Consider the following 70353-nt stretch of genomic DNA (forward strand, 5'->3'; position numbering starts at 1 on the left):
CCCTCTTTGTGTTTTCCTCATAGCTCCAAATAGGTTACACAATGTTTAATTGCTGTATTTTAATGTTAATGTTTATTATAGTTCAATGTCACTATCAAGAATAATCTGGCTCCTTATATACAAAATATAGAGTAAAATACTCATAATTACAGGCACTAAGTTTTCTATTAAAACGCTTCCCAACACAAGCCATTCTAAAAATTTCAGTTTTGAATTAAAAATAAGTTTTGAAAAACATCATGAATGGTATGCTCTGGGTCTCCTCACGAAAGGATTATCGAAAACAATTCTTGTGCATATTAAAAAATATAACGTAAATTAGCAAAGATGCAATACGCAAAAATGTTTATTTCAAAGATTATCAAGAATAGAGTGAGCTCTGAAACCCTAGTCTTTATAGAATATGTTACTGGAAATTAAGTATTAGTTTTTTTTGTTTTTTTTTTTTTTTTGTTTTTTTTTTTTTGTCTGTTCTTTTAAATACCAATTTTTTGTTATCTTCAAATTTCTCTTTTTGTAGAAGCAACAAAGAAAAAGGAAAAGTAGAGCTCTAGGCAGGAAAGAAATCATTCTAGATTTTGAGGAAATTGCTTTTCCAAAAAGTTCTTAAATACCCTTAATCAAAACAGTAAAATAAAGCAAAAGAAATATAACTTGGAATAGTTTTTTTTTTTTTTTTTTTTTTACTTTATGACTTCCTCTACTTTATATATATCAATCGTCTGATATAGTTGAACATATACTTTTAATTTATGTAAAAAGGTTCGAGGAAAATGCTCTGATGAACTCAGTACAATTTAAAAATAAAACGAAGCAACTTTTGTTTCTTTTTTACAGAAAAAACAGTAAATTTTAGGAGTTAAAAAGCGTTAAAAAGACTGAAATTTTAATACATGCCTTCATCCATACTACTGCTGATAATGTTTTTATTTGAAAGGTTTCTGATCTGTAAAACGTAATCATTTGTTAAAAAAAAAAAAAGTATCTTCTTCCAACGTTCTTTTGCTAAACTGGTCCTGATTTATATTTTCTGAATGGGATCACTAGGCTTCAATTACAGACATTTATTGCTTTACACAAAGGTTACTGCTTCTACATTTTCATTAGTGAAATTGACAACTTATATTATCAGTTTAATTTAGAGACCAGTAGTTAGACTTTTGAGCTCGATTACTCCTTGTTATCTTCATATCTAATTGCATCCTCTACCAAACTGCAACTTGAATAATTATTTTTTTACACTGCACATAAGATTATGCGCTGAAGGATATTAATGCATTTAAAATGTCTGTAAATAAGTTTGAATAGTTGTGTAGATTAATGGAAATAGCTCCTAACAGTTCAAGAATTCCTTGTGATTTCGATTCTTTGAGAGAGAGAGAGAGAGAGAGAGAGAGAGAGAGAGAGAGAGAGGCGCAGTTGGATTTACGAAACACGCCTTAAAACATTTAGTGAAAGTGTATACAGTATAGAATATATTAAATAGTATATTTTTTTATGAATGGGAATTTTGCTCTTTGTTTTTTTATGTATATCATGTTTCTGCTTAGTTCGAAATTTTATCTGCTTTTATCGAGACACATTCCTTAACATAAAAAGTTCTGGTAGCAATTTATTCAAACTCGGGAGTTATATGTACTGAAACTTTAGTCGTCTTTCTATAAACTACCGAAACTGAAATTTTTACAAATTTCAAAATAAAGCAACAAACTACTACCAACTCTTAGCACTCTTTTTTTTTCAAAATGGAAGGCTACAAGCTACATGTATTCAAAACTCATGATTTTGATGAAGCAGAAAACGATGAACTTTTGATATTTTAGAGGGGCTTTCTGCCTGCCGTTTTTATTACGTTACTGGACAAGTGTGCCTTTCTAGGCCTTTTTGAAAGGTTTTTACATTCTTAATTTAATTAAACTATAGATTATGGATTAACATGAAAGAATATATCTTGATTTGGTCGGATCAAACCTGTTTATAAATTTTAATATTAACAAGCAATGATAAGAACTTGATCCTCCCCAACAATACAGAGAAACTAGTCGGTAACGTCACCTCATTCAGTATATAACAAAATTTGGTTAGCTTTCATTTTATGTTTGGTTAATGTTGTGTGCATTATTTATGAAAAACGGAAGTATTTAAGTATTTAGAAAATAGAACATTTATATTTAATAGAATATTTTCCGAAAAAATAACAAAACATGTTTTGGATGATAAAGGCCGCAGCTTTAATAATTGTTTCAATGACAAATGTCAGACAAGCATTTAACAATCATTGGGAGCCACACACCTAAATTGGTAACGGGCGTTATGGCACCTCGCCTTCTAAGGTATTCCATAGCAAGGCGTAACAATATTAATCGACTCCTAGGGTACCTCTAGCGAATCAGCTGGGATATCAATGTAATTGCCTTCTAGGGGATTCCTTATCGAGGCTACTGCCTGTTAAGCCGATCGAACAAGTAATCCCACTATACCGAGTAAGGCAAAATAAAAACAACCCACTATACCGAACGAGGCACGAGGTTACTGTTATTCCAAACAGATCCCTCACACAAGCTCACAGTGCACTCCATAGCAAGCTTGAATTGACTCCTGGGGTAGCCTTAGCGAGCCACCACATGGTCTACCAAGCATGTAAAATAGATAATGAAACATAAATAAGAATATAATGATGACTAATGTTTCTGCTTGTCTGACATATCCGTAAAGGCGCGACAACAACATAACGTCTGTCTTCAGTCCCATTGCAAGTAGATAACAATTTTGTGCACATAAACATAAACTAGGTCCATAGATACAGGTAACCTGAAAAATTCAAATAAACAGCAGAAACAGCAGCAGCTCAAATTCTATATGTGTTTAAACATACAATCTATCAACAGCTAAAATTTATTGATCTTTAATGGGAGTGGTGGGAGGGAAACAATTATTACAAGTGCAGAACTCTGGAGTAGTCACTTGAGTAAGAGGAGGAATTCGCCAAGTGTGTCCCTCTTTTATACTCGAGGCAATTGAGGGAACGTGTCAAAAAGATCTACCTCCTGTGTTTTTCGGAAATCAATTAAATGCGTTTAATTTGTGATTGCATTAAACAATCTTATTCTTCCGGATTCACTTGCATTGTTTTAACGTAACTTATAATTGTGTTTTTCGATCCATGCATCTGATCTGATGTAAGTGTGGAGGTCCTTAACCCATGCCAGTTAGAGAGAGAGAGAGAGAGAGAGAGAGAGAGAGAGAGAGAGAGAGGGAGAGAGAGTAAACTATCAGATACAATGACAACGATATAAAACTAATCTTGTGGTTTATCTATAAACTGGGGGGTGGGGGTGGGGGATGGTGGAGGGGTATTTTATTTTGCTTGTCAAAGAATTCGAATATTTTCTCCTTGACCCGATTGTATAGCATTTCGTTACTGAATCAAAGGCTTTGTATAGCTGAAGAATTCAATGCTGACTACATGATTAGACCTGTAAATATACGTGTTTCTTTCTTTTATTGTTTATTATATATAGAATACTAGGATTGAATATGTGTTTTATTCTCGATGGAAGTTACGTTTAAATAACATACGTATATAATAGGTTTAATACCTTTTCATTTTTAATTATAGATTAGTTCAATTTGTAAATATTTTAATAACCACAAATATTTATTGCAACTAAAAAGGTTTTGCGTTTTTTCATTCACAATGAAAGAGTCCAATAAAAAAAACATTTTCTAACAGATAAAGGATATTGCATTTAAAAATTGCATAATATTTATTGCAAAAAGGGCTACCCACAATACTTTAATAAACTGCGCAGTTTTCCGAAAATGAATTCCCGGGTAATCTGCGTAGTTTTAATCATGCTTTAAGGACATACGCAACGTAGTTTAAACTTTATTGTCTTTCCCCCTGGAGTTGAAGAGTTCCAATACTAGAAGGAACTGTGTGCTCATTTTAATGTCTATATATGCTGTTGTACACTTCTTATAAAACAAGTTTGGATAAACAAAACATCTAGAATACATGTTTAGTAATTTTTGTATATTTTTCTTTGAATTAAACAGGAATTTTCATCAATTGATATCTTTTCAAAACCCGTGGTAATGCATGCTGATTTTGTGTCTACGAACATCTGATGGCACTATAATCTTAAATTAAGAATATCTTGAAGTATTATCAGTAGGTAAGGTACGTTGCATATGTCCTTAAATTCAATCTATATGTGATACATACAAAGGTAAGTGTATATAGCACTGACTTACCCTGGAAGCATTTGAAATCAACTTTCACTTTCTCTTTTGAATTCTCAATAAAGGGCTTGGATATTTTAGGTTACTCCTGTAAGTATTTTTTTTAAAGAAGGATTTTTTAAAAGTATATACTGATCACATGTCTAGTATTTGTAATTTCCTTGTGTACATAAAACATGTAGATAATTGAAAATTTTCAAACAGATAGTAATATCATATTTAAGATAAATTTTAAACATTTAACATGCCTAATACTCGAAAATCAGAAATGAGTGACGATAAAAAGGATAGAAGAGTAGGGCAGCGCAAAAGAAGAAGGTATAATGACATAATAAATTGGAATGGGATGATTGTAAAAGTAATCTGGCTAAGAAAAAATTAAACATGTTACGTCATCTTTATCAATTAATATCAATAGTTATCCTTTTTTTCTATTGAATTGTTTTAAGTAAGTAAGTAAGTAAAACAATGATATCTAGAACAAAATTTTAATGATGCAAAGATTGCTTTTAACATAAATTATTTCAGCACACAGAAAAATGATATTATTTCATGGGATGAGTATTTTATGGGAGTCGCTTTTCTGTCGGCGAAAAGAAGCAAGTATGACGTACGAACGGTAGGCTATCTTTTCAGTTCTTTAATTTTGAACTTTCTCAAGGCATACATGTAAATGTTAAAAGCTTTTTGTAGCCTAACGCATGACGTAGTTTCTAGAAAAAATAATCATTTGCTCTTTAAATAGAAAATTTAAAGTGACACTGTGACGGACAAACGGGAAAATTGACAACAGCTAAGAATTTTTGCATGACACATACAAATTTTGTTCAGTTCTTGAAGATAGTAGGTTTCAGAAAATTACAGGTTTCAGAACCTAAAAAATCTAATTCAATGGAGAAAAATAAAAGTAAAAAAAAATCTCTTTGTATAACCCATCACAAAATATTGATTCACTTCTTTCTCTTTATTGTACGCATGCGCTGAAAAGTTTAAGAATTTACCATGATTTCAATTCCATAGATATAAATGTCGGATGACTGAGAATTTTGATACAATCTTCAAAAAAAAAAAAAAAAAAAAAAATGATCAGAACTTATCCCTTACTTCTGCTTGCCCCAATTCAATGTTGTTTACAAGTGTCATGCTAAAAATAAAGGACGCGGGACCATGACATTGTTGACATTGACGATAAAACAAAGCGATAGATACAACATTTGTTTTTCCAGCACTTATATTTTGCAGGGTTTTTTCTTGCTTTGCAGTGCAGTTGAGTTGAGTTGTCAAAACTTCGATACATTCATATTCATATTTCACAGAAATCTTTTATTTTGTGATACAATTTTCTTAAAAGAAACACATGGTTTTGACTCATTATGCAACTTTAATGAAACAAAAGATGAATTGCCATGACTTATGTCTGGGGCACCTTTTTCCACGAAGATTTGAAAAAAAAAATTAGGATAATTTTGAAAAGAGTGAATTAAAAAGACACGTTATGAACAGATTTCGAAAGTTCGGATATTTTATAATTATGAGGAAAACTGCACTACAGTTCATTTTTTTTTTTACACACTGAAACATCAAATTTTGTTTTTGTTTGTGACCGTTTCTTGTTTATGAAAAAAAGATGAATAGAATGGGAAGGTCTCATTACAATACAGGGATATATATCAAGACAGAATAGATTTTCTTACAACGTGACAATCTTTATCAGTCGATAATGAAGGTTCAGATGTTAACAAACCAAGTAATCAATTACTAAGGTAATTATCAAAATACGATTATGAAGTTTTTAGTGGTAATTATTATTAGTCCCCTACCGGTGAAACCGGAGGGGACTATAGGTTTTCTCTGAGTCTGTCCGTCCGTCCGTCTGTCTGTCTGTCCCTCTGTCTGTCTGTCAGTCTGTCCCACTTGGTTTTCCGCACTTTTTTCCGACACGCTTGCAGATATTGAGCTGATTTTTGGTATGTGAGTGTATCTTGATGAGTTATAGATCAAGTTTGCATTTCTTTCCGCTTCATTGATTTTTGACGGAATTATGGCTTTTTCAATTTTTAAGGGTTTTCCGCAATTTTCTTCTAAACGCTTTCAGATATTGAGCTGATTTTTGGTATGTGACTTAACCTTGATTAGTAACAGATCACGTTTGTATTTCGTTCCGCTTCATTGATTTTTGACGGAATTATGACATTTTCAATTTTTAACGGGAACCAGATTACACTTGCCGGTTGGGGACTAGTATTGCTAATGCAATACTCTCAGAATGCTTGTTTTATTATAATCAACAATTTACGAAGCTATTGATTTATCATCTACTTATATAAACGAAGCCAAACATTGCGATGATAAGCGATAAGAGCTGACAAGTAGCGTTGACCACATTTGAGAAAAAAAAAATACCACGTGATAAACTAAAAAAAGTAAAGCGTGAGTGGACAGGTGAGCAAGATTATGAAAGGTTACGCGGGTTCAAGTGATGTAAGCAACAATCGTTTATAATTGGGAAGACCATTCGGATTTTCGAAAGTGGGACGGGGCTAAAAATGAATGGGAATTGAATTTAAACTGTGTGCCCCTACCAAAACTATATTATATATCTAATATACGATCTTCTTACTTTCTGTAAAAGTGGTATTCAATGAAGGCACATATATCAAAGATTAAGTATATGCAAAAAGTTTTTTTTCAAACTACAGAGAGTTCGTTTGGCACATTGTCTTTTTTTGTTGCATTCTATTGTTCAAGTCCGTACTTCACTGGATTTTTCCGATGAGACTCAAAACCAGTGAAAAGGTTGATAGTTAGATCTTCCTGATTTGACAAACAATTTAGAATAAAACTTGCTATTATGCTTAAAATGGTTCAAAATCTTTCAATTTTATCCCTGTTTTTTCATTTATTATAAATTCCAAGCACCATTTCAAGGTAAAAATGTATGAAAAAAAAATCTTGAATAAATTTAAACAAATCGTTACCTACTTATGACCTGGTCTGCATGCCTGATAAAAACTAACAAAAGTTCGATACAAAATATCAGTTTAGTCTTTAACTGCAAAGAATGAAATGTTTCTTATATTGATTTATATCAAAATTAAAATCATTTTCTGTTTCTACATCACCTTACTTTATACTAGTTATACACATATGCATGTTTAATTGAAATCAAAAAATTATAAGCTATAATTGTTGTCCTTCAAAATCCTGATTGAAATAATCTTTTACCTTAGATATCATAAGATGCTATTAAGAACTATTTTTTTGCAAACAAAGAATTCAATAAAAAAAAATTAAAAAGTTTGGTTTTTTCACATTTAAAAAGAATATCTTTAAAATTATTTTCTCGTAAAATTAATTCAAACTTTTCTTTACTCAGTACATGAAGCACGGTCCTCTCTGCAAAAATACATTGAATTTTATCTGGTAAATGTAATTTTATCTGGTAAATGTAATTTCATCTGGTAAATGTAATTCTATCATGTCAAATTTTCAGGTTGGAACATGCATAGTAAACAGCGAAAAAAGAATAGTAACCACTGGATACAATGGTTTTATTGACCCGCAGAGAAAAGAGAGCAAGCGGAAAAATGATACAACATTTTCAAAAAACAAGGCAGAGCAAAGTCTTTTTGGTATTCCTCTTGCTACTTCATACGCCAAAAATGTCCAATTTGCAAAACTATTTAACAAACTTAAATTAGGTTAAAATGTCTTTTTTATGTATTGAAAATTATAAGATTTTATTTTAGTTTGTCATGCCGAAATGAATGCTGTTATAAATAGACATGGGACAAGTTTAAAAGACTGTATCGTGTATGTTTCACTGTTTCCATGTAATGAATGTGCCAAACTGCTCGCCCAATCAAGGATAAGTAAAGTGATTTACTATGCCAATGACAAAGCTGAAACACCAAAATACAAGGCATCTGCAAAAATACTAAAATTCGCCGGAATAAAATTACAGTATGTATTTTTATCATTTACTCAATTCTACAGTAAGCTACATTCAATTAAACAATGTTAAATGGCTGTATTTTAAAATATATATATATATTTTTCAAATTTGTCAATATGGTTAAAATTAAACACCTAAAACATAACGTTTACTTTGAGGATTCTATTCCTTCTGTTTATTTTTTTTTGGACAGACTGTGATGAGTATTATCCAAGATAGTAAACAGCTAGTCAATGGAGGCAAACATTTTTCATTTCCTTATACTTAAAATACTGTGAAATTATTAATTTCGTATGGTTTCAATTGTTGTTGATTTTATGGAATAAAGAGAACTACAGATTCATAATCATGATAAGAATTCAAACTGTCGTATCATGTTCCTCCCTTTCTCTCAAAGAACTTCTTTAACCACTGCAATTTAACCACCCTAAATTAGTACTTTTTACAGTATAACTTTTTCTCTGTAAGATTTCTTGCAATATATTTAAAGTTTAGCCTATCATGGACTAGGCAACAAGCAGGAAAAGATGTTAAAGAAATCAGAATTATTCGAATCGCCCTATCTTTCTTCTACACAGACGTAAAGTTAAGGTCTTTTAATAACTTTTTTCTTAGAAAAATATTCCAAACATTTCTTATTGGAGAATATAATTCTTCAACATTTTTAAAATGATGTCATTGAGAATGTTCGTATATATATGATGTATTTAGTAACTGAGAAGTTCACAAGGAATGCAAAATTCAACTTAGCAGAAAAGCGTATGAAAGTCATTTCTTAAGATAACGCATGCTAGAATATATCGTAATATCCAAAATAACAGAAAAAAATATTTTGTTTACAATTAAAACGGACTATCATTACCACTTAAAATTGTAGTTAGGAACTGCATGAATGTAAGCATGGCACCTGTTTTCTAATTTGTAATATTTTTTTCTTTCATCAGGTTAATTTATTTCTTCTTGCAGATGTTACAAACGACTCAAACGTGAAGACAGAGCTCCTGTGCGGAAAAAGATCATGCTTGATTTTGAAAAGATTGCTTTTCAGAGGACCTAAAAAATGAATTTCAGAAGTCTGCGTATATTTTTACTTTCTCTTACCTGATGGTTATAAATATGTGATATGTGTTCCTAACGTAAACAAGTCGTGTGGATTATTTTCACTCTAAAAATTCTAGGAGTACTTAAAAAGAAACTTACATCACCTTATTTTTGATTAACAAGAGGATGCATTTAAGGGGGACCGACCCTCTGATAAGAGAGATAACTTTCCAAGTAAAATATCCTAGTATTACTCATAGTTTACTTTCTAAGAGTTTAATCATCAAGACCTTTGAGCAGAAAATTCGATCAAACTTAACATATGATGGAAGCATTACCATAAATTTCCTTTGACTGTACTTTTCACTTTTATTATGTTTGACAAAAAAACATTTAAATCCAGTTTTAAAACCCTTAAAAATTGAATAAGTTCTATCTTTTTAACGATCATTTTAAAAATGGTTTAATGTATCAAGCACCAAATGTAGAATTTTTATTAGTATTACATTTTTTTCCGATGAAAAAATATTTATAAGAAAGATAACTCTTGCTAACAGATGTATTGTTTTCTTACAACCACATATAACATTGTTATATTCTGACTTAGGAAGCAGCGCTTCATTATGATTTCTAATATGAATTTAGTAGGCATGACACTAAATATTATTTTCATATACATATTTCTAATTTTATGTTGTGATAATAAATTATTACTCTTCCTAATTTCTGTGTTAAAATTTCTTCATATTATGATCTGACATAGATATCATTTCTGAAAAAAATAAGCAGCGCTTCATACCTCATCCTATTTTTCATTTGATTTTGATGCTATAGCTCTTGATGAAAATCAATGTTGGGAAGTTTAAAAAATTTTCGTGAATGTCAGTACTGTCCATATCATAGATCTTTTTGTAGTTCATTATGTTAACTGTTCACATGTTGATTTGTTCAATTTTTAAACTTTCATTGTACTAACATACCCCATGTTGGGGGCTTTAGTGAAATAAAATGTTTCAAGTTTCAAGTGAAACATGTCAAACGAGAATAAAAGTATTTGTATCTGGCAAAGGTTGTTGCCTACGAGTTAATGCTCCTTATTTAATAACTTTGTATTTTAAGACTTGATCACCTGCATGATCTGTATACCTTAACAGTTTTATGATCATAATGTGAATGTGGCTTGAAAAGTATACATTCAGCATACTTCCTTATAAAAGCTAACACATATCTGCATGCATGTATTTCATATGAGACTTGCACAGCATACTTAGTACTTCAATATTTCAGTAGGATATCGAAAATGAATCTTAAATTCTAGGGGGAAAACTATATATGTCTTTACCTGAACAAATTCTGTATTTCGGAATGACAAACAGAGATTTTTTTAATGAAATTTTAGCTACACAGAGCATTAATGAGCGTTTCTGACCAATATTTGTCATTTGTTTATCGTCCTCGTAGTCGAACTTTCACATTTTAAACTTTAATTTTAAGAGCCAGTACTCCAATTTCATTCAAATTTGCTACGAAGCATCCTTGGATGGAACAGATTTAAGAGAAAATGAAGTGATGAACACGGGGGGTCCTGGCAACAAAAGTAAGAATTTCAAAAATGTGTTGTTTTTTTTTCTCAGTAAGAGAGATGTTTTCTTAATTCTTCTTAATTTTTAATGTTTCAATACATAAGAATACCTCCGGTTCCTTGTGATAAGAAAACCAAGAATGGTCTTTTTTGGACCTGTATGATCAGGATAAAGTGCGACCATCAATACCTTGCTTCAGCAAGATAAAGCACAATCTGGAAACAAATCAGAAGCAGAGTCCCTTACCAAAGAAATTACGATATATGAAACAGGAAAAGGAATTTTGGAAGATACACCAGGCTTAAGAGATGATGCTAAACCGTTTGTTTTGGAAATTTTGCAAAATGTGTCACCCGATTTTGTTGTTATTGCCTTTGCTGTAAACAGATTAAGAACTGCAGAAAAGTCTATTATTCATTTAATCACGTCAGACTTCAGAAGTTTTTTGGATAAATCTCTTCTATTAATTACTAGAGGTGGTGATCTGAAGGGAAATAAGCACATTTTTCTTAATGATAAGACCAATTCAGAAATATATTCTTTGTACCGCAGTGTAGCAAAAAGTGCCTTGTTTCTGAAAATTGTTCAACTATTGAAGAAAAAATGAAGTTCACAGACGAATTCAAGGGGTTTTCTTAGCTATTCATAAACAAAGAAGCTTCAATAATGAATACTTTCCTGGATAGAACTCAGAATTTAGTAAGGAATATTTTTGGCACAAAGTTGTAATTTTTATTTCTTCAGTTCAGTTTATCCTTTCAAAACCATGTAAATGGCACGTGGGGAACAAAAAATAAAACACAGATAAAACATTGGATCAAGAGGTGTGCTTCAAGTCTAGGAGGAACCATTGTGAATAACAATAATATCGAAGGTATTTTTGTAGCATCTTGTTCTTCTCGTATTTTCTTGCCAAAGCAGAACAATTGACTGATGCTTACATGTCCTGTTGTTTAGTCCAGTAGCAATGATGATTAAGCAATTCCTCCCATCCATTCGAAAGCTCCATAGACTTTAAATTGTTCATATATTTATTTTTAATAAACCCCTTGGTTAATGTAATGGATAGGAGAAATATTGCTAGAAAATGTTTCTAAGAAATGTTAATAAAATCTTTTTACATCCCCTTCCTACTTCGAAATGAGGATAATATGAAACACATATAACAAGGAAGTTAGATCAGTCATATATCATTCTTGAAGTAATTCTGTTCAAGGAAAAAAATGTTAAAAGCAATAAAATGAAACGGATATTGTGGTGTTGTGTAAAATTTTACACAGATGTATTAGACATTGCATGGGAAATCAACGATGTAAATTTGTGTGAAATAAATAGATATGAATTAAAAAGAATACGAATCACTGAATGCTCTTTTGCTCAGAAAACGGTAACTTTTTAGTTACTTTGTACATGTGCTACATGTTTTCTGTTCTTCTATGAGGATATTTATTTTACATTTAGCTACGGAGATATAAAATTAGTATGACTGAATGGAACATACTACTCTCTTCTCAGAGATCAATCTCTCCCGAGACAAAGTTTCAACTTTCAAGTAAAACGTGTAAACCTGCATATATAGAAGGGTCAATAGTTTATTTGTAGTGCTAGTTGTTTTTTCTTGTTTTTTTTTCCATTGCTTTAGTGACTTTCTTATTTTTCTTTGTCCCATGGACATAACTTTGATAAGATTTAGGTCCATCTAAGCTTAAATAAATTGACCTGAAAAGGTGGTGGTGATAATCTCGTAAATCTGTCGTAAAAAATGTTAAAATATTGCATTTTTAACTGTGAAAACTATATATTTGATGCATTTCTCTATGAACATGAAAGATATCAGAATTTACCATGATGACTTTACGCCGAAAAGTGTATTACAGCCAGATCCTTGTTAATACCTTACTGTGTTTGATTTTACTAGTGACAAAAATGAATAAAGTGGAACGCTTTGACGTAGTTTAAAACTTTTAAATTAATTAGAAACGCAAATTATTAAATTTTCTGGAAGCATGTGTTTTTTGTAATGTTGCAGTTAATATTCCCCTCTCTTTATTAGCCGTAACAATGCTGCGTAGTTTATGTTTTAGTCACAGACACGGATTGAAGATTAAAGTGTGTATGTGTGTGTGTGTGTTTCTTTTGTTTCAAAGAACAATATTCGCAATAGAATATTATCGCCAACAAAATATCTTAAATCTGATAATTTTCAGCCTACTACAAATGTACTGAGAATCTTGCACGAAGTAACATCTAATGTATTTTTACCTATATATTCATAGGGGCACCTGATGGAACCCCCTTTGAATATCAGTGCTGATAATAAAGAACAACTTTACTTTGATGGATTAAAGATGTTGTAAACATTTAACAGAACACATTCCTAGGTGAAATCTATTTAAAGAACATTTATTTATATACATGCATGTAGAAGCCGTTAGAACCCTTCGCAAATTTTTGCAATGGCAATCAATGTACTTTAAAGCAATAAGTTGTATTTATTTGCTGCTGACAACATGGTATCTGAGATTTTTCTCTAAACCATTGAAATAATGTTATGTATGTGTTTGTTTGACAGAATCTATCAATACACACGTATTTAAGCATACTTTCAAACATACACAAAAAGATGTTCCATGCACAAAAGAGAACGATCAAAACAAGGAGAGAAAAGCGAAACTACAGCGCAAAGACATAGTATGAAAAACTAAGGATTGAAAAGTAAACAACGAATGATATCTGAGACCAGAGCAACGAACAATATATCAAATGAAAATGTCTACTAAAGCATAGAATGTCAATTGTTCATTGCTATTTTAACTGATTTATTTTGAAATGTTTTCAAAGAGTGTGTGTATCATGTAGATGCCTGGTAAACAGAATGTTTACTCAATAAGAGAATGTTGGGGCACAGGTTTGAAATAAATAATGGGGACTATCAACATCTTTGTTAAGATATTAATTCGCCTGACCACTCATTTTTTTCAAAGAAGATTAGAAGATAATCGAAAAATATATCATCCAACGAACAGTTCCACCTTGAGCACTCAATTCCGTAGATAACAAGAAGAATACTAGATCAGGAAACTAGTCAAGGCTTTCCGTATGGTCCATAGATAACGTATGGAATATTTCAAGTGCACAATGTGTCAATTTGAATGTGATGTCTTTTTTTAACAATACACCTAGACGTGTAGTCATGGACATCGATCATACAGCAGGCCAAATATACATGATGTCTCTTTTGATTCACTCTTGTCTTACGTTTTTTTAACAATTAGGTCTTCATCACATTTACATTAAACTACTCGGTTCCCTTGAAATTTTTCTATGCACAGGTACGTTAAGGCTTCCCAGAGAATATCGCAGTGTACTCTGTGCCTTCACTTCTCTGAACTACAGATATATGACGTCATAATTAAAAATGACGTCAAGTCACTGCAAACCTGAGCTGTAATGATGGAGAAAGTGTAATAACTTTACACCTTATTTCAACTTGCTTATAATGTCTCAGAAAGGTAGTGTAAAATAAACATGATTTAATCTTTTATAAAAATCTTATAAATCCGAATATTTTAGATAACTTTGCTTTATTACTCTTGTTTAAAAGTCAGCGTGTTCAAAATATATATGAAAATATATGTTTGACATTTACCCTTTTTATACCCTTGGATAGAAGTAGAATTTATAACATGTGTATAAAAGAGCCTGGCGCAGATGATTGATGAAGAATTATTTGAGATCTTCTGTGGAAACCTGTAAGAAGAGTTTCCCCTTTAACTGAATCTTGCTTGGGAAAATGTGTGATGGCTGTGCTTTAATACAGATGACGATATTGAGTGGAAAATACTCTCACATTTTTCGGTAAGTTGAATTTATTGTGAAATATTTTGTACCAGAGTAATGGTATAACTTTTCCCAAGCACATTTCGGATTTACAAGGATGCAACGAGTTTAATTATGTGACAAAAGTTAATAATAATTGTGTTAATTAGCTGCGCCGAAGCGATTTATGTGAAAAACTTTAAAAAAAAAAAAAGAAGAGAAGAAATAACTGTCACGTTAACATTGCTGTGTGGACTATATTCCTATAATGAATTTTGGACTAAATTTTTATTATGAATTCTGTCGAAGACTGTGCCATTTGCTGGGATATGCATACAAAAAAGCAACTGAACGCTTTGTCAGAAAGGATTACGTGTTTCGAAAATAAATTGAAAAATCGTATTTGGATGTTATAAGGCAGTGTGCGAACAATATATTCTTCCGTATTCACTAATTCAGAGATGATAAAAAATAGAAATTAAATTATGGAATGGCAAATAAGGGGTTTTCTTTGCATGGTTTCATAGTCCCTGAGTCTTTTACAATATGACTAGCCCTGTACAAATGCTCCCAATACTGAAATTAAAGATATGTGTAGATGAATGTAGGATAGGCATTCTTCATTCAGTACTTTGTACTTTGTAAAATAACAAAAGTGAGTCTTTTAGACTTGGGACTTCATTTCAAATTCTATCTTCCTTCATTGAACAATGAATTATTTGGTTGATTTTATATTTGTAAAAGGATAAGAGAATTCTATCTTCGTTTAACTTTGAAAATTGTAGTATCATCACATAAATCTGGGTTATTACGATGTATAATTTTATCTTTTTGATCCATGTAAACTATTACATATTACCAAACGTATATGAATATAAAAGTAATAAGCATCTTGGCATCAGATAATTTAACTCAAATGCAGCACCATATATTTCATATAGACTTTTGAATGATCGCAACTACGTTATCATCAGAAGTGTAAAAGTTTAGTCAAATGTACATCAATCAAATTTAAGCTTTTTGAATTATTCGTCAAAATTTAATTAATAATAAAATAGTAAGACTAGATAATGAAATTTCGAAAATTCCAAAGGTCCCTGCTTTATATAGAAAAAAGATATGGGCTAAGGATGAAAAGACTTTTAAAGAATGGACTTTGTAGAGGATAATTTTCTACTCAGAAAAGTGATTGTTTCAGTCTTGAGAAGAAAAAATGCTTTTTTTTTTCTTTCAAACTGTTTTGGTAAATAAGTATAGGAAAACTACAACATATTGGATTCATTGACATATAAGAGTGGCAATAAAATCGAAACAGTGTTTTTGCTTATAAAAATTCTCAAAGGATTTCTCTTTCTCAAAGGAATGTGACCGTTCACGGTACCTCAGTTGGTAGAGCGCTAGCTTCGTGACTGGGAGGTCGTGACTTCGAATCTCGGCCGCGACTGATCAAAAATGGGTAGCAACTGTTCCTTCGCCATGCGCTCGGCACTTTGAAGTGGATGTTGCGGGTACTTCGGATGAGACCTTAAAAACCGAGGCCCCGTGTCACGGCAGGCGTTGGCACAAATAAAGATCCCTCACTGCTCAATGGCCCTGAGTGCCGAGTAAAGGTCAAAATTTGAAGCCCTTCACCGGTATATGGTGACGTCTCTATATGAGTGAAAATTCAAACTTTTGTCAGTCGCGGTCGAGATTCGAGCTCATGGCCTCCCGATCACGGAGTGAGCGCTCTACCGACTGAGCTATAGTGACCGGTAGACCCAAAGTAGAAGAAGACCAATAATTTGTAATTTAAGAACCCCTTTATAGTTAAATTTTGAAATCGGAATTTAAAACTTTCGACGAATAATAGTATTGTTAAAATTTTTTTTTCTTTTGTAAATTATGAGTTAGGGTTGGGTGGAAATAGATTTCCAACTTTTAAGAAATGGATATCCACATTCTTCTCAAGGTCAGCTGGGCCATGTTGTTCGTTTTCATTTTTAAGCATCTAGACCTTTTGTGGATTTCAATTTGATTAAATCATTGCTCCCTTATAGCTAGATTTTGGCCCACAATATGGAATCATTTATTTTAAATTAAAAGAGAATTTCAAAAAAAAAAAAAAAATCTACTGATGAAGAACAATAGGACCAAAGTGACTCTTGTGAGGGTTGTAGCCCATAGCCTTTTCTGAGTATTGTGGCTCATGGGCCTCTTGTTTTTTTGTTTTTTTTAATTTTTGAATTGCATCAATGACTAGATGGCACTTATTATTCTTCAAAAAATTAAAATGCGTAGAGAAAGTCTTTTCTTTTATAAGTATTCTTTTATATTGTTGCTTGAAATTTACCAGACGGACTAAAACACATACATGTATGTTAATACAATTGTGATTTATAATCAAAAACTGATTTCTTTTAAAAACAATGCTCACAATTTTCCAATGAATTGTGATTAATTAATTTTTGTTATATTTTTTTCTCCTGGCTATTTGTAGCACTACAGAAAAAAACAAGATTTTTAGAAAATACAAAATGTTGATCAAGCACTCCTTGACACAGTGACCTGACACAGTCACGTGATTTTTTTGGAAAAATGGGAAAAAAAGAAGTTATTTGGATTGACATTAGCTTTTCTATTTTTTTTTAATTCATAAATGTGTGATATATGCACTATCCTAACTGGTTGATACGACTCATTACGATTGAAGATAAAGTACCGTCAATATTTACGGTGCATTTAATTTCTCATTTCACGAATAATACATAAAGTGAATACTCATTTGTTTGATTACGTTTTACTTTTGATTAATTAATTTAATTATTTATTTATTTTTTTTTATTTATCTATTTATCCATTTAATTAGTTAATTTATTTAATTAATTTATTTATCTATACAACTTACGATTATCAAAAATCTTATTATCTCTTTCATAAAAAACAATCCCTCTATTTCATCACTTGCAATAAATAAGTAAAAAATACAGTCTTGAATTTGTATCTCGTCTTTTTTTTTTTTTTTTTTTTTTTACTAATCCTCAAAAAAAAGAAGAAAATAAATAATCAATATAAATATAATAAAAATAGTTCTAGGACACAGGACTTGCTATTTGTAAGAATTTTTTATGCGAAGAAATATTGGCAAGTGTACAACCTGATTCCCCTCCAAAATAATTTTACCATTTTCCTGATATGTAGAATGTTAGAATATAAAGAATTTAAACAAGACGTCCCAATATATTCCCCATGAAACACCGACTTTCCAGACATGTAATCAATGTATAACATTTCAATTCTGATTTATTTACGTATCAACCTGTTAAGGATTTAAAAGAATATTTTCCACATTTTTTTTTTCGAACTTCACTTGCATGGAATTGTTGACAACTGAGGTGGCCGGAAATGAGAATTCATTATAAAAACCAAAAAATTACTCTCACGTCATATTTGATAAAATTTCCCATCAATCAACCGAGTACGTGGACACATATTTCAAATTTGCGATTTATTTATTAAATAAAATATTTGTTTTACAAATACAAGAAGACGACAGTCCTACACGCTTGACAGATGCCACATAAAATTATCTTTATTTATTCATTTACTTATTAATCAATAAATTATCTAATCAATTAATTAATTAATTTTATTTATTTACTTATTTATTTATTTATTTTATTGACATTAAAAAAGGCTAAATCCTAAGTAATTAGAAAATATGATTTTTGTACAGCAAAATAAATAAATAGATAAATAAAATTTTCAAAGAATAATCATTTAAAAAATACAAAAACAGAAATTTTAAAAATTTGAGGGCTATCTTGTCAAATGGAAGGACAAATAACACCTTTTGATCACGATATGAATTTACGCACTAGGGAGGTTAAAGTATATTTACGACAGGGAGAAATTAATTATTCTAAATTGAAAAACAATCGTGTGGGGTCCAGATGTCACTTATTTAATTTCTAAAATTCGCGATATTATTCAGCAGTTTCCCCCCAATTTTTTTTTTCGATTACTCTTTTAATATATATTTAGATTTCTGATGCAATACTTGAAGTTCTACAGTACAGTAACAGATATATTGTGAATTTCTACGATCCGATTCCTATAAAAATTTATAGAATTATATATTATAGAATTAATAAAATTTATATATATATATATATATATATATATATATATATATATATATATATATATATATATATATATATATATATATATATATATATATATATATATATATATATATATATATATATATATATATATACGACACAATGGTATGATATTATGTCGACAGAGAATGATTTCCGAGGTTCCTTGTTTTATATATATATATGCTCAAGAGCATACTTTGGGTACGAAACTTTCTTAATCCGAGGCAGTCTACATACAGATGAGTTGATATTACGGGGATTTCAACAACCTCATTTAAATTCAGCATTTTGTTAATGCTATGGTTGTTATGATGACCCTTTTACCCAATATATCATACCATTGTGTCGTATTCTGTCTGACTTTTCTTCATATCAATTGTTACGCCTTTGTTTTATACTAATTCTGACTACGGAAGATTCCGTCTACATAGACATAGGGCTCAGAGAGGATGTCGACAGAGGATGATTACTCCTCCTAGGCACCTGATCCCACCCCTGGAATTTCCGAGGGTCCTTGATTTATGCCCTGTTCACAGAATTGTATCGTTTGAAGATTTTTTTTTTAGATCAGTCACTGTTTTTCTTCACTTTTTTTTTTCATTTAACGCGGATCACAACATTTTTGTGCAATATAAAACGCATTAAACAGGGGTACTTTTTCCTAAGGCAACAGTTCTTTTCAGCATGTTACATTACCATAAATAATGCGAATTGGACAAAAACAACCTTCTAGCAAGGCAAGGGAAATGAGTCTCATTAATTCAAAACGGTATGATCGACGATATTGTTTCATCGTGCAACAGGTGGTTATACACATCGCGAATTTATACAATGCAAACACTATTTATTAGAAAGTTACAGAATCCTCTTAACAATGGAAAGCCTGTAAAACGAAATGAAAGGGCGTTGCTTTCTTTTAAGTGTGATGTTAACATCGTCTAATTGCAGTTGTATAAATTGAGGTTTTAAATTTTTAATGAAGATTGTTTTTCTATTGATCAATTGTGCAGCACCTAGAGTATAATTGATTAATGCGATATAACAAATAATGAAACATGAAACAAGTCTGTCAAAACAGATTTTGCGAAAAAAAAAAGTTTTTGCAGTTCGAGGTAATCGATACTCATGCTCTTTTTGTATTGCAAAAAGCTCAAAAGTGTATGATTCTTATAGGGTATAAACGTATAATAAAAGGACGCACTTTGTCGTATCAGTAAAAAAAAAATCACGTGGATTCCCTGGACCAAGATAATAGTCACTAAGATGTCCACACTTATAATCATGTTTTAAATGCTAATACAGTAAAACTCGTTAAGTACGAACACGGATATTGCGAATTCACGGATATAGTGAAGTTTTCTTGGATCCCAGCTTTATAAATTTAACGTATTCCTTATACGGATAAGACGAATTACGGATATAGCGAAGTAATTTCACATTTCCCAGTGACTTTGTTATTAGCGAGTTTTACTGTATTGTGATGGTTTGGTGAAGGGAATTTATTTATTATTTAACTTACAAACATAACTTCAATTCTTAATGTGAGCTTGGAACATCTATATTTGTACCTTATCTTTGTATTTTTTTTGTTTTGTTATAAAAGCAATGAAAATTAGATGTAATTGTCTTTCCCTTAGTCGAATAAAGATTACCTCGTAAAGAACTGTAAACGATAGTATTGTTCTCCCGTCTGCCTCCAAGTCAGTCGCCCGCGTGGCGCAGTGGTTAGAGCGTCTGCTCTAGAGTTGCGAGGTAAGGAGTTGATCTTTACGTCGCGGGTTCGAATCCCACTGTGGGACGTGGAGACCGGTCCTTCGAATGAGACCGTTTAAACCGAGGTCCCGTGTCGGAGTAGGTGTTGGCACGAAAAAGACCCCTCATTGCTCAATGGCCGTAAGTGCCGAGCATAGGAGAAAATTTGCAGCTCTCTACCGGCAAGTGGTGGCGTCTCCATATGAGTGAAAAATTCTCGAGAGGGACGTTTGATTTTCATAAAATATAACTTATTTGGGAAAAGAAAGAGAGATAACTCTATAATTTTGGTAAAACTTGTGTTTTTCACTATAGAAATCAATGGAAAAAGGAAAATGTTTTTAAAACATCTCCCCCCCCCCCGTGAAACAAATACTCCTTTTTATATGTATTAAGAATCGTTATTTATCTCATTCATACCAATGCTTTTGTTGTTTCATGGGGGGGGGGGGGGTCATAATGTTAGACAAAAACAGCAAAAATGATCATTTTATCACAAATTTCAACAGGGTTTAGAACTAAAAAAAATGTACTTTATCAATAATATATGTTTAATTTTACAGGAGTTATTCATAAAAATATACTTATGGGACATTTATCAATATCCAAGAATATTTTAAAATCTGTTGATAATGTTTCAATGGAAAACATCGTCTACCCTCTTATAACAAGAGATTTAAATAAGAGTAATTAATGATTTGACACTGTTATTAAAATTATTTATCAATTACCATTGAACTCGCCTTTGTATTCAAAGTAGTTTTAATGACCAAATCAACATTAGTATTGAATTAAATGGGTGTAAAATGTTGGCGGGAGTCGAGATTTAGAGTACATAGTTCTTGACCCGAACCACGTGTCTGTATAGTAAAATGAAAACATCTAGTACGCCATCATGCTCTGCAATTCATTTATCGGATTGGACAATCTCCACTGTGTGCCATAATAACAACTGCCATATAAGGTAGATTACTCGACCTGTTTATGAATTAATAGCTTATTGTATGATGTGAACAGATTATTTGTATTATGCATAAACTCAGGCAGCGATAACCTCTGAATGCATCGAGAGTTACATACAATGCTACCTCCCTTATACAATGTGTACGATAAAGTGACAAATCTAAGCTGATATATGATAGGAGATATTAAAAAAAAAAACCCAGAAATTTATTTAGAATTACTGAAAAAGTACAGAAGCATGGGATTTACCAAACCTATTGCTTTGATGGTACATTGTACAAAGTAATTTAATATATTTAAATTAGATCCCATGACTCTTTGTTATGTAATAGTTGTACTTAAGTGTACTGGATATATAGTGCAAATATACTAGGTAATATAGTATTTGATCCATGTTAAAATGTCACGGTTTTGCTTAAGGACATTTTTTCCAATGTTTCTTGATTTGTATTATTCCTCCCTAGTCCGAATAGCAGCAGTCCCTCGACAGCCCCCCTCGACCAACCATGTCTCAGTGCAGCTAACAGATCAATTTAAAGAACACTAAGACTTAATCAGTAGAGACAGAACCAGTAAGAACTGCAAATTAACCAGAATTTTAGCTGAAACAACAATTGCATGCATCAAATGCCCCGATTAAAAAATGCAGAAATGCAACATATTTTCAGTCGATCTACTTGGCTAGTCATAAGTAATCAAGTTTGCAAAAAAGCATTTTACTATCACAAATGCAAAATATAAAACACATAAGTGGTACCATTTCGAAAGAAAGTGATAAATTCCACCTCCTAAAATAGTCTCTCGCTTTAGAAGAGTGCATCTGTTTTTAAAAGAGAGATAAAGAAATTTATTGCATATCAAATTATTGGAGTTGAGAAGTCGTGCGGGTCAAACTATACAATAAATCATCATCAGCACCATTAAAAAAGTAAGGACAACAAGCATTCTGAGAGCATTGCATTAGCAATACTAGTCCCCTACCTGCAAGTGTAATCTGTTTCCCGTTAAGAATTAAAAATGTCATAATTCCGTCAAAAAATCAATGAAGCGGAACGAAATGCAAACTTTATCTGTAACTCATCAAGATACACTCACATAAAAAAATCAGCTCAATATCTGCAAGAGTTTAGGAAAAAAGTGTGGAAAACCAAGTAAGACAGACTGACAGACAGACATAGGGACAGAGAGACAGACAGACGGACAGACAGACAGACAGACAGACGGACGGAGAGACTCAGAGGAAATCTATAGTCCACTCCGGTTTCACCCGTAGGGGACTAATAAAGTCTTTAGCAAAGTCAGAAAATGGCAGGGCGACAGTTTGATTTCATGAACATCAGGTTAAGATCATATTACTCTCAAGGATAATTGATAAATTAGGTGCTTTCATTGCGAGTCTAATAAGAAATGCATGTATCTCATGCTTATAAAGGTGACCAAAAAAGTAAATAAATAAACAGGATTTATTACAATATCTTTAAACCCATGAAATTATTTAGTTTATCAAACCTCAACGATATAAATTGAATCTCTTGAGTATGTCACCAATTATGACGTTACTGTGAAATTACGTCGATCATTCATGAATAAACAATAAATTTATTGCCATGCGATGAACCTGTTTATATACAAGCTTGAATATGCCGTGTTCAAAGGCTGTTCTATAAGGAAAATCATTTGCAAATGTAAATATACTGGTTTAATTGTCTTATTGTAAAAGACATGGAAGTGAGCACAAAAAGTAATATATATCTTGAATACATTAGTTTAATAATTAAAGATCTTTATTTATTTTTTTGAGTTGTGTCAACACCTTATCTTAAGCTGTAGTTAACGGACAAAGGTGCCGTCCATGGCTTCCACGTAGGTTAATACATGTACTAACAGGTAATCTCAACTGTGACAAATCTTTAGAAAGTGGTCTCATACAATGTACTCTATGTACAATGTACAAAGTACTCATATCTGTTTGATATTCATTTACCGTCAGGGAAGCTTATTCGTAGAGCGCTTGTCCCTTGATCGGAAGATTCGAGCTCAGGCCGCGACTGACCTAAGTCGATAAAAAATAGGTAACAACCGTAACTTCGCCAAGCACTCGCCACTTTGAAGTGAAAATTGCGGGTCCTTCGAACGAGACCTTAAAAATCGAGGCCCTGTTTCAAGGCAGGTGTTGGCACGATAAAGATCCCTCACTGGTCAATGGCCCTAGGTGCCGAGTAAAGGTCTAAATTTGAAGCCCCTCGCCGGTATATGGTGACGTCTCTATATGAGTGAAAATTCTCGAACGGGACGTAAAACAACAAACAATCAATCAATCATTTAACATATTATTATATATCTCACATTTTGACTTATCACCGTATGATTAAATGTTCAAAGATTGAAAATGTCCCCGGTATTTTCAAGACACTGGATCGGGAACCTATCGCTAGTTTTCCTATGGATGCTATGGAGGAAACGCAAGTTACAATTTTTAAAACAAAAAAAGGGGAAAAAATCTGCTAAAGAGTCTACAGGAAAAGAGGTAAGCAATGAATTTTTATAATGCATTTGGTTTGAATTTCGATTAACACGGTAAAAAGAATCATTTTTATCTAAATAACATTTTCAATTAAAAAAAAAACATGATTTTTTCATGGTGTCGTAAAAAGATCAAACTAGCATACAAGTTTTTTTTTAAGAACATAAAAATAAGGATATATTCATGTATACGTACATGATATTTGTTTTATGCAAAGTTAAAAGAATTAAGGGTCCTAACGTATATGTATGATAACGAACTCATAATGTTTTGTTTTGTTTTGTTTTTGGTGGTGGTGTTTTTTTTTTGTTTTTGTTTTTGTTTTTGTTTTGTTTTGTTTTGTTTTTTTTTTGTTTGTTTGTTGTTGTTTTTTTTTTTTTTGGTTTGTTTGTTTGTTTGTTATGTATTGTTTTTTGCCGAAAACAGAAATATCCTGGTATGCAGAGGGTTAACTCAATAGACTTCCACAAATGATAATATCAATATATTTTTATTTGAGCTTCAATAAATTTATGCCAACCAATGCACTTCTAAATTATACACAGCAAGAGTACGAGCTTGTTTTGCGTAAGATAGACACAAGACTCATATTGTGTGAAAAAGTCATTTATTCACAAAAGTACATTACTCAAATTATTGAATAGTATATAATCAACATTTAGAAAGTGCATCATTTAATATGATTGAATAAATGACATAAATTCGCAAAGGTGGGGATAAATAATGTTACTACCTTCGAAACAAAGTATCTACAGTGTCTGGCAAAAAATGAGGGAGGTCAAATAAAATAAAAACTAAAATAGAATAAAATTAATAATGTAGCTAAAAAGAATTGTACAGAAAAAACGATTTGCAGAATAATACCAGCGCTAATACCTTTCATAACTAACTAAAGATTATATCATAACTAAAGCTCAAAATGCATTTACGAGTTTTAAACTGAACCAACCTGTGACACATCTACAAGTAAAACATTTAGAGGCAATTTGTAATGCCACTTAATAGGTACACACAGCAGAAAATATATTTATGTAGTTCACTGATGGCAGGCAATGCTGTCCCAGATTACAAAGTTAAACACTTCTCCAAATGTTCAAAATTGCTGTAGTACTAGTGTTAAAAATGGTAGGCAGTGCTGACCCAGCAAACAAATTTATGGTCCCTGTTGGCAGGCAATGCTAACCCATATACTAGGGGAATGGGTAATCAGAAATTCAAAAAAATGTCTTTGTTGTATTTAAAAAAATATGCTTACGAATGTACTTAAGAAAGGCATCTGATGTCCATCATCCCATATTCTGAATGACACTTAACGGTATTCCTCTTGCTGCCGCAGACGTGGCAGCTCCCATACGAAAAATATGACCTTTATAAAATCTATTATCCAGACATAAAAATAAAACAGATAATCCGAGAACCGAGTTGAAAAACGAACGTGAAAAGGAGATCCGCATTTAAATTAATCAGGGGAACTTTAGTGTGACTGAATGCTTTCTTGTACTTGTAAAGTGCATAAATTGGGCAAGCCTGTTTATTACACTGCCTTTGGGATAAAAATAGTTCTAGGGTGAAGGTCACTATGTTTATAGTGGACAAGTATTATTGACATTCCCAATAATGATGAGTTGTCTCATTCAAAGGACAGATTTTCGAATTGTGAAACGGCGGACGACTTGACAGTAATCTCGCCTACTCTTAAAAAAACGTAAAAAGCCAACAAAAACATTGCAGTTATTAGCAATTGGTTACCCTTAGGTAAATATGTGTCATAGTAATATTTACCTTCCCATACAAAGCCAGGTAAATGCTAATCATCAGGATGAATAGGGATGAATAGGGAGTAAACGAAAAGTATGCTCAATGTCTGCTTTCGCCATAATCGAACTAAAACCATGTGATTGAACTAAACCGATAATAGTCTCTACATTTTCGTAAGAAACGGAACAAAACTCTCGTGGAATTGAATCATTAACAGACTGTCCTATAGGAGAGGACAAGTCATGAATGACACGAATTTTCTCTATCTCTTTGACTTTCCCCATCTCTTTTTTAGGAACCAAACCTAAAGGCGAACAGACAAAATTTGGAAATGGGGGTTGATCATAAGGACCTCTGTATCTTCCTAATTTTAGATCCTTATTTATCTATCACAGACAATTTCAGGGTTGTCAATAGCACTTTTATGATTTCTACATTTTAAAACCGACTGTACAGAAGGTGCTGCGCCAACACAAAGGCCATTGGTAAAACCGGAAACTAGAAAATCTCTGTCAATCTGATTGTACCCTTTAAGGTGGTACGCAAGTCTATAACACTTCACTGGTGTTCTGAAAATTTGGGGAAATTTGTTATCTTTTTGCAGAAAAACAGGTGTAGGTTGAGTGTTTTTTTTTTCTTTTTTTGCCACAGTGCACGCACAGATGTTTGAGTTTGCACTCTTTGAAACGACAATGTCCTGTACTGCAGAATCTCCAGCAGAAACCTTTTGGATAGTTTAGTCGCTGCTGGATCTTAACCTGAAAGGGGGTTTTGACGCGCTTTGAATGTGAGAAGAGGTTGTAAATTCCAGATTTGTTCTGGCTTGTTGTCACCCGCACAACTCATCATGCATAACTGACCACTCAAGTTTATGAACTTGATGAAGTTTTCTAAATTCTTCATCGTAGAATCTTGCTGCCTGGAAACCATAGTCTACTGATAATTTTCTAATGTTGTCGCCGTACATAATGAGATCTAAAGCAAGAGATGGGAATATTGTGATGTACGAAGACACGTAATTATCAAAAACATTATTCCACTGATCGACGTTAAGAAGTGTTTTTATAGGTGGCAGAAATCCTACTTATACTCACAGATTACTTTCTAATGATGAATTTCTTCAAAATAATACCTCCGTCTTAAATTCTTTAAACATACCAGTCAAACAATCTTGATCTAACCTACTTATAATGGATTCCCAAACTTTCATAAACATCCTTACACACAACAGTACCTTACCGGGTTCAGTAAGTGTTCTACCAAGCCCCTATCTTTATTCCTCACAAAAATATTGACTGCTGTGAAGGAGAATCTTCAGAAATACTTTGCTACAGCATATTCTAAAAGTAATGTAAAACAAATGTAGATTCTCAAAAACTCCAAAGAATTTTTAAAAATTAGAAATTATGTTTTTCTCAAAAGTTAGTAACATAAAAACATGACTTTTCTACACTATATTCAACCATTCCTCAAAGTAAATTATGAACTAGGCTTTTTGATTTCATTAAAATTTCTTCTTCAGTGAAAATGGAACTTGGTCGTCAACAAAATTACTTATTAAAAGCTTACTCTGATTCTGTACACAGGTACTCTGAAGTTAATATTAAAAGGATGCTGGAGTCCCTCTTTAGCAACATCTATCTAGTTTTTTGAGATCAGGTCTTGTATCAAACTTAGTATTTTGATAGTAACTAATTGTGCTCCTTTTTTTGCCCACCTGTTTTATATTCCTATGAAGAAGAGTTTATTCAAGAACTTCTACACGAAAAGAAAACACTTACTGTGGCCTTCAACAGGATAATTAGATATATTGATGACTTTTGCTCAATTAACAATTGTTACTTTTATTCATATGTCAACTCGATATATCACATTGAACTCGAAATATAAACGATAATGGCCAGCTGATAAACAACCTAACTGTATGACAAACGAGATTACTTCAGCCTTTCCATCGTCAACTTTCCTAATTTATGTAGTTATATCCGGCTATGACCTGCATGTTTATGACTCCCATCTTATTCAATGTTTAAGAGCATGTTCTGAGTACGATCAATTTTTAAACATAGGTAGATCATTGTTTGTTATCTTCTCCTTTCTCACGGTAAATGACCAATCGAAAAATAGATATTCGAATTTTTGATTGTAACGATTGTCTTATCAAAAAATATTGAATGGAATTTTTGTGTGTACATTTGCTCGATATTAAACATTCTGTAGTCGAAAGTTTGCTTATATTACTGTAATAACACGCATGTTAAAATCACTTGCTGAGAACATTCAGTAACTTAATTAATTATATAGCTAATAAATAGTCTGTAATAAAAAAAACTACTAAAAGTCGAGAGAACTTTAGCGTTCAATATCTTGACGTTTTATTGAACGCTGAGTTTTTATTACGTATAGGAGTGTGCCCAAAACATTCCGAATACGAGCGTTCAATATCGAAGGCCCCGTAGTAAACACAAAATATCGTTTGGTCAACCTCGAAAAGGCAGATTTATGATAGGTAGTGGCATTTAGGTTATGATAGGTAAGATGTATTTATATTCACACAAAATTAAAATTAATTAATTAGTACGTATTTGACTCAATAAAACTTAAATAAGCAAATCATCACGTTTGGTAGGGTCATTGGCATGATGCGATATTGAACATTTGCAGGATGGACGTTAATAATACCGATACTGACAATTCTTATTGATTTGAGTCATTCAATTGAAATAATCAATATAAATTTTTAGCTATATAATAAAGAGTTATGGAACTTCTATTGGTGAATATTCACCAATATAAGTTCAATAACCCATATTATTGTGTGAAAAGGGAATTTGTGTAAACACAGACAGTGATATTTTGTGGGTTTCATTCAATGTTATCTTCCTCGTAAACAATAGGTTTTCAACACGTAGTTGACTTTTCATAAATGCACAAAACGAACCATTTTTTTGCTACCATCTGGAAAAACAAATAAAATTCTTGCAAAAGAATTAAATCACACTAGCATCAAAATATTCATTTATATAATGCATTCAGAAATAAAGAGTAATTATTTAAAGAGTGTTAAATTATATTGATCATTTTCACATTTTACATTACATATCATCGAATTAAACACGTACATCAGTTTGAAAAAAGCAACATATGTTTCGCCTTATTCAAAAATAATATATTTTGGTCAAATGTCAAATAAAATCAAACACCTAAATAAAAAAAAAAGATGTAAAGTAATACATAAGTATCTATAAATCGGCAATGTAGCCTTAATCATTGTCATAAAAACGACAAAATCATCACGAAATGCAACAGGTTTTATTGATGAACATTAGGTGCTATCAATGATGTTTGGTGAAATAAAGGCACTTTATATTTTGATAATGTAGACGTAGAACTTTGTTTTCCCTACCTACTCGTCTAGGATAAGGCTGCGCATCACATAATACAGTGTAACAGCTGCAGTAACTTCTTTGACCTACGTAGATATGTCGTCATAATAGCTTATGACGTCGTTACAGCTAACTTTAGATGACATGACGGGGAAAGTGTCATAACTTCAACATTCCTGTCATATAACACTCAGAAAACTCTAAACGTTGATGTTGAATTAAGATGTCTGGATTGGTGATGAAAGCTTCAGAGTTCTGTTATGATATTGAACCTTTGCAATATACTATCGTTATTCCTTTCTCCTGTCTGATATACAGAGTATCCAAGCAAGGACAAAAAGTAGAATATAAAATGCTCCCCGTCGCATATTCGTCCACACAGGAAGAATTCATGATTCATGTCGTCTATCTGAATCGTGCTGGGGGGGGGGGGGGGGGGTATGTTAAATAGCCTATTTTGTACAAATTGCGATGAAGAGTGGAAAATGTATGAGTTGAAGTCCAAACTCCAATGACTTCATATAGAATACAATTAATTTAATTACGAGGGGTGATCAAAAAGTTCGCAAACTAATTGAATTACTTCCATAAAACAAATAAAATTAGGTTTCAGTGTTCATCATTTTGTCAAGTAGTCCTCTCCAATTTTAATGCACATTTGCCTCCCTCTGCCCATGCGCGAATCACGTGATCCAGGCGGTCACGTGGCATGCTCTGCAGCCCTCTGTTCACAGAAACTAAAAGATTCTTCCAAGTCTTATATTTCTTACCATTCAAGTTATTTTTTTTATAACAGGAACAGTCCATTTGTCAGAAATGATCAAATCTCGGCTATAGGATGGGTAGATAAGGATATCCGTTCCTAGAATGAGCATAGTCACCGTCACAACCCGAGTCATCTCGAGGGAACCTCGTTTATCCAATGTGTTGTTGTTGTTATGTTGTTTAACGTCCCTCTCGAGAATTTTTCACTCATATGGAGACGCCACCACTTGCCGGTAGAGAGCCACAAATTTTGTCCTATACTCGGCACTTACGGCCATTGAACAGTCAGGGATCTTTTTCGTGCCAGCACCTACTGCGACACGGGACCTCGGTTTATACGGTCTCATCCGAAGGAACGGTCTCCACGTCCTACAGTGGGATTCGAACCCGCGGCGTAAGGAACAACTCCTTACTCCGCGACTCTAGAGCAGACGCTCTAACCACTGCGCTATCCAATGTGAATGAAGTATGGAGGCCTTCTTTTTATCATTTCTAATATGATTAAAGTCTAAAGTAAATAATATTTCGGGATTTAATAATTATATTGTCAACATTTTCAATTTTTTTTCTAATTGTAACTAGGCGATCTTTCATTACAATTTGCTCAACTAAGGATACATCTCTTCCCCATCTTGCTTTCACTGAACAACAGAACAAACATCATGTTAACCATCCCCCTTTCTTCACTTATACAATCAATCCAATTAATCCAATTAATTACGTTAATGATTGAACATCTGGAATCCTTCATCTTCCTGAACCTTGTATTAATTATCATCTGCTAGTGCAAAGGAATTTCCAAGATATGCGTTAAACTTTAAAGCCATTTTTTGCGCGGGTACGATGGAGTCAACCATTTTTTGACATAAGTCACTTACATATTGATGTCATTTTCACATTGTGACGTCACAAAAATGGAGCAAAATATTACCTAACAACTGCTATTTATAGAACATGTGTATGACTATATGTCTGACAAATTTCATTTTGATCTTAATTGCGGTTTTGTAAATATAGAGACAGTTCGCAAACTTTTTTGATCGCCCCTGGTATGTAATACTGCACTTTCGTCAATTTTAGTTGATATCAATTTTCGTGTATTTTGTAAAACGTACGTTTTCGAGGTTACGTAATTTCGTGTACAAAAGCATTGCCTATACAAATGAATATCATTATTTCTTAAGTCAATGAACATTTAGTTTCGTAGATCTGCTCAACCACGGAATCCTCAAAAATCGGTGGTCAACGAATATTGATGAAACCACAGTAAAACGTTCACAAAAAATTTTTATCACTTGTGTCGATGCAATTTTTGTGCAACATTTAGGACTCGTGATCAACAAAGTCATGTGACATAAAAAAAATCCATTATTACAATACCTGGTAAAACACTTCGAATATTTCCTGTACATGTATACTTAGTTTACAAACTGAAACCAAACCATAGCTCGAACCTTGCTCGAAATAAAAGATTATGTTTCTAATGTAGAATAGATAGATAACTTTAACCATTAATGATTTATTTGAATCATTTTTCAACCACCATTATGACAAATAATGAAAGAAAGTTCAAATGCAAACTGTATCGTTTTGAGATGCCGCCGTAATCCATTTATGACAAAAAATATTTGAATGCACGATCTTAAACCGATGATGACAATTATATTTGTATATCATAAATGGATTGGAAATCATCAACATTGTACTTAGGTAACATTTTATTATTAGTGATTATTTGTATCTTATGCAGTTTCTACAAATGTTTCATTGAATAAAGTATCATATTTGTTTTTTATGTATATAAGATGTTTGTTTCAAAGATTTTGAATTTCAAAGATATACACTGATTCCTAATTTTAATAAATGTAGTAAATTATCAGAATTATACAGTATGCATCAGTAAATATATCATAGATGGATTGGAAATCATCTACTAATTTAACAATACATTATTTTAGTCTTTATCATATATATGGCTGCTACTAAAGTTTCATTGGATGAAGTGTTATTAAAGAGATATTGTCTTCTACAAACAGTTTAGTTTAAAATCCTAAAATGTTTTGTCTCATCTCACTATGCTACAAAAATTCAAAATTTAATTTAATTAAAAATGCTTTAAAGACTATATTGTAATAACAACATAAATTAATGAAATAGTAAGTAATGAACAGTAATTAAGCTCAAAAGTCCATTGAAACAATACCAATCGGAAGCGGAGGAAAAACGGACCTCTAAAAATATTAGAGGAGGGATCAGGTGCCATGGAGGAGTAAGCATCCCCTAATGACCTTTTAACCCCAGTCACATATCCAAAAACGACCAACGGCCGTGCCCAGTTATTTTTTTTCCTGCGTATTACTTTAGCTGAAGCAGTTATGGAATCGTCCATCGACCAACCCTAGATCATAGTATTATTTCGTGCCAATGTCTACCGTGACATGGAACCTCGGATTTTAAGGTCTCATTTGTAGGACCTGCGAGTTTCATTTCCTTCATCGAGAGGTTGGTGAAGAAACAATATCGTACTATGTTTACGTCTTAGGTTTGAATCGGAACGAGTATCGAACTTGTGCCTCCTGATCACAACACGAACGCCCTACCACTAGCCTAGCTTGATCTGTATAATGTTTATGGGATCCCTTTAAGGTGATTTGTGAAAACTGTCTTCGTCTATTAAAACTTGGTAAATACAATTTTGAAAAAACTCATGTTTTAACGAAAGAAAAAAAAATCCAAGCAAGCAACAAACACAAGACAAGAAAATCAACCAACAAATACTTTTTTTCAATGCATTCAAGTAATTTTTCTTTGCTATATTCACAAGAATTGTAAGAAGCTGGTAGTGTTAGTTTGTTTTTATCAATAGTCAAACACACAAAGGACAACAATGTACATTTGCTTGTTTCACTCCATTTTGGGGATAGGGGAGTGGCGGGTATACATCCATCTGATAATTATTATTATAGTTAGATCTCATGAACCACATATAATATCACTGTACTCTGGAGTCAGTCTACTTAAATTCACATATGTATGCTGTAGCTGTAGGTACAGTAGCAAAATCGTGAAATGTTAATTACGGATCATCGTTAAAAAAATATAACGAAGAGCACCTGTTCAAGTCACGTGATTCGCGTTCGCCGACAAGTATATAAAGTATGCTTATCAATACAATTTTAAACAGCAATTATGGAACGTTTAATCTTACTTGGCTTGACATTGACTATTGTAATCGTAAGTAAATATTGTTTTTATTCCTTAAAGTATTTCCCCAAGCTTAATAAGAGTAAAGTTAGCAATTAAAAACACAGTATCGTTTGTTTTTATCCTCCGGAATCAACGTGTATAATTCAGTATAACTAGTATAATTTATATCCAAAAGAGATTCTTTCTATACCACTGTTTTTTTTTTGTTTTTTTTGTTTTGTTTTTTTTTTCCCACCGTTTATCGATGAACAACGCTTTAGTGCATCCTCTTCACTTCTACAACTACCTTTTGTTAAAATTAGATTTAAAAAGAAAGATACATTCATAAGAGTCCTTTGTCTATAACATTGAAGCAAGAAACATCAAACATAAAGAAACTCAACTATATTTTAATAACAAATCATCCTTTGCCCTTAGGTAATTGTTTTGCGCTCACCTCCAACAAACTGTCTTTAACAATATAAAAACATACATAAGATGTGAGTTCTATTAAGGAGATTTTATAAATATTTTAGCAGACATAACTACTAGTTATATAATACGCCAAAATGAGGGATGACAGTTTGACAATTTTTCTTTTGTGTTTAAAAGAAAATATACATGTAAGTAATTATGTTCCCCAAACGAAGTTGGGGAACATATTGTTTTTACTCTGTTTCTTATTATTATTATTATTTTTCTTCTTCTTCTTCTTCTTCCTGGGTACTTTTTTGTCCGCGAGTGATCTCGTCAACTACCCATCCGATTGAGGTGAAACCTTTCTAGGGTTAATAGGCATGTTATGTAGATTTGCGGAATCAAGGTCATTTTGCGCGCACGTGCATGCACGTGCGTGCGCGTGCAATGCGTAAAATGACCAATATACTTGATATAGCTGTAACTTTTATATTTTTTGATGAAATGCTTTGATACTCAGAATATAAGGATATATTAAAAGTGTAAACAAGATGACATGGTCAACATGCATATGCATGCACGTGTGCGCACGCGCAAAGCGTAAAATGACAAATATACTTTAAATACTCGTAACTTTTATACTTTTTGATGAAATGCTTTGATACTCAAAATATTTATATATATTAAAAGTGTAGACAAGATGACATGGTCATCATGCACATGCATGCACGCATGCATATGCATGCACGTGCGCGCGCGTGCAATGTGTTAATTGACCAATATACTTAATATAGCCGTAATTTTTATATTTCTTTTATTAAAAATATACAGATATATTAAAAGTGTAGACAAGATGATTTGGACATCATGCTCATGAATGCACATGCGCGCGCGTGCAATGTGTTAAATGACCAATATACTTAACATAGCCATAACTTTTATATATTTTTTATGAAAAGCTTTCATACTAAGAATAAACAGAGATATTATAAGTGTAGACAAAATGGCATGGTCATTATGAACATGCATGCAGGTGCGCATGCGTGCAATGCTAAGATGACCAATATACTTGATATAGCCGGAACTTATTTATTTTTTGATGAAATGTTTTGATACTCAGAATATAAAGATGCATTAATAGTATAGATGAGATGACATGGTCATCCTGCACATGCATGAACGTGCCTGGCGTGAAATGCAAAAAACGACCAATATACTTCATTGCCTTATTTAATGAAGCTTACAGGAAATAAGACACCAAAAGGGTGTTGGGGAGTGTTTGGGGAACATCTGTAACGGTCCCCGTTACAATTATAACTAGTTTATTTCATTTTTAAAGGTTCAAGAGGAAATAACCCAATACTTTTCATGTATTTTTTTGCTCAAGGAAAAAGTATTAACTTCAAGCTAACCCTTTTAATATGTGTTCAGATAAGGAAAACTCATACAAATCAATTTTATGAAATTCTTTTTAGATTTGAAAGGAATTAATTTTAAGTGTTTTACGCTTTTTATTCAATACATATGGTGAGACGTAAAAAATAGTTAGAAAAGAAGAGTAGAACAGATCCATTGTATGACCCGTCTTTTACTGTATTAAAACATAGAAAGTGACATGATCTTATCTATTGATTTCAGAAAACTACCTATGTTCAAACTTAAAATCGGTAAAAATATACCCGACATTTCTTATACTAACACTTAATCTGATCTAACGAGATGAGGTAACTTGTTTATCGTAAAAAAAAGACTTATGAAAATATACCCGGCATTTCTTATATAAACACTTAATCTGATCCAACGAGATGACCTAACTTGTTTATCGTTTAAAACAACCTATACACTAATTCAACTTTTATTCATTGAAACCTTCCCGATTCTTCCTATATTAACTGTCTTTCTGGTGTAAAATGCACATTGTATATGGTATAAGCAGTAATAGATAAATAAGCATGTTTAAGTCCCTGAGTGACAGTTTAAATTAAAATAATATAATTTCATATACAAGTGTTTAAAGAGTCATATTTCTTTTTTGGAAAAATAAAACTTTAAATTTCACTGTTATGGTAGATAATAAACTGCAGAAATCGATTAGATTTTATATGCCATCTTTTTTTTTTTTTTTTTTTTTTTTTTTTTTTTTTTTTTTTTTTTTTTTTTTTACTTATATGATGATTTGGTCTGAACTTCTACTTAGATTTTTTTGGAAGGGGGAGGGGGGGGGGAGGGTTCAGACATCCTAACTTACGGTCATCCTAACTTACGGTCAAAGCTTCTGAGTCATTTTTCATTTCCTTGTACAAAAATGTCACCTTTCTATAGATGTAAAGAAAATTTTTTGGGTATTGTTTTCGTATAAAAAGTGAGTACACAATAAAAAGCAAACGGTACAAAAATGAATTTATGAACTTAGTATCTATTTATTTTAATTACGCCATCACTTTCTAGGCTGCAGTTATTGGACAAGGATATCGTCCTCCACCTCCAGGTAGGCAATAATACATGTACGCATGCCTGTTACAATAAAATGCATAATTGGTAATGCTGTCTACTAAAACAAAAATCGACGCTATTCAGGGAAATACAGTTAAACTCAGCTGTGACGACTTTCTAGAAAAAGATCAAATATATACTCTATTATGTCTTGAGTATAATGCTAAACTAACACATTATTATACCTACCTTATTTGGAGTGTTGTATATTCACAAAGAAATATGATCTGTTCAATTAGTAATAATTTTGACACACTTGATACATATTATATAAAAAAAAATGAACGAAATGTAATTTATTATAATTCATTTTTCTTGTCAATTTAGGAAAGTCAATCTGTAGTTTACCTGCGGAACCCGGTTTGTGCAGAGGCTACTGTCCCCGGTATTATCACGACACTAAAACGGGCACCTGCCGTGAGTTTATCTACGGATGCTGTGAAGGAAATGCAAACAATTTTCGAACTAAAGAACTCTGCAATCGGGTTTGCAGGAACAAATGTAAGCAGACAATCTTTATTATGTATTTACTTTTTTAAGTTGATAAGGGTCACCACCGTGGCGAAGTGGTTAGTGCGTCTGATCTAGATTCGCGGAGTAAGGGGTTGATCCTAGCGTCGCGGGTTCAAATCCAATGTGTGACGTGAAAACTGGTCCTTCGGGTGAAATCATATAAATGGAGATCAAATTGTGGCGTCTCAATATAAGTGAAAAATTTTCCAAGGCACGTTAAACAAGCAAACAAGCAATTTTTTTAAAAAAAAATTTAATCAAAAAATGGATTTTTTTTTGGTGTAATAGAAAAAAGTGAGACCATCATACAAAAAAGAAAACATAGGGATCTACAAATAAGCAGTTTTATACTCTAGATTCCTTATTTTTACGCGAGTACTTATATTCGCGAAATGACTCCTTGACGTCAAATCGCGAGAACAATAATTCGCGAGTGGACGGTTGATCAAGGGATTTTACATTGATTTCAGCGCCATAAAAATAAAAGCGAGTAATTTTATTATGCGAGTGTTGCTTCTCGCGTAATTACGCGATAATTAATTCCTGGTGTATATTTAGGAATGTACAGTACTTTATATAATCGTAAACGGCATATGCTTTAGGCACATACAGAACCATCAGTCCTAATGTACTGTATAGCCATCAACCGCACAGGTTTATTTTTGCGAAAGAAAGAAATGTCGCGGCTCAAATAAGATTAAAGACATCAACAAATGATAATATCTTCATATTTTTAATTGAACTTCAATGTTTTTTTTTCAAATTTGGTTTTTTACAGCCTGTTTGAATGCTTATTCAGTTAAACTAGTCTAATCTGATACACATTTGAAGGCGGCGAATTTCTACTTAGGTTATTGAATAAAGAATATTGAAATATTGAATATTGGAATTAGGTACAATGTAAGTCGAAATGAGAATATTGGTTAAATGTCTAAGCTCAACCATGTGCTTGGTTGTTATACAGTTTTTACTTGACTTGTTTTTTAGTCTGTTCAAGGATAGGGTGTCTTAATGGAGCCTGTACTACCGAAACCTGTCCAGCCTTTCCCCGGGCCACCTGTGTGTGAGTACAATCTAAACTGCTTATTTAGCTGATTTATGCATTTTGCCATCTTTAAATGAAGGAAACTAATAAATAAATGTGCTTTTTCCGTGATTCAGTGAAATTTGTTGTCTCGTTTCTTTGGACAATTCAAAAGACATATTTTTGTTACATCTTATACTGTACAACTCAGTACGTGATTGATCAAAAATGTTTTTTCCGAGAACATGTACAACTTTGACAACATTTTTTCAAAGATCATATTTATTTTTAGGCAAAAGCAGGTAGTCTTCTCTGTTTATAATAAAAGACTGCAACACAATGATTTGCATAACTACTTCCAAATAGGTGAATAGAACGTGTTTGACAAAACGAAAAATAAATCATTTCGTTTTTTTAATTAGAAATCCTTTGGGAATATACTCTTAGAATTTCAATAAATAATAAAACAGTAAAAGAGATGACTTTTTTTTATTCAGCAATATATCGATTTCATTATTATTATATAAAAACGAAATGGAAAGCAAATGAATATCAAAATAAAAAAAACACATGTCAACAAAAGGCCCATGGGCCACATCGCTCACCTGAGCACCTTGGCTAAGAAAAAAGCAAAAATCAGTTCAGTATTGAAAAGTTTACGGGGGGGGGGGTTGAATTTTAAACTACCTGATGATGCTTTCATATCAATATAACAAATGGCTTTGCTGTTCTTGAGCAGAAGATTTTTTACCCATATATTCATTTGTAAAAATTTGATCCCCCATTGTGGCCCCACCCCACTCCCGGGGGCCCTCATTTGAACAAATTTCATTCTACACTACCCAAGGATGCCTCCATATCAATTTGACTAATCATGGCTTTTCTGTTATTGAGATAAAGATTTTTTTCTAAATATTCCTCTGTAAACTTTGATCACCCATTGTGGCCCCACCCTACCTCCCGGGGTCTTGATTTGAACAAAATTGAATCTACACTATCTGATGATGCTTCCATAGAAATATGACAAGTCATGGATTTGCTGATCTTGAGAAAAAGATTTTTTCTATATACTCTTATAAAAACTTTGATCCCCCATTGTGGCCCCATCCTATCCCCGGGGGGTTGGGGGTTGGGGGTGTCATAACTTGAACAAACTTGAATCTACTACATGAGGATGCTTCCATATAAATATGACCAATCATGGCTTTGCTGTTCTTAAGAAGAAGGTTTTTAAAGATATTTTCCTACATATTTCTATGTAAAACTTTGATCCTCCATTGTGGCCCCACCCTACCCCTGGGGTCAAGATTTGAACAAATTAGAATCTACACTACCTGAGGATGCTTCCATAAAAATATGACCGATCATGGCTTTGCTGTTCTTAAGAAGAAGATTTTTAAAGATATTTTCCTATATTTTTCTATGTAAAACTTTGATCCCTCATTGTGGCCCCACCCTACCCCCGGGGGTCATGATTTAAACAAATTTGAATCTACACTACCTGAGGATGCTTCCATATAAATATAACCAATCCTGGCCCAGCTGTTCTTAAGAAGAAGATTTTTAAAGATATTTTCCAATATATTTCTATGTAAAACTTTGATCCCCCATTTTGGCCCCACCCTACCCCCGGGGGTAATGAATTGAACAAAATTGAATCTACACTACCTGAGGATGTTTTCACATACGTTTCATCTTTCCTGGCCCAGTGGTTCTTGAGAAGATTTTTAAATGATGCCATTTTTTTTCACTAATTCCTAATTATCTCCCCTTGAAAGAGCGTGTGGCCCTTCATTTGAAAAAAATTTAATCCCCTTCACCCAAAGATACTTTGTGGCAAGTTTGGTTGAATTTGGCCCAGCGGTTGTTGAGAAGAAGTCAAAAATGTGAAAAGTTTACAGACAGACAGACGGACGCCGGACAAAATGTGATCAGAAAAGCTCACTTGAGCCTTCGGCTCAGGTGAGCTAAAAACAAAATAAAACAGATTACACGTGGCTATCAATGTTTCAGTACTGATCATATTTTAGGATATTTAATACAGTGATGATCTATGGTATTCACTAGTGCATTTTGCAAATACCTATAAAAAGTAATCTTTTATTTATTTCTGCTTTTTGCTTATTTACCTATATAATTTACAATACAGTTTTTTTTTCTTTACAGAGCTGTTTGTCCTTGCACCTCTGTTTGGATATATAACGGAGAGGATGTCACTGACAAGTGTAATAACAAAGGCTAATCATCTCACAGAAGAACATGGCACAAAATTGGACATATACCGATTTAAAAATTAATTTTTTAATTACTCCTGTGCTACGAAAATAAACAATTTAAAAGAAATAACGAAAATGCAATAATTTTAATCAAATATTTTGTGGTTTGAAAAGCATATACAACATTTTCACATCTATTTTAAAACGGATATACACGTTCTATTTTCATGATATCTCCGAAAGAAATTTGTGTCATCTTTGGATATTCTATTCTTTTTTATACAGTACAATACATTTCTAACAAGCATCTATATTTGCCAAGAATATTATATTTATGTTATTGTTTTATTATTGGATCTTGTATCTTGATTAATATTTCATTTCTTTTATTTTCTTACGTTCGTTGTGAAACCAGGATGCTGCAAGATAAGATCAGTTGTATATGATCTATAATAGGAGATATCGAGATAATCGAATGGTCAGTTGCCGAGCTCGGCTAGTCAAGAACATATAGATGGCCATTTTTGTATCTTACCGAATCCGAATAATAACATGTACTAGATCTTTCACGTTCTCTAGCTTTTTAGTTTGCTTACATTTAAAATATATAATGTTGGAATTTTCATGCAACATTTCTTAAGATAACTTTACAAGGATTATAAAAAAATTGTTGAGAAAATTCAATAGCTCAGTGTATTTTGTAAACTAGGCAGTTGTGAAAATATTGACGTGATATTCTGTGGTACATCAGGGGTTATGTTGCATGGTTTCTCCCTTGTAAAAAGAATTGTTTTGATATTTAGACAGATGCAAAACATCAAAAACTCTTCTGATACCATCTGAAAAAGACAAATCTCTTGACAGAAAATGAAATATCTCTGGCATTCCAAGTACATGTACAGGTAACGCCTATAGAGATAGTAAAGCTATGCATCAAAATTGGCACCGTATACGATTTACATTATGGCCCCTGGATCGAGGCCTCCGCTGGTGGACTGTTCAGTCCCTGAGCGTCTCTACAGCCCAGTAGTAAGTACTTCGGTACTAGCTTTAAAATACGAATATACATTTCATTGCTGTGGTAGAATTTTGAAATTTATTTCAAAATTAAGGAAAAATTCCCTCATGCATTTTGTTTAGATACAAGTATTTCAGATTTCCAATGTTTCGGCATGAACATCACTGAAGACACATAATTTGTGGAAATGCGCATTTGGTTTCATCAAAATCGGTACCGTATAAGATTTACCAAAAGAGTTCATATTTGTATAACATTACACATCTTTTTTAATTGAAAATAATAAAATATCTTTCGCCTCGGTCAAAACTTATGTTCTGGTCAATGGCAAATAACATTAAGTACATTAATTTAAAATATGAATAACTTTACATCAGTATAAAACAGTAAAGCAGCCTTTAGCGAAGTCAGAAACAGGGCAGAACCGAGACAAAGTGCAACAGGTTGAATTAATCAGTGCCTTCAAGGATGTTTCATAAAGAGGTAATATATATTAAATTAAAATAAATGCCCTGTATTTGACTCTCGTAATGGAGACAAAAAGTAAAAATGGAACATTGTTGTTACCACTTATGATGTACGGCATACCGAATAGCGAGTTTATTTTAGCGCGGTGCTTATATTGCCTTATTTTGGCGTTTTGGTAGTAGTCCGCTAAAATTTTAATCGCTAAAATATTCAGTGTTCTTCTTAGTGCTATTTTGCAAAGAGTTGGAACCCTGTATCCGCGAAAATAAATTACGCCAAAATTATTGGCATACTTTTAGCCAAGCAAAACGCTAAATTTTACACCCGCCAAGAAAAACCCGCTATGCGGAAATTTAGAATGTGTGGATTAGTTTATATTCATTTATGGCATATTTGTATCATTATTCAACAACAGTGCTGCAAATAATGATATATACTTCAATTATGATACTTAATGGTATCAATTACAGATGACGACGTCAATCAATTTATGATTTAAAATATTGCCTAAAGACGCACATTTAACAACCGATAATAAACACTATATGGATATATCATAAATAGATTAAAAATCATCTACTACTGAATAACTAAAGTCGCCCGCGTGGCACAGTGGTTAGAGCGCTTGCTCTAGAGTTGCGGAGTAAGGAGTTGATCCTTACGTCGCGGCCCTAATAAAAAAGTACTATAGTTAACTATAGTTTAATATAGTTAACTATAGTTAACTTTAGTATCAAAGTTTTTTCACTATAGTAAATCGAAGTATTTTTACCATGGATTTCAGATCGTTATATTTTTTGTTCTTCAGTGCATACATGCACATTTTTTATATTTAATTGAAATATTATTTGTATATTCACACATTATTTCCAAATTTTACATTACTGTTATCGAATTTTTGAGATTTTAAGCTTTGAAATCTGAAAAAAAAGTTCCAGAGTAAAGTTTCATAGTAAATCAAAGTATCAAAGTTTTCAATATAGTTAACTATAGTAAACTGTAGTTAACTATAGTAAATTTTTGTTAGGGGGGTTCGAATCCCACTGTGGGACGTGGAGACCAGTCCTTCGGGTGAGACCATATAAACCGAGGTCCCGTGTCGCAGTAGGTGCTAGCACGAAAAAGATCCCACACTGTTCAATGGCCCTAGGTGCCAAGTATAGGTCAAAATTTGCAGCTCTATACCTGCAAGTGGTGGCGTCTCCATATGAGTTAAAATTCTCGAAAGGGGCGTTAAACAACAAACAAACTTGAACGAGCACAAGACAGTAAAATTAAAAAATTGCAGTGAAAAACGTTTAAGAATTTTAATACCATTCGAAACAGATCAAAAGATTTTTTTTTTTTTTTTTTTTTTTTTTTTTTTTTTTTTTTTTTGAAATAAAACGTAATAATTAAAAATAAAAGAAATAAAGAAATTATACATTTATTGCATGATCGTGAGGGAAATATGAAGACTTATTCAGCCAAGAAAATCATATTCCCCGAGGGCTTCCCTTGAGAAGAATATGATATTTCTTGGCTGAATAAATCTTCATTTTCCTCAAACATTCATGCAATAAATTGTTTATTATACCAAAACAAGCAAAGAATTGACATAAACTTTCAAATTTGGCACCGCTCTTAAATTCACTTTCAAATTTAACGAAATGTTACTGAAACAATTTACAGAAGTCCATCAGCAATTTTGTGACCTGCACTAGGCTATTGTGACTTCTTCTACTCTCGGGAGTTTTCTTTCAACGAACGATAACTATTGCGGGAAAATGCACTTGGTCTCCGAAGACGTTGAATATGATAAAAAGCATGACGACGGCAGGGAAATATGAAGTTTTATAGCCATGTCACGTGATAATCTAGAACCAATCATATAACGCGTTATATAGAATAATAATAATGATACATAATGATATCATTTGCGTCAATGCAGAGAGAAAATTATTTCATAGTGCTATTTTTTTTTTATATATTCTGCATTCTTTTTTTTCCTTTTTTTTGATGTTTTATGCAACATACATACTCTGACTGGTTAATGTGTGTTTGTTTTTTGTTGTTTAACATCCCCCTCGAGAATTTTTCACTCGTATGGAGACGCCACCACTTGCCGGTGGAGAGCTGCAAATTTTGACCTATGCACGGCACATAGGGCCATTGAGCAGTGAGGGATCTTTTTCGTGCCAAATACCTACTGCGACACGGGACTTCGGTTTATATACGGTCATATCGAAAGGACCGGTCTTCACGTCCCACAGTGGGATTCGAACCCGCGACGTAAGGATCACCTCCTTACTCCGCAACTATAAAGTAGACGATATACCACTGCGCCACGCACGCGACCTGACTGGTTAATGCTCCTTTTTTTAAAAAAATAACAATATATTTTTCCAAACTAAAAAGGGATTTGACAGCAGGAATAAAATGCCTCCTTAGTCTACTCCCTAAATCATTTTTGTTTATTAGTATTATTTATTAAATCAATCATAAAAATGAACGATACTGTTGATCTTTTTTTTTTTATCAAGTAATGATAATAATTAAAAATAATCTGCAATACTTTACAATACAGTAGAAATTAAAAAGGGCACCATTATAAAACAGAACCGATTTGTGAACATACTTTGGTGCTAAATCCGAAAGTAAATGGTTCATCTTACTACATAACTACCATTTCGAAAGTAATATTCATGATATATTCAGTTAATTTAGGTCCGTACTCGAATGACATCATCAGTAGTAATAATTTAGTTTACAATGGATTGAAAATGTATAATGATGATAATTAGAGAATAATAGAATTATTATAGATATTGTTTTAATCATTTTACATCATTTTGCATGAGAGGTATAGGAATCAAATGTGTAGAAGACAATCATTAAGACTTTTGAGTCAACAAAGAGAAAGACTCTTTCTTTCACCTTAATATTTAAAGCTCTGCTACTGAAAACTTCTCTTAACACCTTGATACTGCAAACCATCACTCAGCAAAAAAAAAAAAACAAAAAAAAACAAAAAACAAAAAACAAAAAAAAAAAAACATAAAAAAAAAACATTAAAATCAACAAAAAGACTGTAGTCGACCTAATCCTGATAAACCAAGCCGGAAGGTTTGACCTTCTTCCAAAAAAGGCCTGTATTTAACTGAAAGTAAAAAAAGCATGTTATTGAATCGTTTATCAACTGATAAAGGACATTTTACTTAAGAAATCAATAAAGAAGAAAAATAACTGTAGAATATGAACATTGATTTTATAGATTAACAAGGCAAGGGAGTGAGCATCCCCTGTCATCCGTGTGCTCCTTGTCATGATCGGAAAAACCGGAAATGTCCGTAGACAATTCAGTGCCTAAATAATGGCTTAACTATTAGTATGAAAAGTCAGTCAGCATTTTACTTAATGATAATTTTTCTTGCTGACAAGGTCATTGTATCGACCATAAAACTTGCGAAATGATGACTTCAAACGAGACAGTTGATAACCTTGTTTCAAAAAAAACTTGTTTATCAATAGGTTGCCTCGTTTCAGAAACTGTTCATACCTAGAGCATGCTCTTGTCTATCGAATCAACTGGGTGACAAAAACTGCATATGCAGGTGATAAGGGTATACTGCTATATATGTAAGATATTAAAGGAATTTTGAGGATTGAAAAATTGAAGTCATCACGTTTATCATAAAGCTTTATTGTTAGGTTACCATTAACGTCTTTTTCTAGTAAAATATCCAAATATGAAACAGATGTGTCAGACACTTTGGTATCTTTTATTTCAATCTCACTGGGATATATCGAGTAGACATATGAATGAAAGTAATTATTGTAAATTGATAATACCGGTACTTCCACGATATATTTAAATGTCGAGTTGAAGGCCACAGCAAGTGTTTCTTTTTAAGTAGAAGTTTTTGAGTAAATTCTTCTTCATATGAATACAAAGATAGGTCTGCTAATAAGGGGGCGCAATTAGTACCCATGCTTATTCAATCAGATTGTTGGAAGACCTGATCTCCAAAAACTACATAGCTATTGTCAATCAAAAACTCAAGCATCTTTTTAATATCATCTTCAGAGTACTTGTATGTAGAATTCAAAGTAGATAGGAAATCTCAGAATTGAGATGATTGACTATGCTTATTTTTTCGTCCAAAAAATCCTACATCTTACTGCTTTAAGGTTAAATATCAACAGATTTAATACTCTCTAAAAAAAAATTTATTCATCCTTATAATTTTCCAAAAGAAAATTAACATATTTAAAATGCATACTATATCGCATACCTTGTGGCGCAAAATTAAACCAAAAATTGTCTTTAAATTTATCATCATATTTCAAAATATCATTCTCACTGATCTCATTTACTCAGGGAAAGTATGTGCTTGTGAAATATATTAAGTATGCAAAATTACAGATTGGACATTTAATTGAAATATTAGAACCATATTAATATTAGTAATAAATTATTAGCTTACCAGAAGGAGGAGAAAAGTCAGTCTCTAAATTAAAAATGTCATTTTGATAATATGTCAGACAACCATGCACATATATAGATATCACAACTGACCAACCTCTGAACAAAGAATGTCCAGAAAAACAAGAACCTTCTGGAGGGAAAAAACATTAACCAATCCCCAAGTAAAATAAAAAGTAAAATACCAATGAAATTAAAAGAAACATCCAACATTAGGCCTGGATATAATTAATGACTTAAGACCATTTCTATCTATATACACCACAGACCATGTGTGAATGCACACAAAAGGTTTATAAACGAAATTATTATATTGTTCAATATGTGCATTTTAAATCAAAATGAATATGACATATGACCTTATCATACATGTACATAATACAAACATGTATGCAAAGAAAAATTAGTAAAATATGCATCTACCACAAATACCCCGATTCCACACGGTGAGAAACGGGTTACGTCACAATATCCCACAACAACGACGGGTCCGAAATCAAACCCGCGTGCAAAAATCCCTATCAAACCGGAAATTACATTATTATAAAGATAAAAAGTTAATTAACTTGATTTAATTGAAATATAGTTATAATATATAATTCTTGTACTAAACTTTGTCGACTTAATTTATTCTAAAAGATCTAAAATTGTCTCTATTAGATTTTAAAGAAAAAGGTAATTACAAGCACGAAACACTCTAAAATGGCTTTATTAAATATTTTGAGTATATGATAAAGCGAATAACACATACTAAAAGCCATATCATATGTCATATCAGCCGTATATAATATTCTCTATTTAATAGATAGCTTAACGACCATTGATCATATAATTGTATTACTGTAAATGTATCATATTTAGTGTGTACGATATTTAGCGGAAACTGTTTTTGAACACGTTGGCGTGGATTTGATTTAGCGCATTTCTTCATGTTCTTATATATGTATATATGTGCAACACACTCAGCGTTGTACTTGAATTAGCGAAAGTTTCTTTCCGCCAAAAGCGCTAAAAGAATACACAGCCAAATGTAATACATTTACAGTATTAATCGACCTCCATACCGACAAAAAATGATACTACGTTCACGTCTTATAAGAGCTGTATCTTGTATGGATGGCGATTTCACACATTTATGATAAAAAGAGAAATATTTCCAATAATGCACGTTCGTCAATCGTTAATGAATTTATATAAATATGTCATATCGATACAAGGTGTAACAGAGTAAGGCTAGAATCAGGACAAGATAATAACAATTAAAAGATATTTTATTTGGTTACATACGTCACAGATTCAACACAACAATTAAAGTTCAATATAGAATTCACAATGTAATAAAGTGATCGTATAGTTTTCAAAAGAATGTTTCTATTTCCAAAATAATTCGAAGTGAACGTCTTAAAGATTCTAAAGACACTTATCAAAGTCAGGTAGTTGCTCGCCAGTTCAGGGGAGGAGATATTCCAGAGTCTCTGATCGGTAGAGTTCTCTCTTTCTCTCAATCTAAGTCTCTCTCTCTGGACGTCTCCTGTGTGGACCCTTTTATACCCATGTCCAGTCTCCAAGGTACTGGTGTATGGCAACACTCGTGTCCAGGCAAACTGCTGGTCATAGTTTATATCTTACTGATCCTATTAAACCACTTATGGGATGTTTTGGATCAAAATGACTTTGGTCAATAAAAGGCAGAATAAGTTAATGATCCGATTCCAGCTGTTAATTAATCTTAGTGGCTTAGGTTAGTCACCTTTTAAGCCAGAAATAGAAATGTGTTCCTTAAGATGAATAGATGAAATTCGGACCAATAGAATAATCCGATGATCCAATCTCCTTTTAGAGATATTTTAAATTAATTCCATAATTCGGATTAAAAGAAGTATCACATTTCAGTACATTGGTTCTTAAGACAAACACAGGGATTATTATGCCCTGAGACACTTGTTTGTCAATAAGATAGTTTTGTTATTATTATAAGAGAGATAGTTTTGTTATTATAAGAGAACTCAGATACAGAGATATCATAAATAGATAATGCATACAAAATATATAATAGATAATGCATTAATAAACATAAACATTATTAGTGTGCACATCAATTGTGTTATAAAGGTCGTCCATTAATGCATCATTATATCGACAGCGAATTGCGTATCATTTATGATTATTATAACTCCTAAGCTTTCGTGGCGAAAAACAGGGAGAAAAAAGTTTTGTTTAGGGACTTCCTAAAAATGCAATCAGCAAAATGATACGGTAGTCCAAGTCTTGAATTGAAATGATAATCATACCGATTAAATTATATCTGTTAGGTGTAATTTTATGAACAGATACAGTTTTGGGAACAACTTAAGATCTTGCTGGATATAGTTCATCCGGAGGCAGCTGTTATTTCGTTATTGTGCTGTTTCATCTAGAATATGTATATTGTAGCATAAAAATACTAATCTTACTTTTCTCTTTTAATTTATTTGTTTCTAAGAAAAATTTGGAGAAGAGTATTTCTTAAAGTAAGCATTATTCAAGTTGGATGGCCTTATCGATTCAAATGGAATCAAAGACGATTTCCTATCGAAGTGCACAACCCTAGTCATTCATGAGGATTTAATCTGGCAATCTTTGAAAACAGATTAGAGTACAATTGATTTTATATTTTCTAATTAAAAATACAACCTGTTTTCATAATTATCAAGCTACGGTTACCTTCGATTACTAGTACTCGATCGTGGTAGGAAGATTGTAGGTTCATGTATAGGCCCTGAAAAATCAATTTGATAAAAGAAAAAAAATTAAAAAAAAAAAAAAAAAAGATAGGTAGCAACTGTACTTAGAAGTGAAAGTTTTCGGTAATGAATTAAACCGATGACACGTATAACGGCAGGCGTTGACAAGATTCCCCATAGATCAATGGCCCTGAGTAGAGAGTAAAACTTTAAATTTGTCTTTTTCATCAGTATAAAAATCAGTATAAAATGACATCTCATATGAGTAAAAGATCTCGCAAGGGACGAAAAGCAAACATCAAAGAACCTTCGATTATTTTACGAAAAAGATGGAGCAGAACAAGATAGAAATCAATATTGACAAATTGTAATTGTATCGTTTTTAATAAGCATTGAAGCATATATTGTTTCTTTGCTAAAATAAATTTCTGATGTATAAGGTAATTCCAGTATAAAACAAATGTTGAAATGAGTCATATTTGTAAGTCCTCATCATTCAATTGATTTATTTGAGACACAATATTCTGAAGGAGTTGCTCTAAAATTTTGATAATTTATTTCTTTGAAGCTGTTTTCTCATCATGAATATAATTTTACATTTTATCTCATTTCCAAACTCACTATTAATTTAAAACTTAAGAATGTAAGACATGTTTCCATGTGACGAAATGAAAGTGTTGTAAAACAATGACCTGTACGATTCTTGATCACTAATACAGCAAAAACCAATTTACCTTCAACCTGCATGATTTGCTGAAAGGCTGCGACCAATTTATTTTTAACAGTTAAAAATGAATCATGGAGTAAAGCTTAACTACTGCATTCAGTTGAATTTTAACACAATTAAATTTTTGTCGTCAACTTTTTTTCATTACAGTATTTGTAAACGTATAAAACATTTTGCTACATTTTACGGCATGAAATAATTTGACTTTTTATGAGCGTGTGTCATCAGCCATACATTCATCTCTGATTCACATGCTTTAACTACACTTTTCGCATAGAATATCATGCTTTCCTATGAATGGATCACAGTATCGGGCAATAAGATATAATAAGTCTTTGTAGTATCGAATTCTATAAGAAGCATTATGCTCTTCATTTTTAATCTTATACTATTTATAAATTAAACATGAAAGCACTAAATCAGAGAAAAATAAGAATAGTGGTTCTATTCGGCATTCTTGGTAGCATGGTTTAATTTTTTATAGTATAGCCGTACACGTGGCTTCTGCCCACAGATGGAGGCTTAAGTTAAAGCAGTAATTCGACCAAAAAAACATTTCACATTTTATTATATATCGCTGTTACATATTGTAAATCAACACAAAACACATGTTATATGCGTTCAGTTGTAAACGAATTTCTTTTCAATGTTGATCCATGTCTTTGATATAAAGCTTTATATGTATTGCCAGCCCCCTTCTATTTATTCGGAAGGAAATATACATGATGTTTCTGAGGGTCTTTTTCTTGCTTTGGGTAAGACACAATCCCTTACTTTTCCTTAACGGATAATTATTTCTAATGTTTTAAACATATCTTTATCAATCTACTTTGGGCATTGATATATCTTTCCGCCAATTCATTTTTTTTATTGATATGTATTTGTATTTTTTATACATTGAAATATTTTACCTTTAGGTTATTGCCGTGGTACACGGACGGTTTGGGACTTTTCTCCATGGTAAGTTATTGCCGTGGTAAACGGACGGTTTGGGACTTTTCTCTATGGTAAGTTATTGCCGTGGTACACGGACGGATTGGGATTTTCTTCATGGTAAATAATTGCCGTGGTACACGGACGGTTTGGGACTTTTCTTCATTGTAAGTTATTGCCGTGGTACACGGACGGTTTAGGACTTTTCTCCATGGTAAGAGAATTTCACTCCTTTGGTTTTCTTGGTACGAATGACGCATATATACTGTATACAGGGAAATTTTCGCCCCCGTTTTATTTTAGCCCCTTTCGCCCTACTCACAGGTGGGCGAATTTAAAACGGGACGAATTCACAGAATACAATATCATTTCTTAAACAGAACTGTGACAGGGCAATATTGTTTGCAAGTGTGAAAGGGCGAAAATAACACGGGACGAAAATAACCCTGTATACAGTAGCTGCTAAAAACTTCGTGATAAAAAAGTCGAATTAATTTTCAATTCTCAATAAATTTACTTTAAAAAAAAGAAGGTTTTTTTTTTTTAAATCAACAACGTACGAGGGGTTATCAAAAAGTTCGTGGACTAGCACCATAAAATTAAAACCGCTTTGGGTACATCAATGATTTTTTACACATTTAGTTAGCATCATCTTTTCTATCTATAGGATAAACCATAAATCATAAGTTTTATTTTTTGATAAATTGTTAATGTTTTTGTAAGCAATGGTATGTCCAACCTCAAATATGACGTTTTTTTTTCTACCTGAGTGTAACTGAAAAAAAAAACTCTTTTGATGTGAGCATTTGTCCTCAAAAAATCCCGTCAATTCAGATATTTGGAACGACGCAATTGTTCCGTAAAATTTGCAATTTTTACCCTATTCTGTAAGTTCTATGAAATTTTATCGTAAGCTTTATATGGAGTGTCCAAACAATTAAGGGCTTGAAAATGACGTCAAAAAGGGGGAGGGGTTTCTTTTTCCTACATTCTATATTGTTTCGCACCTGGAAAAACTGGTATAGACCTAGGGAGTGTTTAAACAGGCTACAGAAAAATAAAATGCATCCAGAGTACTCGTTTTAAATACTCAAAAAGATTCAGAGAGATGAAAGATGCACAGTTAATGTCGATTTGTAGTCATTGTCAAAAGTCAGTCACGTCGAAAAGTGACGTTGATCATGTGTGGTAGAAAATGAACTCCAACAAGCGAAGTGTTCTGGCATAATCAAGTTCGGATCTTTCCCTATGTATAGATCCATTTACAATATTATATGCATTGAAAGCAGCTGTTCATGACATTGTAAAGTCATATAAACAAGACGGGATTAAGTCTTACTTATTACTCCAGGTAAATTCATCAAGATAAGTGTATGAAGTAGATAGAGCGGTCATTGAGAAACAAAACGGCGACAGCGCCGGGTGATCATATAATGTCTTTTTTATTTTAGAATAATTTGGCAAATTATCAATATATCGAGCTAAAATTTTCAACATTTCTTAAACTTTTGTTGATTTATGTTCCTTATAAATTTTGTAAGCACAGACTACATAGTATTAATTTTATCGAATCAGTCCACAAACTTTTTGATAACCCCTCGTACACTGTGTTAATGATTTCTGACGGTTGTACTTATTCACATGGTTACTGTTTTTGGTAAGCATAACGTCGTTGGTTTTTAATGACGCTGGGGATGAAAAATGAGCCAATTAAAAGTTAGAATTTATAATTATTTAGAGAGGATGTTTTCTTTTAAACCACCCACCAAAAAACTACATGTAGTTTTTTGGCCTGTTTGTTTGTTAAAGAAGGTTAAACTCTTTAACACAATATAAAATTTTAATGCAGAATCGCTGATTTATAACGTTATTGCATTTATGCAACCCCAGGGACGAATTCTTTATGATTGAATGTTTCACGTGTTGTTACAAACAGGAGATAAATATAGAAGTTAAACATTTCGTTAAGTGTCGAAATAAAGTATATCTTGCACCAGTATATTTCACCAGGGGCGCACGCTACATAGGCTGTGGGTATTTGCATAGTGTGCCCTCAGGTGAGAGATTGTTTCTCATACGTGTCTTATTTCTGCTGTAGGAACTTCCTGTACAGAAGCCAAAGATCCGGGTCCTTGTAGAGGTTCCTTCCGGAGATGGTACTTCCATCCGTCTGACAACACATGTCGGAGGTTTATATATGGCGGTTGTGGGGGAAATGGCAATAACCACAGATCTTTAAAGAGCTGCCTGGATGCTTGTAATGATGGTATGTTAATCAATATACAAATACTTCAACAAACGTGGATATAACAGATTACAAGCAGTAATCCCAGTCCCACGAATCCCACAAAAATATAATCTTAAAAAGGGCATAATTATGGAGCCCTCAAAACACAAAAGCTGGGATCAGGTGACAAGGAAGAGTAGGCATCTTCTCAACAGGCCTCAGCCTCCATGAGCTCTCTGTTTTGATGAGGTTAAAGGAGTAATTCAGTCAAAATTTGTTTGAAAAAATGGTCTAACATGAAACATTTCGGTCAAAGGGGTTACAACTTCTTGTAAACAAGGTCAATATAACGACCATAGAATTCACTAAATACTGACTTTATAGGGACGACCAAAAGCCTGTAATATCAACTTATTTGTCAGTAGCCTGCCTCGCTTTAAAACGAATTTTAACTCGGAACATGCTTTGCGTACCGAATCAGCTGGCAGCCAAATAGAACATTTGCAGAGGATAATGAATTAATTTGACATAAAAATTTAATAAGGATAAGGTCCAATATGAGCCTTTAAACCGATGTATTTTCATTTTGTTTTAAATTTCCTAAAGGGGCACGTGTCCATATTGACTTTGTCCAATTTGAATTATCTCTACTAGGCAAAGGCCAAAAATAAAACGGATTCGATAATTATTTTTCTTCAATACACATATCTATTTTTACGGTTGATTTGCACAGCAGCCTACTAAAATGAAATTATTTCAATTCTCAGGTTGTCCAAACGGAACAAACCCAGATAAAATACGATGCATTGTGGGAGCTTGCACCATTCAAACCTGCCGACGCTACCCATGGGCTATTTGTGTGTATGTATAGCTTTTGATTCTCTTAAAATAATATTTTGTACCATATTTCGAAAGGACGAATTTTCAGGGGAAAAAAAAAATCAGTAGATGTTAATTTTCATTCTCTTTAGTTCTAAATGTAAACGGGCGTTTTTCCTATAGATCTATGAACGCAAGCAATTTTTTTCTTACGTGATAAAAACGCGTAAATATTGTTTCATGACATTTTGAAAACAGTGGGGAAAAAAACTGAGAAAACCTATGTATCAACTCATATCATCTTACAGGAATCTGGTATAAGAATAAATTATCGAGTTATCCCTCTTTGTCTTAGATGTATAAATTTCTTTTAAAAATTAAATCGGTATTTAGATATTTTTTGTACATATAGCAAGATCAAAGAGAAAGAGAAGAAAACTACAAAATAGTGAAAATATATTGGAGTCATTTAAAAAAATATATATTTCTTCCCATAAACTGATTAGGATAATATCAGTACAGAAAGAAAAAACAATATTTCTGAAATACTTAGTCTAAAAAAAAAAAAATAATAGTAGTTCGCGGTGGAAAACAGAGGAGCCATGATGTGTTAAATTAGAAGGGAAACAACATCTTGTAGCTCGGTCTAAGAGCTAAAATAAGAGGTTTTCATTTATGAATCTGTTTCAATGATCGGCATTGTTGTCTATAGTCCTCTTTTTGAAATAACATTTATTTATAAAAATAATGCATGTGTCAATCAATTTTGTTTTTGTTTTAACAAACCATAGGTAGCTTCCAAGGACCCCCAATACGCTATGGGAAAATGCTTTTGTTAATTGAGAAATTACTTTGTACATACATGTAGATTAAAAATAGTCATCTTTACCCACAGGAAACAACACAGCATTCATAATAGAAATCACTGTTGCTTAATTAAATGGGTAAAATATGCCAACTTAGTGTGCAATCAATTTACTTTGGTCTGATGAAATGCTAAGAATTCTTCGATTTTTTTTAATCAGCATTGCGCGGTATATATTTCATTTTATTTTATTGAAATCACCAACTGAAAAAAAACCCACATTATTAGACTGAAACTCTTTGATGTGAAGTGCCCTAAAAGTGTCAGTACATTTATCATGTTGTAAATTTTGAATTTACTAAGTGGAGGGAAATGCAAAATTTACATTATGTATCATGTTGGTAAAGTTTGCATTTACCTCCATCTAGTAAATTCAAAACTTACAACATAATACAAGAATTAATAATTCCCATTATTTTTAAATCTACATGGTTTCATTACCTATTTTTAGACCTAGATGTAACGGCTGTATCTCACAGTTCATCTTATTTGGGAGGGACGTGACGAACAGGTGCCACAGGCGAGTTCCCGTACCCCCCAAACGACGGCGACCGGTGCTTATCGTGAGGAGGCGGAAATCTGGAAATCGAAGACGGAAGCATTTACATAAAAGACGGAAGTATGTGAATCGCAGAGGGAAGTTGGTGGTTCCTAAACGGAAGCCCAAAGATAGGAATCTTCGAAGTCCCTGAAAAGTCCGGGGTTGATGATATTTTATCAAAATGATGCGTTCGCATGATATAACGCAATAAAGTAATCAGACTGATTTTACCTTTCCTTCATTTTTCAGTATGAGTTAAAGAGAGGAAAGCGCATTTAAGCATAATTAACGTCCTAAATTTCTGCAATAATTCTAGTCCCTTTCTTCTAGTCCAATTCTGGTTCCCCTGCAAAAATAAGGCTCAGGGTCCAAAGGCCTTTAGAGGATTCTTGGAGGGGGTGGCTGATCGTGGAAATTAATAATCTATCCTCAAAAATGTTGAAAATAAATAATCTGTCCTCGATTAGCAAAAAAAAAAAAAAAAATAAAAAATAAATAATTTGTCCTCGACTAATGCTACTAACCCCCCCCCCCCCCCAAAAAAAAAAAAAAAAAAAACCACGAAATAGAGTTTTTGAGTTTGGGCGTTTTCCTGTTGGGGGGGGGGTCTTTTTTCAGTGAAGAAGAATATTAAGTAATTTGTGTCCTTGATCATCTTGAAAATAAATAATCCGTTCTTAACTGGCATGAAAATAAATAATCTGACTATAGAAATTTTGCCAGCCCCCCCCCCCCTTCTCAAAATCAAACGGTCGTCCCCTTATCATCGAAGCAAAACGAAATGCAAATTGCATCTATTACTTATCAAAGTACACTGACATATATATTATTATGAAATTCAGCTAAATATTTGCAAACATGTAGAATAAAAGGTGGAAAACCCAGTGGGACAAATTGTCCGACAAACGGCTAGACAATCATGCAGCAGATAGGGTGAAACCTATAGTCCCTTCCGGTAGGGGACTAAAAGTGATAATTTTAGAATTATGCGCTCAGGAAATATTGATAAAAAAAAAAATATATCAGCGTACTTGAATACTGAACGTCATATAGATGTATAATGCTGACCTACAAGAATTATAGAATACATGATGAAACTATGAGGGTGGCACGGGATGGTCGTGCTCCGTCCCCTGTAATTTATATATAGTAAACTATAAAAACAACCAAGCTACTTTATGATTGTGCAATAACGTCTGATAACCTTTTCCCGCATAATTTCCTTGCCAAGGAATTTTTGCTTGGTAGACCCCCACCCCCTCCATGAAAATGTTTGATTGCCTCCCTCCCCCCATCCCCCAACTGAAATTGCTTCCTAGGGGTCTGCATTCAGTTAACTAAAATGTTACAGGAAGGTGACTAAATGTCAGAAGTCTGTCATTCAGTCATATTTCCAGATCTTTATGTCAACATTATGTTTACTGACCAGCGCATGCAGTTTCATAACATGGGAACAAATAAAAAGAAATGAAGTGAGTGTATTATACATGTGCATATGAAGCAGTGTTGTGAAAAAATGGACTATCTCATATATACTCAAATAAAACAACAAGAAAGTCTTTAATCAGCAACATTTTTTTCCTCATTTAGATAAAAAAAAAATGGTAAAATAAAATTCGATCTAGTATCTCATAAGGATGGGGGAAATAAAAAAAACTCAATGACATCCATATTTCCCTTTTCAGATTAATTATATAGATCCTAATATAAAACTGGGATCTATTTCCCTTTTAACTTTTTTTAAAATTAGTCTGAAAAACTCGAATTTTTTATACTTAAGAATGCATTGCATTAATGAAATATCGATCTCCTTTTCTGTGTATATAGTCGTTTGTTCTAGATCTGCTATAGGCGGATCCATGTATATGTAACAAATTCTTTTTTAGAAGAGAAAAGGGTCATTCTTATGTATATTCAGTATACATGTAGTAAAAAAAAAAAAAAAAAAAAAAAAAATCACCTTACATACCAGACTAGACCCCTGCCCCATACTTTACCCCTTTACCCACTGGACGTAACCCCCCCCCCCCCCCCGGTGATCCCTAATCCAATCCCTCCCATTTATATTGTGCAGTCATTCTGTTGACACCTGTAAAGAATGAATACGCCGAATATGATGCCAATATTTTTAACGTCTAAAGGTGTGTAATACTTAGAAAATTACACTGCAAGCTATAAAGAATTTCTTAACCGTCTTTTCGTATAAAAAGTTTCCAGTTAAATGAAGCATAAATTGTACATGAACATTTGGATTAATTTTGTTATATGAGCACACGTGTTCATTGGTAAGTGACATATGGGCGGTTTAAACAGGACTGCCTTGCTAACGCTAACAATTAAAATTCATTTTTTTCCCCACATTTGTCTGATTTCAATAATTTATATATAAAATATATCTTTCATAAATTATATTGTTTTTAATTTGTTTCTTACTACAGAAATAAGTTGTGTTCATTCATATTTATATTAAATATATTTTTAAGATGAAAAACTAGTTATGTTCATATATGCATGTGTATATATATACATATCTTGATGGGCTTGTGAAAATTAAATAGAAGATGTACGAAATTATAAAAGAGAGAGAGAGAGAGAGAGAGAGAGAGAGATGAGATTCAAATCAAAAGATGAGAGATTTGCACCTGTCATTTCCAACGTGATAAAACATTATATCGCCGGATTCAATGATTCGCTATATCATTTATCTCGACACAAGTGCATACGACTCTTTGTCAACAGAAGTACCTGTACACTGCTGGAGATGAAGTATTCTATACTCTTTATCATGAAGGTATGTTTCATTTTAATCTTTAGAGTCGGTATTTCAGTTAAATGCTGTCCTTATTTTTGACCGATTTATCTTTGGACTTGGCTAAAATATATATCATATTTAGGACAGTTATCATGTAAAGATTTCATGTAATGACACATGTTTAAAAGTCAAGTGTACATCATTACAATAAACATATACTTAAAGTTTTAATGACCCTCTTTAAATAGGCACACCCAAACTTTTTTTTGTGAAATAAGCACACACACACACACACACACACACACACACACACACACAAAGAAACAACCTGAAAATTCATTTTTTTTTTTTTTGTGGTCTTTTTAAAGGTCTGCTGCTAGATTTTTTTTAAATCTAAAATGTGGACATTATGACTTTAAAAATAAAAATCGGTTCAGAGGAAGGGGTAAACCTCCCGGACCCCTTCCCCCGCCATCCCCTTTCCGGAAACCTGGGGAAGGCCCTGCAATAATGGTTCAGACGAAGGGGTATCCCTCCCAGACCCTCCCCGCATTCCCTTTCCAGAAACCTGGGACTGCCCTGCAATACTAGTAATAAAAAATGATGCTAGGAAATGAGAAAATTATATGAAATATATAAATAAATGAATAATAGAAAACCATAAAAAATAAACAAAAACATTTAAAACAAACATACAAACAAATATACAAAAAAAAACGACAACTTGCTATATTTATTTTCTTCTATTGCAGGTTTTTCTCTTCTTTTATTTTTGTGTTTTGGTGAGATCGGCAATATGTAAGTAAATACATAATGCATAATATGTAGTAACAAACATGAAGATCAGCAACCCATCAATTTCAGTGTGTTCGTGAAACATAAAATACACAATAACCCCCCCCCCCCCTTTCCAATTCTTTCAGTGCGCGTGTTAGTAAAAATATAAAATCCGCAATCCTACCCAAACCCTTTTTCAGCGCATTCATATAATATAAACTCCACAGTGTTCATTTCATGACACATTCTCCTGTGTATTTTGGGAGGTTAGAATGCATGGAGGGTTAATTTAGATATCGTAAAAAAAATGAAGTACAGATTTTGGCTTTTTTTTTTTTAAACCTTCTAAACGTATGTTTGCAGCGTCGGTGTGTCATCTTCCAAAGGATGTGGGTATGTGTGACGGATTATGCCCTCGATGGTTCTACAACGCCCATACGCACAGGTGTGAGGAGTTTTACTATGGCTGCTGTGGTGGAAACGCAAACAACTTTAGAACGGAACAGGAATGTTTGAACTCATGCAATAACGGTATAATGGCAGTCTGAATTCCGATATGATTAAAAACAAATCAACTTGAAGTCACGGAGAACATTGATCAAATCCAGTTTTAGAAATTTACTCTTTTTGTCATTTTCATCATTGGGGAATTGGTACTAAATTAAAACAAAATTCTTAATTAAGAAATGAGGTATCATTATTCGTTTGTGATTTGATCACATGACCAACCCGTATTTACATAAAAGTATAAAAATTGTACCTTATTTTTAAAGTAATTGACTTGACTATGAGTTAAAAGGTATTTTTAATTTTTTTTTTATTTATTTATTTAAAACCATAGTTATATTGATCGACCGTTAAGGTGTGCATACAAAGTTTTGAGTGTCAAATATTCCTTTACTTTTGTGTTATCATTTCCTGTTTGTATCAGGTTGCCCGAATGGTCAATCGAACATATTTTGTAAAGCGCCTGCCTGTCAAGTGACGTCATGTCCAAATTATCCCCGTGCCTCTTGCAAGTAAGTACTTTTTTTTATAATTACATGAGTAAGATATGGTTATGTTACTACAAAGGAAACCTTTTAACAATACACAAATTAATGCAATATACTGTTAGAATATGACGATACTTTTGCAATTCGTATTAATTCGGTCGGTACTTCTACGGTTCTCTCGTGTTCACTGTGTGAGTAGGATTATGGAAATAGCTTTAGGCTGAATATGTGGATCGTTATTGAAAAGAAGGAAAAGAAAACAAACAAGCAAACAAAAAACAAACAAACAGACAAACCAAAACAAAACAAAACACACACGCATTTTGAGAGGAAAAATGTATATAGCCAGTAAGAGAAATCGAATGCTGATATATTTCATTTATTATAGTATGATGTATGTGCAACTAAATATCGCAATTAATTTTAATAGGTATATATATGATATATTTTTGTGAAATTAATCTAGCAAACCCCTCAGGCCTTTGAACATATTGCCCCCTAATCCATTGTTAAAACCTTGCAAAACACTATAGTGCAAAAACTATTAAATTAAACAGAGAAAAATACAAACTAAAGTTTAGATATATATATTGCTCAGTCGTATACAAATTTATCTTCCAGAGAGGTGTGTAACGGCTGTGTGGCCATTTTCACGTCGAATGGGGAAGATGTCACAAGCACGTGTCAGTCACTGGGATACTGAGCTTTAGATGGTTCTTTGATTCTTTATAATTAAATAAAGCTATATCAGACAAAATGAAAATAATATATCGCCTTCTCCTTGGTCAGGGAGAAAGGAAGATGCAGAAAGATTTAGAAAGTGTGGGGCGAGCTAGCTGGTGTATTTGTATATACCCCCCCCCCCCCCCACCACCACCACCACACACACAATGCCAACAGTTTGTCGGAATTTCTACAAAGTAATTTTGTTGATGACCAATCACAAGATACGAAAATTGTCCATATATATATATATATATATATATATATATATATATATATATATATATATATATATATATATATATATATATATATATAAAGCACTAAAAACCAACAATACTGTATATCCTAAGTGTCGGATCTACTAAGTAGATACAAGGTCACGGATGGAAATTTATATAAAGCACTAAAAATGACCAAAGACACGAACAATAATAATTGTCAAATTTTCGGGACGACCTGTCCCTTCCTCGGGACAAAGAAAAAAGTTAAGAAGTCATAAAAACAAAGGAAATAGAGAAGCAAAAACAACTAGCACTACTACTAAACTACCAAACGGACTAAATATTTACAATGTTACATGTTTAATTTGGAGTTTATAAAGAAATCCGGAGCGCTATGAATTGCGTCCGGTCTATCGGGTGTACTCCAAATTAAACATGTAACATTGTAAATATTTAGTGTTTGGTAGTTTAGTAGTAGTGCTAGTTTTTTTTGCTTCTCTATTTCCTTTGTTTTTATGACTTCTTAACTTTTTTCTTTGTCCCGAGGAAGGGACAGGTCGTCCCGAAAATTTGACAATTATTATTGTTCGTGTCGTTGGTCATTTTTAGTGCTTATATATATATATATATATATATATATATATATATATATATATATATATATATATATATATATATATATATATATATATAAATGCCTAGTTTTCCATTCATCTTGAGGAATGGTTGTATAAAGTGTAGAAAAGTCGACGTTTTAATCTTATTGCCTTAAAAAAAAGACGATTTTAAAATAATTTCCTAAAATGTCTGAAATTTCTCCTATAGGCCTATATCTTTTTTAAAAAGTGAAAAATTATGTGTCTCAAAATATAACGAAATTAAATAATTTTTTGTTTGTAAATTTCTTTCTTTAAGAACAATAAAGAATCTTAAAGCCTATTATCGATGTTGTAATTTACCTCAGTGGGAAGATTGTACATGTTTAAAGTTTTAATACAAGTAGTTTCGCCATTTGCGTTGGGGTTTAAAATCGATCTAAAGTAACGATTTCAGTTGACACCGTTTCAAAATGGCGACGTACACAAAAGTATCGGACGAACGAGTATTATTTAGTCTAAAGGTGTTTATGTTATATGGTAAGAGAGTTTTATAGGATGTTATTCATAATTAATAGATATTATTGGATTACATTTTTCGTTTTATGCTTATGTTTTGTTTTTTATTTAAGTTTACCTCATTAGATTACGTGTTCAGCGCGATATTTGATTTTGCAATCGGTTACATGGATCTGTAACAGTATAGGTCTAATAGTAATACTATTACACATATAATTATATGATATCACGTACTGATAACAAAAACTGTGGCCATGTTTAACATTATCTTTCAATATCATCTGTCATTTTTACGCTAACCTCTGTCTAAACTGTTCATTTTCCTAAATTAAAGAGATATTTCACTGTTATGTTCAGTTTGACTCCCTTTCCCTATTTAAAATGCAAATCCTGGATACACCATTGACCCAATATAATAATGTACAATAAGTTACATCAACTTACATATATCGTAACATTGTATGATATTTCAGCAAATTCAGTTGTTTAAAAGGAGGGGGCAGGTGGGCTTAAGCATGTGTGGCGGTCAGACGGGTTCGATCTCTGGTGGCCAGATAGCTCAGTTGGTAGAACACCTGACTGGAGATTCAGGGGGCACGGATTCGAATCCCGGTCTGGTCCGCTGCATTTTTCTCCTCTCCCGTTACACATGTTATGGCCCCCATTGGTTTCATGTCAAATCCAGGTGGGGTCTCGGAGGCAAAGCCCCCAGAAGCGCCCATATTTTAGGTTTCTTTAAGAACAGTTTTGTGAGTTATTTTAGCTTTATTTTAAAATGTATTAATAGCATTACAAGATTTGTTTATTCATTTTTTAAAGGTAAATTTGGGTCAGAAAAGGGAGGAGGGCCCAGCCCTCCCCTCAAAATCTACTGCTGCAATTCCATTGAACACAGCTGTTTACAATTATTCACGTAATTTCTGTATTTATCCCAGGTTTTTGTTTTAAAATACAGATTACTGATGTGCTATTATCATCTAAAAGATATCAAATGTATACTAGAAATGTATGAAATGGATGAAAAGCTCAGATTAAAGGCAGTTCTAAATCATTTAAATCAACAAAAACTGCATAATAGGGTAAACAGCTCTGCATGGAATAGCTATAAGACTTGTATACTATTACTAATATTGTCAGTCACTGCCCAGAGACATAAATTTATTTCAGTCTTTGGTCTTCTCACAAACATGTAATAACACAGATTTCCAATCAAAGGCATTTCATAATACCAGCCACCTTGATAATTATTCTGAACAAATTTAATCCCTAAAAGCTTTTAAATCAATAAATTCTGTGATACAATTGATTTAAATAATAGGGTTGAAGTAAAGGGTTGTGTTTAAATGTCCAGTATTGAACTGCGCATGGAACATAAATATGATCTTGTTGAAATCAGGTGAGCTATAAATTTTTTGTTTAATGTGTTCATTTATTTAAAACATTATATTTTGTACTATTTCCAGCTGCCCATTAAAATTCTGTACGTTAAGGTATTTTTATATTTTAATTATAAAAAAATACAACTTAAAATTTATGTAATCTTATATTGCATGTTATTAGCATAAAATATTTAAAGTCCATTCAATACAGCTGAGCAAAACATGCAATTACAATTTTGTGCAGTATTATTAAATTCAACAACATTTGGAAGGGGTTCATTACATATTGTCATGAAAAAGAAGCTCTTTAAATTATCTGAATCAGATCATTTATTCAAAAACTGTTATCCAAAAGCAGCAATGGAGTGTGAAATAGGAGGTAACTCTCCATGGGACATATATCATTCAAAAATGTTTCAGAGCTCCCCCCCCCCCCCCCCCCAAAGAGAGAGGAAGCAAATTATATTTATTTTCTCAAGTTACACTTGATTTACAAATTGATAATTTTATTTTGACCTTATTCATATATAGCAGAGGTGGAAAGCAGATCAATACATTTCCTCTGATGGTTACAAAACTGATACAACAGAATGATATGTATACATGTAATTTTTTTAGATATTTTCATATTTCATTGAAATGGTCTATTTTTTTTTTTCAATTCAGTGAAATGGTATGAATATTACTCAATTATGTTAATTCAGTTATCAGGTTATAGGTTGAAAAGACTATATAAAGATATTAAGTGACATGTGCATCTCTATTTTCTGTTTTTCATTTCATTGACTGTATCATGTGTATTAATTATTAAACTTTGTAGGAAAAATCAATATCACATCATTGACTATCCTTCTTTGTTTTTGGCTTGGCAAGAAGACTAATCCTGATTAAAATGCATGTTCAGCGTAGATTGCTGTTTTTTAAATTATTTTTTTTTTTTTTGCTTATGATGTTGCTGATAATGCTTGATTTGAATCGAGAAGAACACCTTTTTAACATGATAGACCAAACTTAACCGACTATTGAACAGGATGTAGATAAATATTTTATAAGTTTATTGATCATCTTGAAGCAATCAATGTTTTTTTCTTTTTGTTTGAAATTTATTTACCAAATGTATAAAGTTATATTTCTGTATTTCCTTGCAGAGTTTCCACATCCTAGGAGATAAAAATGATAAAGACCTCTGAAGGATTTATAAGGATTTAAAAAAAAAAAAACCCAGACAAAGTAAGCATGTTTTTATTTGTTTTCATTATAAGCTAACAAGATTCACATTATTGCAAAGCAAAGATTGTATATAGATCTGTGATATGATGAAGTCTGACTGTTCATATGTTTGCTTCGACACTTTTCATTGAGTTTTTGCTTCTTTGCACAGGTAACAGCAAAGTTATTTAAAAAATAACAGATTCAGATTTAAAATAACAGATTCAGATTTATAAAATGTGTGTAATTCTGTCATTGGAGTTGACCTTGATCTTTGACCCTTACAGTTATAGATCAGAATCATAAATATAAATTTCTTTGTTAAAGATGATCTACATTTATTCTTATCATCAACAGTTTTGCTTATCACACAAACTAGGTATTTTTTAATATTATACTTTCATGTAAATTAGTTGAATCTGATTCGTCGAGAAGCATTCAGTATGATATAATAAATATTGCATGTAGTTGAGTGTAACATTGAAATTTTTCACCCCTCGAAAACCATTGTCAACTTTTGGGTGTACCTCGGTTGACAGTGGTTTTCTTGGGGTGAAAATTTTCAATGTTACACTCAACTATATGCAATATTTATATAATATGATTGACAGAGATAACATTGAACCCTTACCTCTGACCTATAAAAGTGGTAAATGAGTATAAAGAAAATGTAATCATCAATCTTTCAATACCTTTATATGTAAACTAGAATAAGATTTGCTTAATATGCTTTTTAGCTCACCTGAGCTGAAAGCTCAAGTGAGCTTTTCTGATCACATTTTGTCTGTAGTCCGTCTGTCCGTCTGTCTGTAAACTTTTCACATTTTTGACTTCTTCTCCAGAACCACTGGGCCAATTTCAACCAAACTTGCCACAAAGCATCCTTGGGTGAAGGGGATTCAAGTTCGTTCAAATGAAGGGCCACGCCCTCTTTCAAGGGGAGATAATTAAGAATTAGTGAAAAATGAATAGCATCTTTAAAAAATCTTCTTCTCAAGAACCACAGGGCCAGGAAAGATGAAACTCATATGGAAGCATCCTCAGGTAGTGTAGATTCAAGTTTGTTCAAATCATGACCCCGGGGGTAGGGCGGGGCCACAATGGAGGATCAAAGTTTTACATAGAAATATATAGGAAAAATCTTTAAAAATCTTCTTCTCATGAACAGTAAAGCCATGATGAGTCATATTTATATGGAAGCATCCCCAGGTAGTGTAGATTCAAGTTTGTTCAAATCATGACCCCCGGGGGTAGGGCGGGGCCACAATGGAGGATCAAAGTTTTACATAGAAATATATAGGAAAAATTTTTAAAAATCTTCTTCTCATGAACAGTAAAGCCATGAAGAGTCATATTTATATGGAAGCATCCCCAGGTAGTGTAGATTCAATTTTGTTCAAATCATGACCCCCAGGGGTAGAGCGGGGCCACAATGGAGGATCAAAGTTTTACATAGAAATATATAGGAAAAATCTTTAAAAATCTTCTTCTCAAGAACAGTAAAGCCATGAAGAGTCATATTTATTTGGAAGCATCCTCAGGTAGTGTAGATTCAATTTTGTTCAAATCATGGCTCCCGGGGGTAGGGCGGGGCCACAATGGAGGATCAAAGTCTTACATAGAAATATATAGGAAAAATCTTTAAAAATCTTCTTTTCAAGAACAGTAAAGCCATGAAGAGTCATATTTATATGGAAGCATCCTCAGGAAGTGTAGATTCAATTTTGTTCAAATCATGACCCCCGGGGGTAGGGCGGGGAAACAATGGAGGATCAAAGTCTTACATAGAAATATATAGGAAAAATCTTTAAAAATCTTCTTTTCAAGAACAGTAAAGCCATGAAGAGTCATATTTATATGGAAGCATCCTCAGGAAGTGTAGATTCAATTTTGTTCAAATCATGACCCCCGGGGGTAGGGCGGGGCCACAATGGAGGATCAAAATTTTACATAGAAATATATAGGAAAAATCTTTAAAAATCTTCTTCTCAAGAACAGTAAAGCCATGATGAGTCATATTTATATGGAAGCATCCTCAGGTAGTGTAGATTCAATTTTGTTCAAATCATGACCCCCGGGGGTAGGGCGGGGCCACAATGGAGGATCAAAGTTTTACTTAGAAATATATAGGAAAAATCTTTAAAAATCTTCTTTTTAAGAACAGAAAAGCCATGAAGAGTCATATTTATATGGAAGCATCCTCAGGAAGTGTAGATTCAATTTTGTTCAAATCATGGCTCCCGGGGGTAGGGCGGGGCCACAATGGAGGATCAAAGTTTTACATAGAAATATATAGGAAAAATCTTCTTCTCAAGAACAGTAAAGCCATGATGAGTCAAATTTATATGGAAGCATCCTCAGGTAGTGTAGATTCAATTTTGTTCAAATGATGACCCCCGGGGGTAGGGTGGGGCCCAATGGGGGATCGAAAGTTTTACATAAGAACATACAGCAAAAAAAATTTCTTCTCAAGAACAGAAAAGCTATGTTAGTCTTATTGATATGGAAGCATCCTCGGGTAATGTAGATTCAAGTTTGTTCAAATGATGACCCCTGAGATAGGGAGGAGCTACAATGGGGGATCAAATTTTTACAAAGGAATAAATGGGAAAATTCTTTTAAAATCTTCTCAAGTACAACAAATTCATTTGTTATATTGACATGAAAGCATCATCAGGAAGTTTAAAATTCAAGCCCCCCCCCCCCCCCCCCCCCCCCCCCCCCGGTTCATTACTGAACTGATTTGTGCCTTAGTGTAGCCAGTGTGCTCAGGTGAGCGATGTGGCCCATGGGCCTCTTGTTTATCATGACTGCAGCCTCTAGAAGGATATTCAATGTTACTTATACCAATCTAGTAATTAAAATTAGATATTCTGAGAAGCAGTAGCTGATTCGGAACATCTGATTTTATTTAGATTGTACTTTTAAGGCCTCATTTTATTTGATAAACAATGTTAAGATTTCATCAAATTAGGTTATTAACCTGTGGAACATGTCAAACGCTGAATCAAAGTCATTTTGATAATATTTTAGATTGTAGTTTATAAAAAGATTAAACAAAAATATGTATGAACCTCAAAGAAAAATTTGCAAGATGTTATGAATGAACCTTCTTTCAATAAAATGTACATTGTTTTTTTTTTCAGGAATCCTCAGATGAACTTAGAGAGTGTCATTACCAGCAAAGATGGAATAGCATCAACTTCTTTCAGATTTTAAAGCAGATTTTCATAGGATCAACTGCATAGAGTGGAATTAAAAATTGCAGTTCTCAGAAAAAAAGGGAATAATATTAACTTCTTCCTGATTTCAGTGCATATTTTCGTAGGAGTATCATGTCTTTCTGAAAGAAGAAGCTCATCTTGGGAAAATCAGCTGATAGGCAGATATTCATGAATTAGAATGCACTGTTTTAAATCTTTAAGAATTACTTACACATTGAGGAAATGAGCAAAAGGAACAGATGCTGCTGGTCTGTAACTCCAGTATGGAAGAAATGTTGGACGTTTTTCTTACCAGTTTGCGCATTCACCATTATGGCATATTTAGTTGGTTTTAATTATTTTACTTCCAAGAGGATGTATGATTTGAAGGAAAGAATCAGCAATGAAGATGTAAGTGAAAATTATAGATTTGAACTGCCAGATGCTATGAACATTACAACAGAACATACACCCACTCAACGACATCCTTTGTTCATCAGTAATACAGAGAATACCGAGGCCTTCCGAAATTCCCACATAATGATAAGTACTGGTGTAGGGCGTTTAGGAAATCGAATGTTTGAATTCGCATCACTTCTAGGAATTGCCAATCGTCATAATTATAAACCTATGATTTTGCGCAGAAATACGTTACTGCAGGTTTTTGATATTTCACAGGTGACTGATTCTGAACCTTTGAACTTAAAAGGTGTCGGGGAAAAGGGGGCGGGGGTATATGACAAATCACTAGAAAATTTAAGTCATGACAAAAACTATTCGTTAGGTGGATTTTATCAAAGCTGGAAATATTTTGATTTCATTAAAGATGAAGTGAGGAAATCTTTCAAGTTCAAATCTGGATTATTAAGCAAAGTTCGACAACTGCAGACTTCACTGAATATTGGTGACAAAATTACCGTTGGTGTTCATGTACGTCGTGGCGACATGGGAAGCAAACGAGAACTGTCTCGAGGATACAATGTTGCCACAAAGGAATATTTTGACAAAGCATTCCAATATTTTCGGGGGAAATTTAAAAACTTATTATTTCTTGTTGTGAGTGCTGAAATGTCTTGGTGCAAAAGCAATATGAAAGGTGACGACATTAAATTCGTAACAACAGGAAGTGCCGGGGGAGACATGGCACTTCTTGCTCATTGTAATCATAGCATTGTGTCCACGGGTAGTTTTGGATGGTGGGGGGCTTACCTCGCAGGGGGAGAAGTTGTGTATTATCGAAATTTTCCATCCAGTGGCAGTTGGCTGTCAAAACAATATGACAGGACGGAGTATTACCCCTTGCATTGGGTTGGCATGGAGTGATTTCTGCTGATCATTATCACAAGGAGTTTTTATCCTTTATTTATGATTTTGTATGTTTTCGAATGGCTTTTAAGTTTTAATTATGTGGAAAGTATTTATATTTAAGGTATTGCTGTATATTTATTTACTTGTTATTTGTTTAAGAATTTTTTAATATTTTTTATGATACCTATGTATATATATAATAGAGAAAAATCTCATAAGAGCATATAAACTACATACAGTCCCATAAACTTTTTGATGAATACATTCCATATAGACAAGTGTTAATGATTGTATAAATTCACATTTAAAAATGAATATATAAGCATTCACTGTTTATCATGAAGTATCTATAAATTGTTATCCTGTTTTATCCTGTATTGATCTTGGTCATAATATATTATACATGTTATACATGTATCTATGGCTTTAATTGACATTCCACCAAGAATTCTGACATTCTTATCTTTTTTGGTAGATGTTAAATATGTTACATAAAACTTCTTGTCTCATACAAGTCTTTAAGCATTAAACAGTGATATATAATCAAGGTGAACTGGTGATATTGTTTGAAAAATATGGGGATTTATAGAGTTTATGTGATCTAAGGCTGTGTTTCTTTAAAAGGATATTTTCGAAAGAAATGTACTTCATTATGAAAATATCCAGGTTTTTGCCCTGTTAAATATGTGTTACATAAAACTTCTTGTCTCATACAAGTCATTAAGCATTAAACAGTGATGTATAATTAAGGTGAACTGGTGGTATTGTTTGAAAAATAGGGGGATTTATTGAGTTTATGTGATCTAAGGCTGTGTTTCTTTTAAAGGATATTTTCAAAAGAAATGTACTTCATTATGAAAATACCCAGATTTTTGTCCTGCCCTGCTGGGCAAAATCTGACTAAGATTTGGCCTGTTTTCATGACAGTTTTATGATGGAATACATGTTATTGTAATTTATTTGAATAAGAGTAATACTTCTTAAATGTATCAGAGGGTAGAGGAACCCTAAATAAAAAGTTATTTCTTTTTTCACAAATGTCATAACCACCAGAGCTCTCAATTACCTATAATTGGAGTTATTCAAGGGCCCCATTTCCAATTCCAAAAAGGTATTTTTTTTTCCAATTCAGAATTGAATGTGTCAATTTTTCCAATAGTCATTCTCACAAAAAATAAAATACAGTTGGAGATATGTAATAACTTGTTTTTCGTATTCCTCTATATTGCAAAACAGAAATTTAGTTGATAACAAAGATCAGAAACCTAATATGACTTTAAAGTTTAATGGTTATCCCAAAATGCCACTATTTTCTTAATCTTCGTGGCCCTGACCCCTTCCCAAATGTGGTATGAAAGATCTGATCACTTTTTACTACTAAAGATGGAAATGGTTTGTATGAAGTCCATACACTTTCCTTAAATTACAGCCTTTCAGGTACCTGTGTTTTTAACAAGAAATCCAAAATTATTTACTGTCCACTGAGACTTACAATTTATACATTGTGTGGTTTTTTCCAAGATTTTTTATTCTTTTTTATTTATTTATTTCTATTTATTTCTAAAATCTTGTTTGATTGACTTGTTATTTAACTAGTTCCATTTCTTCCACTGATTTCTGCTTTGTATTTTTTTTAAATATAGGCATATGTATTCATTTGTACATTCCTTTTAAAAACATTTCTTAATGCCTTATTATTTTGTCATGAGACTTTATTAAAAGAATGATTTATGAAATTACAGGTGTAATGTCTGTTTATAATGGACTTTCATTGCATGTTTTACATGTACCATATTTACTTTATACATGTTATTATGTACATACATTGTGAAGAGGAATCACATCATTATAGTTTAGGCTGTCAGAGGGAAAACAGGGTGAAACAAACAATTTTGTTCAAATCAAGGTCCCCGGGGGGGGGGGGGGGGGGGGGGGGGGGGTATGGGATCAAATTTGTACATATTGGAATATATAAGAATTTAAAAAAACTTATTCTCAAGACCAGTAGGGACATGATAAGGGATATTGAAATGCAAGCAGTGTCAGGCAGGAGAGATCCTAGGTTGTTCAAACCGCCCCTGCCCCCCCCCCCCC

General features: G+C 32.7%; 3 protein-coding genes across 3 annotated transcripts; all 3 read left to right on the top strand.

The window, feature by feature from the left end:
• Window positions 1-33128: 33128 nt before the first annotated feature.
• On the top strand, window positions 33129-37615 carry LOC133175594 (PI-stichotoxin-Hcr2e-like). Its single transcript, XM_061310710.1, has 4 exons — window positions 33129-33173; window positions 35991-36030; window positions 36363-36536; window positions 37536-37615. Exons 1-4 carry the CDS (start codon window positions 33129-33131, stop codon window positions 37613-37615), a joined length of 339 nt encoding a protein of 112 aa, XP_061166694.1.
• Window positions 37616-47407: 9792 nt separating this feature from the next.
• LOC133175595 (BPTI/Kunitz domain-containing protein-like) lies at window positions 47408-59801 on the top strand. The gene is made up of 6 exons (XM_061310711.1): window positions 47408-47480; window positions 52221-52388; window positions 58080-58124; window positions 58467-58634; window positions 59035-59122; window positions 59720-59801. The coding sequence occupies exons 1-6, from the start codon at window positions 47408-47410 to the stop codon at window positions 59799-59801; spliced, it is 624 nt and encodes a 207-aa protein (XP_061166695.1).
• A 7306-nt stretch (window positions 59802-67107) lies between these two features.
• On the top strand, window positions 67108-68336 carry LOC133175573 (galactoside alpha-(1,2)-fucosyltransferase 1-like). The gene has a single exon (XM_061310690.1). The coding sequence runs from the start codon at window positions 67195-67197 to the stop codon at window positions 68272-68274; it is 1080 nt and encodes a 359-aa protein (XP_061166674.1). The 5' UTR covers window positions 67108-67194; the 3' UTR covers window positions 68275-68336.
• Window positions 68337-70353: the final 2017 nt, after the last annotated feature.

This window comes from Saccostrea echinata, unplaced genomic scaffold, assembly GCF_033153115.1.
Source record: "Saccostrea echinata isolate AGI-Se365-2 ecotype Australia unplaced genomic scaffold, CSIRO_AGI_Sech_v1 ptg000063l, whole genome shotgun sequence".
Lineage (NCBI taxonomy): Eukaryota > Metazoa > Mollusca > Bivalvia > Ostreida > Ostreidae > Saccostrea > Saccostrea echinata.

Bases quoted from the DNA above. Each gene is read 5' to 3' on its own strand.
- LOC133175594 (XM_061310710.1), top strand. From the start codon at position 33,129: ATGGAACGTTTAATCTTACTTGGCTTGACATTGACTATTGTAATC. The intron at 33,174-35,990 runs GTAAGTAAATAT...ATCACTTTCTAG, and splicing joins TGACATTGACTATTGTAATC to GCTGCAGTTATTGGACAAGG. The intron at 36,537-37,535 runs GTAAGCAGACAA...CTTGTTTTTTAG, and splicing joins TCGGGTTTGCAGGAACAAAT to TCTGTTCAAGGATAGGGTGT.
- LOC133175595 (XM_061310711.1), top strand. From the start codon at position 47,408: ATGACTTTGGTCAATAAAAGGCAGAATAAGTTAATGATCCGATTCCAG. The intron at 47,481-52,220 runs GTTAGTCACCTT...TTTCTGCTGTAG, and splicing joins AATTAATCTTAGTGGCTTAG to GAACTTCCTGTACAGAAGCC. The intron at 59,123-59,719 runs GTAAGTACTTTT...TTTATCTTCCAG, and splicing joins TATCCCCGTGCCTCTTGCAA to AGAGGTGTGTAACGGCTGTG.
- LOC133175573 (XM_061310690.1), top strand. From the start codon at position 67,195: ATGAGCAAAAGGAACAGATGCTGCTGGTCTGTAACTCCAGTATGGAAG.